The sequence below is a fragment of the Helicoverpa armigera genome, chromosome 8 (genome assembly GCF_030705265.1).
Source record: "Helicoverpa armigera isolate CAAS_96S chromosome 8, ASM3070526v1, whole genome shotgun sequence".
Classification (NCBI taxonomy): domain Eukaryota; kingdom Metazoa; phylum Arthropoda; class Insecta; order Lepidoptera; family Noctuidae; genus Helicoverpa; species Helicoverpa armigera.
The window spans coordinates 12,662,147-12,731,070 of NC_087127.1; the positions used below are offsets into that span (position 1 = coordinate 12,662,147).

Sequence of the window (68,924 nt, forward strand, 5' to 3'; positions counted from 1 at the left end):
AAGATACTCGTATTTTCAAATTCTTATTAATTTTACCAGTTTGTTTTACAGTGCTTAATGATTTCCAATTATTTAATACTTCATAACAATTAAATACTTTTGAATGTTATATTATTCGATTATTATTTATAACAGTATAATTTGTTTCAGAGAATAATGTAGTTTTGGTTTGGACGTGTTTATCAACTTTTGGGTATGACGGAACAATTCGTGGCAGAATGAATTTAAATTAAAATACATAAGAATCAGTAATACAAACTGTTTATTAATGCGTTGATACTTACAAAATAGCACTATGACGAGACTATTTTCACATTATTTTTGTTTCTCTCATCTCTGGATCTCTGGTAAAAGAACACTTACTGAGAGCACTTAGAATCATTATACATGCATAGTTAAGCTATTATAAAATTGTTTTCCCAAACCTTCAATGCGCTATGAAATGTCTTTAGCAGGATTATTCCAGGCCTGTATTTTGTTGCTACCGAATATGACGAATATCAAATTCGAGGCGATGTATATAGCTGAAGCCAGGTAAAATACTATGTGCCACTGCTTAGGATCTTTCTGAAACAAGAGAATATGAATTGCTTTATGCTGTCTTACTGTGGCATAATTAAAGAAGATGATGGCAACCAAAATGACAAGAGAAGATGCCAAATGACAAGATGAATGTGAATAACGACCTTCAAACTAAACTCATGTGAATTCAAAAATTACATACAGATGTGTGGCATCAAAAGTGATTGATTACCACGGAATTACGTAATGTCTTGTCTCCATTAGCTTAAGTTTCATCAAGAACCTCTACGTTTAGTAATAAATTTCATCTTTACCTCATCCTTCAGTATAGCTCCGGCAACTAAGGGTGCAATAAGTCCTACACCAGTGGCGGCGAAGTTGGTCAGCCCCATGAGACGACCCGCGAAGTTTGGAGCCATATCGATGTGCGTGATCTTTAAAAATAGATATTTCGAGTATAGAAAGTATAACACAATATTAAAGGTGCAGTTGTGTTTTTTATTGTGTTGTTATTTCCAATGCGACTTCTAAGATAAATGATGGCGGTAATAAAAAGGTAATTAGTGAAATCAGGCGATACTTTGTGATAGTTTAATTCCGCGAAACAGTAAATCGAAGCTTGGATGCAGAATGTAATCCTACTACCTACCACTTGACCGCATGTGTGTATGTACGAGAATAGAATAAGGTTCTGTATAAAGCCGCGAGTGATTTTCTAGAAGAATGAATACTACTAACATTTCATCTACGAAGTTCTTACCAAAAATCCCGTCAAATTTCCCGCATTGAGTCCGACCACAAGCGCGAGCAAAACTATACACGCAGTCGTATGACCTGGTGGCACTTGACACAGAACTATTAGCATTATGGCTGGACCAAATTCACCTGCAAATAAATTTAATAATACAAATTGTTTCATACCTATCGTGGCTGATATAGATGGATGGATTAAAAAGGGTAAAAATGATGATCAACACAAACCAATGGAGTTCGACACTTTCCTGCAAGTCGCAGTGCTGCACCACTTGTGTCTAAGAGCATAATCCGTCGCAAAGCCAAATACAAAGCTTAAAGCATACGTTGTAAAGTAGGGGATAGATGATACCACACCGTTCTGTGAAAAGATAATATGGATGGTCTGTAGTCGTGAATTCACATGTTTCCAACAACTACATATTTATATGTAATTCATCAAAACTTAAAATCTTGACTGGCACATAAGATACTCTCTTAAGCCAACAATTGCTAAAAATAACGGCTAAGAATCATGAGTAATCTTGGGTTTTATAGTATGAAGTATTTCAATTGTATTAAAATTTACCGTTTTTATATGAATATTCAGTATTTGGCCCATGTACGAAGGTATTTCTGTCATAAGAGTCCAAAAGCCCCAGTTGTGCCCGCTGTGCATTATCAGCAGAGCATAGAACGGGACACTAGTGAGGATCGCCTTCCACGGGGTTTTCAAAGTCTGCATACAATATGACAATAAAAACACATAAATAAATAGGACAATTGTCTAAAAAAATACTAATTACCATCTCATCATTACCATCTGTTCACCAACTTGTCCCAATGAAGTTTGTATTAACAGTCTTTCCTCTGGACTAATCATTTTGGACTTCTGTGGACTATCAGATCCGACAAACGTATAACAAAGCAACCAAATAATGCCCACTATACCATTGGAATAAAAGATTGCTGGCCATTCCCACATATCAATTATAAAACCAGAAGCCAACAGCTGCAAGCCCATTCCAAGGAAGGCCCCTAAAGGAAAGTTGATGTTTTAGAAATTAAAAAGCTTCCTTGAAATTCTTGAGGATGGACGTACGTACCTGCATAAACAAAAGATACGCATCGTCCCTTTTCCTCAATGGGGATCCATTTACTAACTAAATAATGTGTAGCTGGATATGTGCCGCCTTGAAAGAGACCTTGCAAGAATCGACAAAAGCAAAGTCCTTTCCAACCCGCCTGAAAATATCATGAGAAAGTGATCCTATTGACATTTTAATTTAAAAATTTAATGCAATATAATGGATCTCTGATAACTACTATGAATCACCAAATAACAAAGGAGTTTTTCTGCGTTTGTTAAAATCTCACCTTGTGTGCTATATAGGGTATTAATAGCGACACTACAGAATTGATACCAATGCACATTATCAGAAGAATTTTCCCTCCATATCTAGCAGCCAACATACCGCTAGGGATTTGGAGTATAATGTATCCCCAAAGGAAAGATGAAAGTATTACGCTTTGAGTTTGCATGCTCCAATCAAAGGTCTGAAATAATAAGAGCCATTAATACAACGAAAAAGATGTGTTGGTTCAGTAAATATATAACGCGACTGCAGCTGTACACTGGGTCTCGGGTTTGATTCCCAGGTTAGGCCGAAATTTATTGTCCTTACATCTTCTAGCATGCGTTTTCATACTTTTTATATTATTTATAGTTACGTAGCCCCCTTCTAATACTTACACTCTCACTCGTCATTGCGACTATTGCCATACTCATGTTTATTCTCATCGTGAATGCCGTCACTAGGCCAGTGAATAAAAGAAACACTTGAATGTGCCTGATTCCGCAACAACCCACTGCAAATTAGGAGGAGGATTACTTTAAGCTGAAAGGATTATTAAATTTTACTTGTAAGATCTTGAATCATTACTTACTTAGAAGCTATTTTGGAGGTTATTCAAGGCGTACTCGCCAGGTCTAGATACACCATAAAAACAAAGAAAATCATTTATCAAAATAAATCTGTATGGTCAACAAAAAAATATTAACATGGAAACGTCATAATACTTCTGCCGTCACCGCGATGCTTTCAAATAAACCAAAGATAATACAAAATATGACATTTTCTTTTTTAGAAATCAGAATCCATGATACTTTATATCTTTTTTAGTTTCTATTTTGACGAACGGCACAGGTAGATCAGCTGAATGGTCGATCGGTGGCTTTATTTACAAAATATAAAGAGTATTTCTTTTTCAAACGGTGTGCATCTTGAGGGTGTATCGATATTTAAGTATTGAGCACATTTTGACAGAGATCCTAAGAGCTCTGCCTCACTAGGACGCCATGGCAACGTCGCCAGCGGCATAGGTCTGGCTTGGCGACGTCACCAAATTGGAAGCGTGGCCACGAGCTACAGTTCTCTACGTGGCTTCTGGATACTCTGGCAGCTTGGCGACGATGCCACGGTTGCCACTATAATGTACACGGTACAGTGCACGTCGCTCACTCAGTCGCCAGTGTGGTCGCCAGTCAGCGTGCTATTTCTTTAGCGATAACGTAAACAATTGACTGTCGAGACGCCATGGCTCGACATGGCGACCTTTCGATGCCAGAAGTAGCCAGGCTTGCACAACTGGCGACGTCGTCATGGCGTCTCATGGGGCAGAGCTCTAAAAGGCTATGCGGAGATTGAACGGGAGCGAAGAGCGTTGTGTGTGCGGGCTAGCATGTTCGTTTATAGGCTCACATTGTTTACCGTAGATATCAAAGAAGCCTTTTTCTTATCCTTAAAATATACCTTACTTTACCTTAGACGCACCTGTACGGAGAACTGACGTGATGCTTTACGTGTATGCTGTGATCTTTCTAAGACATTTGATTGCGTGAGTCACAATACCTTTATTTGCAAACTAAGCCATTACGGAATTAGAGGTAAAACTCTTATACTTGTCCTGTGCTAGTTGTCAGACAGAGAGCAAAAATTTAGACATAAGCGTTGATCCGCTTATGTCTAAATCTTCAGGGTCATTATTAAAATGGGCGTGCCTCAAGGTTCAATACTGGGTCCCTTTTTGTTTCTAGTATATACATAAAAATGATCTCCCGTATGTGGTGTCTGACATGGCAGACATAATTCTATTTACAGATTTGTTTAACAAATTCTTCTTTAAAATTATCTTGCCCTGTGCATGTAGATGATTGCGTGGCTGGTTTGCGGCTAATAATTAATTCCTTTTTAGTAATGGCGTGCATTCGGAGAGGCCCATAGGCCTCTATATACTATACACTATAGTGGACTGCGATGATGATGTTGATGATTATGAATGGCTTTTTGCAAGTGTGTTTTTTACATTACATTTAGTGACAGGGTTAAGTTAAAATAAAACACGTAGGAATCAATGATACACATTCTTTAGTATTGCGTTGATACTTACACATCAATTACATAATTATTTTTTCTAGAGATATTAGTGATCATTTGTTTACAGACAGGCGATGGTGGATATCTATACCGGTGCTTATTGCAACGGTAACTTGTTTCCCAAGTGATCGCAGACACATTGTCACCCCCAGCGGAATAATGAATTATTTCATTCAACTCCTGTAAAAGAACACTTGCCCAGATAATTCTTTAACTTTGCAAACATGCTGCACAGGTGATGCAAACCTTAAATACACTATGAAACATCTTGAGGAGGTTTGTTCCAGGGCTGCTCTACGTTGCTAGCAAATACGATGAATATCACATTTGTGACGATGTACACAACCGAAGCCAAGTAAAACACCATGTGCCACTGGTTGGGGTCTTTCTAAAACAAGAGATGAATTATTTTCTGCTGTTGTACTCGTTCATCCTTGAGCCCTTGTCACGTTCAATTTTGATTTCATGCCTTTAGTCAGGTTATAATAATATATCGCCATACCAAATCACAACCTTTAACTTTAATACCACATTTTTGTATTGTATTTATTATCTTGCTTATGCTTAGACTACGACGATTTGCAACGACATTCAAACTAATTTAATATGAATAAAATCGAAAGAGATTTCCTGTCACGATATTTCGTCGGCAAAATGCATAACATTATTTTTAGTAGGCGATGGGTATGCTACAGTATCTAAGAAGCCGAAGTGAAGCCGGATTGTACCAAGTTGCTCTAGCGTGCGTGCCCGCCACCCATTCGGTATGCCTGAGAGAATGAATCTCTGAATCATCTTCAGGAACTTATCAGTCTAAATACACATAACTTTCATCCATACGTAAAATATCTGCATTTAGAGCTAAATTTGCCCTTTACCTCATCTTGCAGTATAAGACCGGCCACCAGGGGTGCTATGAGTCCTACGAAGTTGGCAACGCAGTTGGTCAACCCCATGAGAGGGCCAGCGAAGTTTGGAGCCATATCGATGTGCGTGATCTTCGAAAACGGATATATCATTTTATTTTGAGTTAGTTATAAAAAGCATAAGTATTATGTCATCAGAATAGTCGAGATTTTACTACGCTGTTATTTTCAGAGTACAAAAGAATGTGATCTAAATAAAATATACAAACATTTGAACATCTTTAACATTCGTTATCGGTAGTCAGAAGACAGAAAGTCTGACAACAAGTCTTACCCCAACTTAACAATTTTCCTTATTGGGTTGCACGGGTAACTGGGTTGAGAAGGTCAGGTAGGCAGTTGCTCCTTGATGTAAAACACTTATGCTCAGCGCATCCGCTTAGACTAGAAGTAAAACCCAAGATAGTTGGGAAAATGCTAGGCAGATGATGATGTACTTTGTGACAACTCTCAACTCAACTAGTTTGCCGTCAAGTTTTATGTACATGCAGTATAGTGTCTAGATTTGTTTTTGGCCAATGGCCAATGCTACTTCTAAGATAAATGATGGAAGATATTTAATAGTTTTAAGGTTTTTACCATAAAACCCGACAAATTTCCCGCATTAAGTCCGACCACGAACGCGAGCAAAAATATACACGCATGCGGATGACCTGGTGGCACTTGACACAGAACTATTAGCATTATGGCTGGACCAAATTCACCTGGAAATAAATTCGGAAATACAAATTGTTTGAAATATATTGTGGCTGGCAATGGTGGATAGAATGAAAAAGATAAAGAAAATGATGAACACAAACCAACAGAATTGCACACTTTTCTGCAAGTGCCGATGCTACACCATTTGCGTTTAAGAGCATAATCCGAAGCAAAGCCAAATACAAAGCTTAAAACGTATGTTGTAAAGTAGGGAATAGATGATACCACACCATTCTGTGAAACAAATTATGGTCGTGAATTCACCAGTTTCACCAGCATCATAAGGAAACCTGGATTTGGTTTACCTTTTTTATATGAATATTGAGTGCTTGGCCCATATACGAAGGTAGTTCTGTTACTAATGTCCAAAAGCCCCAGTTATTCCCGCAGTGCATTGTCAGCAGAGCGTGAAACGGCACACTTGTGAGTATCGCTTTCCACGGGGTTTTCAAAGCCTGAATACAATAGGAAAACAGATACATAAATAAATGGGAACCATGATTCTTAAAATATAATAACAATCTGCATATTACCTTTTGATTGCCAACTTGTCCCAATGAAGTTTGTATTAATTGTCTTTCTTCCGGACTAATCATTTTTGACTTCTGTGGACAATCGGCTCCAAAATACACATAACAAAGGAGCCAAATAATGCCCAATAAACCATTGGAATAAAAGATTGCTGGCCAATCCCATATATCAATTATAAAGCCAGAAGCTATTAGCTGCAAGGCCATCCCAAGATAGGACCCTGTAGAAAAAAATGATATTTCAGAAATTAAATTTTATCCTTGTAAATTCTTGAAAATGAACGTACGCACCTGCATAAATAAAGGATACACATCGTGCTTTTTCCTCAACGGGAACCCATTTACTAACAAGATAATGTGTGGCTGGAAATATACAGCCTTGAGAAAGACCTTGCAAGACACGCAAAACGCAGAGTCCTTTCCAACCTGTCTGAAAACATCATGAGAGAGTGATTCTAATAACTTTTTAGAATTAGATTCTAAATTCTTTATAACGACTGTAAAGCACACAGTATTGAAGGGATATTTCTGCGTTTATCGAAATCTCACCTCGTATGCTACAAAAGGTATTAAAAGACACGCTGCAGAATTGACAGCAATGCATGATGCCAGGAGAATTTTTCCTCCATATCTGGCCGCTATCACGCCGCTTGGAATTTGGAGTACAACGTATCCCCAAAGGAAAGAAGAAAGTATCACGCTTTGAGTTTGCATTTTCCAAGCAAATGACTGAAATTATAAGACACTATTCAAACCAAACAACAGTGAAATGTTCTCAAAATTGTTTCTTTCCACACTAACATTATTCCATCCCCTTGGTTTCCAAACCAAAGTATCCAATAAAAACCACATGCCCGAGAAATTAAACCTTATCTAATAAGTTTTTTTTTTACTATTGGCAAAACATTGTAGTACTGAAGAAATAGGACATGAAGAAATAGGAAATGGGTTCTCCAGCTAAGAGAGATGACAGGATTAAGATATTTTATTTGTACCCTCAGGAGGAACAAGCACGGGACCTAAGCTATTATTTTTGTCCTTACATCTGCATGCGTCTTCATACTATTTATATTGTTTGCAGAAGAAAGCAGAAGGGTATATTGCTCGTTTCAGTCACTCAAACGTCTCCAGAAGTTCCTGCCTTTTCCGACAAAAATGTCATGTGACCATGTGTCTGAATTCCGGAGCCAGCTGAAGTGGCTGCCAATTCGGCAGCGTCGAGATGCTATTCTATTTGCGATCATATTCTGTCTTTTCTTTTCTCTCTTCTTCACAATCCCAACGCTCCAAATTATCTTAAGGAACGCTTTGAGTTCCTTGTTCCTAGAGGCAAACCCTGTCACTCCTCTTCATCTCTTCTACTCCGTGTCCCTCCTCATACTTCGAGCCGTTACGATGGATCCTTCACTGTTCGCGCTGTGAGGCTTTGGAACGCTCTGCCTCACAGTATACGTGACAGCACATCGTTAGCTGTCTTTAAGAGACGAATTAAAGAACATTTCCTGTCAACATGACCTTATTTATATGTATGTATTTTTTTATTTATTATATTTTATGTGGTTTTATGTACATTGTTCTGGTGGGGGAGAGTGGGCCAGAGGTCCAGAGTAGACTGGAGGCATGGCGGCTGAGACTGGAGACAGTGGGTTTAAAGGTGAGCAGGAGTAAAACCGAATACCTTCATTGTGATTTTGGCGGTATTTCGGGACCCATGACCATAACCCTAGCCGGCATGCCCCTACCAGTTTGCTCCGACTTCCGGTACCTTGGTTCACTCGTCCAAAGTGACGGTGAGGTGAACAGGGACGTTACGCATCGGATCAATACTGGATGGATGAAGTGGCGACAGGTAACTAGCGCTATTTGTGACCCGCGGATGCCCCTCAAACTGAAGGGCAAAATTTACAAATCCGTCATTAGACCTGTCGTCCTGTATGGATCGGAGTGTTGGGCATTGAAAAAGAGGGACGAGAAGAGAGTGCATGTAACAGAAATGAGAATGCTGAGATGGATGTGTCGTGTTACAAGAATGGATAAAGTGAGGAATGATTACATTAGAGGAAGTCTGAAAGTAGCGCCAGTTACAGAAAAGATGAGAAGTAGAAGATTGTCGTGGTATGGACATGTAATGAGGAGGGATGATACGCATGCAACAAAGTGTGTGCTAAGTATGAATGTAGATGGATGGAGAGGAAGAGGAAGACCTAAGAAAAGATGGATGGATTGCCTGAAAGATGATATGAATAGGAAGGGAGTGAGTGTCAGTATGACGAGTGACAGGGGAAAATGGAAGAAAATGACATATTGCGCCGACCCCAAGTAATATTTGGGAACAGGGCAGGAGAAAGAAGATTATATTTTATGTTTTATTTATAGGTATATATTTTATGTTATGTAGTTTTATCTTTGTTTTGTTTAATTTTGTGCACTTTTTTAATTTTCTCTTCCCTGTCGCATCTCTCTATCGCTCTAAGGTTTGCTGTTAGAGAACCCAGTTCTGGGTTAAGCTCGCCTTTGTACATGTCTTCTCTGTGTTGTGTGTATTTTTATATGTTTTTGTGTACAATAAAGAATAATAATACTTCAGCGTGTTGGCCTCGGCCCCACGTTCGCCTCCCAAAAATCCGGGACTCTGTAGTCCCGAGGTCAGAAAGAGACATACATTTATAATAATTGATTACAAATATTAATACATTACCTACATAATAAATATTCATTCCAATACTAACTTTCTCAACTGTCATTGCGATTATTGCCATACTCATGTTTATTCGCATTGCGAACGCCATCAGAAGGCCAGTGAATTGAAGAAACACTTGAACATGCCTGAATCCCCAATACCCCACTGGAAATTAGAAAAGTTACAAACATTATAGTTTTGTTCCTTATAAGTAGACTAAAATATACTTTAGGCTGAAAGGGCCGTTAAAATCATCAAATAAATATATCCAACATTGGAATCATCAAAAACATCTAGCCCACATAATACTTCTTAAAGCTTATGACTTACTTAGAAACTGTTTTCTAGGGAAACCTGCTAAATGTCCATCTCATTCAAGGCGCATTCGCCAGGGCTAGGCACACTACAACTATAAAAATAATAAATCGAAAGAAATCTGTTTGATAAACAATAACACAGAAACGTCATTACTTCAGCTGCTGTCATTTACTATAAAGCTTTCAACGGCTTTCAATAATTCTATTGCATTTACTTGACTATGGTAAACTTATGATATCATCCATAACGATGTCGACAGTTCTGTCCAATTATCTGAGAGACCAGACGGGGTAGCCATAATGGCTTGGAAGATGGGAAGGTCTTTGATGTGGGTCGCAACATTCGTCGAAACCCTTCCACCTTCGTACCTGCCCAGTACGGTGAGCGGTGTCGGTGCAGCCGCTGCAGTCACGGAATGCTTCAAACGGCGTAAATATATTAACCTAACCGGCAATTACACGTGTGAGCCTTGGAACTTTGGGGTTGAAGCCTTGGAACCAAGGTGCTCAAATGTCCACAGACTTGGTACCCTCCCCAGTTTGATATGGACATTGTCAACAACTTTTGGAATTAGTGACAGGATGACGTTAAAATAAAACAAATAAGAATCAGTGATACAAAACGTTTATTATTGCGTTGATACTTACAAAGGATCCCGACATTATATATAAATACAATTATTTTTTCTAGAGATATTATTGATCATTTGTTTTTAGACAGGAGATGGTGGATATTATACCAGTGCTTATTGCAACGGTAATTTGTTTCGCAAGCGATGCAGACACATTGTTGGTCGTCTAACAATACCCCCAGCGTAACTTGTGATAATGAATTTTATTATTCATTTTATTCAACTCTTGCAAAAGAATATTTGCCCAGATCATTCTTTAAACTTTGCAAACATGCTGCACAGGTGATCCAATACAGTTAAGCTATCATAAAATAATTACATACACTATGAAATGTCTTGAGGAGGTTTGTTCCAGGGCTGCTCTACGTTGCTAGCAAATATGATGAATATCACATTCGTGACGATGTATACAGCTGAAGCCAAGTAAAACACCATGTGCCACTGGTTGGGGTCTTTCTAAAACAAGAGATGAATTATTTTCTGCTGTTGTATTCTTTCATCTTTGAAGAGACTTGTAACGTTCAGTTTTTCCCTACCATAAATATACCTTTAGTCAGGTTGTAATAATATATCGCCATACCAAATCACAAACTTTAACTTTAATACCACATTTTTGTATTGTATTTATTATCTTGCTTATGGTTAGACTTCGACGATTTGCAACGACATTCAAACTAATTTAATATGAATAAAATCACAAGAGATTTCCTGTCACGATATTTTGTCGGCAAAATGCATTACATTATTTTTAGTAGGCGATGGGTATGCTACAGTATCTAAGAAGCCGAAGTGAAGCCGATTGTACCAAGTTGCAATGTTGTCCTAGCGTGCGTGCCCGCCACCCATTCGGTATGCCTGAGAGAATGAATCTCTGAATCATCTTCAGGAACTTATCAGTCTACATACACATAACTTTCATCCATAGGTAAAATATCTGCATTTAGTGCTTTTGGCCTTTACCTCATCTTCCAGTATAAGTCCGGCCACCAGGGGTGCTATGAGTCCTACGAAGTTGGCGACGCAGTTGGTCACCCCCATGAGAGGGCCAGCGAAGTTTGGAGCCATATCGATGTGCGTGATCTTCGAAAACGGATATATCATTTTATTTTGAGTTAGTTATAAAAAGCATAAGTATTATGTCATCAGAATAGTCGAGATTTTACTACGCTGTTATTTTTAGAGTACAAAAGAATGTGATCTAAATAAAATATACAAACATTTGAACATCTTTAACATTTGTTATCGTTAGTCGGAAGACAGAAAGTCTGACAACCAGTCTTACCCCAACTTAACAATTTCCCTTATTGGGTTGCACGGGTAACTGGGTTGAGAAGGTCAGGTAGGCAGTTGCTCCTTGATGTAAAACACTTATGCTCAGCGCATCCGCTTAGACTAGAAGTAAAACCCAAGATAGTTGGGAAAATGCTAGGCAGATGATGATGTACTTTGTGACAACTCTCAACTCAACTAGTTTGCCGTCAAGTTTTATGTACATGCAGTATAGTGTCTAGATTTGTTTTTGGCCAATGGCCAATGCTACTTCTAAGATAAATGATGGAAGATATTTAATAGTTTTAAGGTTTTTACCATAAAACCCGACAAATTTCCCGCATTAAGTCCGACCACGAACGCGAGCAAAAATATACACGCATGCGGATGACCTGGTGGCACTTGACACAGAACTATTAGCATTATGGCTGGACCAAATTCACCTGGAAATAAATTCGGAAATACAAATTGTTTGAAATATATTGTGGCTGGCAATGGTGGATAGAATGAAAAAGATAAAGAAAATGATGAACACAAACCAACAGAATTGCACACTTTTCTGCAAGTGCCGATGCTACACCATTTGCGTTTAAGAGCATAATCCGAAGCAAAGCCAAATACAAAGCTTAAAACGTATGTTGTGAAGTAGGGAATAGATGATACCACACCATTCTGTGAAACAAATTATGGTCGTGAATTCACCAGTTTCACCAGCATCGTAAGGAAACCTGGATTTGGTTTACCTTTTTTATATGAATATTGAGTGCTTGGCCCATATACGAAGGTAGTTGTGTTATTAGTGTCCAATAGCCCCAGTTATTCCCACAGTGCATTGTCAGCAGAGCATGAAACGGCACACTTGTGAGTATCGCTTTCCACGGGGTTTTCAAAGCCTGAACACAATAGGACAACAGATACACAAATAAATGGGAACTATGATCCTTAAAATATATGTAATAACAATCTGCATATTACCTTTTGATTGCCAACTTGTCCCAATGAAGTTTGTATTAATTGTCTTTCTTCCGGACTAATCATTTTTGACTTCTGTGGACAATCGGCTCCAAAATACACATAACAAAGGAACCAAATAATGCCCAATAAACCATTGGAATAAAAGATTGCTGGCCAATCCCATATATCAATTATAAAGCCAGAAGCCAACAGCTGCAAGCCCATCCCAAGATAGGACCCTGTAGAAAAAAATGATATTTCAGAAATTAAATTTCATCCTTGTAAATTCTTGAAAATGAACGTACGCACCTGAATAAATAAAGGATACACATCGTCCTTTTTCCTCAACGGGAACCCATTTACTAACAAGATAATGTGTGGCTGGAAATATAAAGCCTTGAGAAAGACCTTGCAAGACACGCAAAACGCAGAGTCCTTTCCAACCTGTCTGAAAACATCATGAGAGAGTGATTCTAATAACTTTTTAGAATTAAGATTCTAAATTCTTTATAGCGACTATAAAGCACACAGTAATGAAGGGATATTTCTGCGTTTATCGAAATCTCACCTCGTATGCTACAAAAGGTATTAAAAGACACGCTGCAGAATTGACAGCAATGCACGATGCCAGGAGAATTTTTCCTCCATATCTGGCCGCTAGCACGCCGCTTGGAATTTGGAGTACAACGTATCCCCAAAGGAAAGAAGAAAGTATCACGCTTTGAGTTTGCATTTTCCAAGCAAATGACTGAAATTATAAGACACTATTCAAACTAAACAACAGTGATATGTTCTCAAATGTTTCTTTCCACACTAACATTATTTCATCCCCTTGGTTTCGTCTTTTGACGATTTCCAAAGCAAAGTAGACTAGCCTAGCCAATAAAAACCACATGCCCAAGAAATGGAACCTTATGCAATAAGTTTTTTTTTTTTTTACAATCGGAAAACATTGTAAACTACAGAAGAAATAGGATATAAATCCTGACATCATAGGACTTCCTATGGACTTAAACTATACTTCAGTGCGAATGGGTTCTCCAGCTAAGAGAGATCATCCTCCGAGCCTTTTTCCCAATCATGTTGGGGTCGGCTTCCAGTCTAACCGGATGCAGCTGAGTACCAGTGCTTTACAAGAAGCGACTGCCTATCTGTCCTCCTCAACCCTGTTACCCGGGCAACCCGATACCCCTTGGTTAGACTGGTGTCAGACTTACTGGCTTCTGACTAACCGAAACGACTGCCAAAGATGTTCAATGACAGCCGGGACCTACAGTTTAACGTGCCATCCGAAACACAGCCAATGGTTTCTAAGATATACTTAGAAAGTACATACAAACTTAGAAAAGTTGCATTGGTACTTGACAGACCTGGAATCGAACCCGCGCCCTCATACTGAGAGGTTAGTCCTTTGCCAACTAGGCCACCACGACTTCCAGCTAAGAGAGATGACAGGATTAAAATATTTTATTGTTTCCCTTAGGAGCAACAAGCACGGGTTCTAAGCCATTATTTTTGTCCTTACATCTGCATGCGTCTTCATACTATTTATATTGTTTACAAATTTTATACATTACCTACATAAGAAATATTCATTCCAATACTTACTTTCTCAACTGTCATTGCGATTATTGCCATACTCATGTTTATTCGCATTGCGAACGCCATCAGAAGGCCAGTGAATTGAAGAAACACTTGAACATGCCTGAATCCCCAATACCCCACTGGAAATTAGAAAAGTTACAAACATTATAGTTTTGTTCCTTATAAGTAGCCTAAAATATACTTTAGGCTGAAAGGGCCGTTAAAATCATCAAATAAATATATCCAACATTGGAGTCATCAAAAACATCTAGCCCACATAATACTTCTTAAAGCTTATGACTTACTTAGAAACTGTTTTGGAGGTAAACCTGCTAAATGTCCATCTCATTCAAGGCGCATTCGCCAGGCCATTACACTACAACTATAGAAATAATAAATCGAAAGAAATCTGTATGATAAACAATAACACAGAAACGTCATTACTACAGCTGCTGTCATTTAATATAAAGCTTTCAATTATTCTATTGTCCTTTCTTGGCTATGGTAAACTAACGATATCGTCCATACCGATGTCGACGATTCTGTCCAATTATCTGAGCGAGTCGGATCTAACGATAGCAAGAGACCAGACGGGGTAGCCATAATGGCTTGGAAGATGGGAAAGTCTTTGATGTGGATCGCGACATGCGTCGACTCCCTCCCACTTTCCCAGCTTCCCAGTACGGCGAACTGTGTCAGTGCTGCAGCGGCTGCAGCCGCGGAAAGCTTCAGACGGCGCAAATATAACGGCGTATACCTAACCGGCAACTACATGTGCGAGCCATTTGGGGTTGAAGTCTTCGAACCAAGGGGCCTAAATGCCCACAGACTTGGTACCCTCTCCGTAAATGTCAGTCCTGCGCCTGATCTCTCTTCGGCTTGTCGGATTGCCGTCCCGTCGGGCTATGAAAGTGAAGGAATAGTGAGTACACCTGTGTCTGCGCAAATGCTTGTGCACTATAATAATAATAATCTGACCTGCGCAGTTGGCTTATCTCCTTATCGAAGCCGATATTAGGCTAGGAGGACATGGATGACTAGTGAGATCAGTTTTGGCATGGATGTGGTCATCAACTTTTGGAATTAAATAAAACAAATAAGAATCTGTGATACAAAACGTTTATTGCCTTGATACTTACAAAAACAATACATAATTATAATATTTTTTCCGCAGATTTAAGCGAACAATTTCTTATAGACGAGCGCCGGTGGACACTTGAACAACTAAGATGGACGAGACGCGATGGTATCGCAACGATAACTTGCTTTCCCTGCGATTGCAGATCCATAGTCTGTCGTCTAACATGACCCCTAGCTTGTTATAATGAATATGACGAGGCTATCGGCCCACTATTTTGTTTCACTCAACTCTTGTGAAATAACACTTACCAAGGTAATTACTAACATACAACCTATAATCATTTTCCTGAACCTTCTTGAGGCGGATCGTTCCAGGCCTGCTTTTCGTTGCTAGCAAAGAAGATGAACACCAAACTCGCGGCAATGTATATAGCTGAAGACAGGTAAAATACTATGCGCCACTGCTCAGGATCTTTCTGAAATAAGAAATAAATAAACTTTTTGCTGTTCTTTATACTCCGTAAAGCACGGGAGCAAAATAATGACCAACGCATACCGGGGGAAATCACAAATACAACATAAATTCCATTGTTTCAAATTCATGATGTGGAATTGAAAGAAAGCAAAAAGAAGGAAATAAAACTTTTAGTTGATTCATTGTCAAAAATATTTTGAGCTCCTTTACCTCATCCTCGATTATAGCTCCGGCTACTAGGAGCGCCATGATTCCCACAAAGTTGGCGATGCAGCCGGTCATCCCCATGAGAGGGCCCGCAAAGTTCGGAGCCATATCGATGTGCGTAATCTTCAAAAAATTATATTTCGTTTCATTATGATCATAAAAAAATATCGCAAGATTATATTTAAAGTCGAGTTCCCTACCATGTTGTTATATTCAGTGCTACTTCTAGGATTGTCAGTGGATAAAAATTTGCAAGATTCTTACATTAAATCCCGTCATATATCCCGCATTGAGTCCGACCACGAGCACAAGCAGAACTATGCACGCAGTCACCTGACCTTTTGGTACTTGACAAAGAGCTATTAGCATTATGGCTGGGCCTAACTCACCTGGAAATAAATTCAATAATACAAACTGTTTGATGTGTGTCATGGCTGATACTGATGGCCGGATTATTCTTTCCGCTTCGATCCCTCCCTGATGTTTTAGGATTCTTGAACCAACCCGGGCAGGAGCGAGATAAACTCGGGAAGTAAGATTGAGGTATGAAAAGATGGCCACTTCCCGGGCTCGCCTTATCCCTGCCCGGGTTGTTGCAAAAACCATTGTTCACTTTCCAAAGGAGCCGGGCGCTACCCCTGTGAGCCGTCTGAGGGTAAGCCCTTGCACTGTCGCTTATCTCTATCATACTGCAAATATTTGCCTCCATTTTCACGAACAGCGTTATTTCTGATGTTAACCCTCCTTGGTAATAGAATTTGTTGGTGGTTTTCCCTTGACCTGAATTTAAAGCACTGAGTCCAAAGTTCCCTTAGTCGCCTCTTACGATACCCTCGAGATATATAGATATTTAAAACGGGAGCTGCTCATCACAAAAGTTGGATTAAAAACCAATCACACAAACCAATAGAATTGCACACTTTTCTGCAAGTCCCGGTGCTACACAACTTGTTTTTAAGAGCATAATCCGTCGCAAAGCCAAATACAAAGCTTAAAGCGTATGTTGTAAAGTAGGGGATAGATGATACCACACCATTCTGTGAAAAATAAAATTAAAGTAATGCTCTTGGTGACCGGTACAAGTAGTTTTATTGCAATGTGGAGCATAAGGTAATTTAAAGAAAATTTAGTTATCAGTCTATTCAAATCACTCATTTAGTAATTAATCAAAACTTAAAATCTTGACTGGCATACAAAATAATGAAAATGAAAACTAACCAAATACAATAGTTTTGGAAGGTATCCTGAATTGGGTTTACCTTTTTTATATGAACATTGAGTGCTTGGCCCATATACGAAGGTAGTTCTGTTACTAGTGTCCAAAAGCCCCAGTTATGGAAACAGTGCGTCAAGAGTAGGGCATAAAATGGCACACTAGTGAATATCGCCTTCCACGGGGTTTTCAAAACCTTAACACAATAATACAATAGAAACACAAATAAATAGGAATATCAGCTAACCAATCTCATTTGCACATTGCCTACCTTTTGTGGACCGACTAGTCCCAATGAAGTTTGTATTAACAGCCTCTCTTCCGGACTAATCATTTTGGACTTCTGTGGACTATCAGATCCAAAATACATATAAGAAAGACACCAAATAATGCCCAATATACCATTGGAATAGAAGATTGCTGGCCATTCCCATATATGAATTATAAAACCAGAAACCAATAGCTGCAAGCCCATCCCAAGGAAGGCCCCTAAAAAAATAATTGTTTAAGAATTTCAATTGGAGTATGTAACTTCTTCAATTGGGTCATATCTGAAATCATACCTCCATAAATAATGGATACGCATCGCCCCTTTTCCTCAATGGGGATCCATTTAGTAACAAGATAATGAGATGCTGGATATATACTGCCTTGAGAAAGACCTTGCAAGACGCGACAAAAGCAAAGTCCTTTCCAACCTGTCTGAAAATAACATGTAAATATTTAAAAATTGTAATACAAAATAGTGGAACTAAGTTAAATATTATGAATACAATTATGGAATTACTCAAAATTCCCGCATTTGTCAGAATCTCACCTTGTATGATATATAAGGTATTAAGAGCGACACTATAGCATTGACAGAATTGCACATTATCAAGAGAATTTTCCCTCCATATTTGGCGGTCATCAGACCGCTAGGGATTTGGAGCACAACGTATCCCCACAGGAAAGATGAAAGTATCACGCTTTGAGTTTGCATGCTCCAAGCAAATGTCTGAAATAATAAGAGCTATTATAGGCATCCGAGACCAAACTCAGCCACGGGGGATATTCTGATAGGGATCATTCTCGAGGGATATTAGGAGATCAGCCAGCCACACAGGACATATAGTGCACAAGATTTTGCGTGGACACAGGCGCACTCCTTATTCCTTACACTCTTATAGCCCCATGGGACGGCAATCCGACTCCTGATTTGCCTCTAAAATATCCTATAGATAAAAATATTATTAAACATTTTGTTGTTGTCATTATATCTGTATGCATCTTGATGCTATTTAAATTGTTCAAAGTTACAATCTAGGTAATGTTTATTTCAATACTTACCCTCTCAGCCGTCATTGCAACTATAGCCATACTCATGTTTATTCTCATCGCGAAGGCCAACACAAAAGAAGTGAATAAAAAAAATGCTTGAACATGCCTGATTCCCCAATACCCCACTGGAAATTAAAGAGAATTTATAAAAGTTAAAATTTTATTTTTATTTAATCTTCAAATATTATAAGTCCAAGGAACGTTTACAACTTATTACTTTCTTGGGAAGCTTTGGCAGTAAACCTGCTAAGTATTCATCTCCTTCAAGGCACATTCACCAGGGTTAGACACACCATAATTATTTATCAAAAGAAATATGTATGGTAAACAACAATATTACGAATGTCACCGCGTCAAACACCACTTTGACTGTGCACTTGACAGCTGTCTATTTTTACGCGACGTGACCAGACGTGACGGGGCGATTTCATGAAATTCACCAAGAAAATTGGTAGTTAAAAGTCTACATAGGTTCAGTCTTTCAAGAGTCGTTCTATGCAATTAAAGATTTCTTTCTTTCTTTGAAGTAATTTATAATCTTCAGTCATTTCCGACGTCAGGCATCGTGAAGATTTCCAAAAAAATATCGCATTAAATATCTTCCCACGAAAGTACCTACTTTCAGGAACTTTTATTTACAAATAACTTTTTACAATAACTTAATAATAAATATATATACAACATACACCTAACTTATTACCTAATATATACACTTACTATAAATAAAAATATTTAAAAAATTGCATCAAAAAACTCCTCATCGCTGCCCACCGGGAGTGTACCCAAGAGGCTGGCAGCATTGCCACGTTGGATGCCTTTCAGGTACATGGTATGAAAGATGGTATGTAAATCAACAGCAAAAAAGGATATATGGATAAAACACATGGTATTATTAAGGTTGGAGCTGTTGCCGTAAGTTAAAAGTAATTTTCGAATGTGAAAAGACCTCCTTTTTTAATCATGCGATTACATTTGTCTGAATTTAGCGACTGAATCATTTAGACGACTGAATTTAGTCCATTGTGATAAGTATGGCCTAAGCGGCGGAATGGTTGACATCAAGAATGTTGGAGTGGGGGTGGTTAGGTGGCACTATGCACCTTAGGGTCTCAGCAGACATATCAACTAAGGAGAGAATCTCACCGCCTCGCCTTTCCCCTTGGCGTCATACTGTGGATGAGAAGATCTGGCACGTCAGCTACAGCTTGGCGAGAGCTTACTGTCCGAGCTTACTATGCCAACCGCTGCCTGGCTGGCGGTTAGGCGGCATTAATTTTTAGATAGTTCTAAGCATTACTATCATTTTGAATTCATCCCTATTCTATGAGTTTTTATTCATCGTTGTTTTATTGTTGAAATCGAACCTAACAATAGTGAGAATTTCGTCAAACACGCGGGCGTGCTTCAAAACACTGAATACTTCCAAAAATTGGATCCGCAGTTCGTATGAATGGAATGGTTTCTAAGGATTCTGAACTAAGTGATAGAAACCACCCATGCTCCAACATTCTTGATTGAATGGCTCGGTCTTTCAGGAAACTGCATTCGTGAAAACAATTAAAATTGCGGTTGATTTATGTTGTACATTTTTATTTATATATTTACAATGTTTGGAAATATTTTATACGGTGACATGTAAAAACATTACAATATACTTCCTAAGTCCATTCACTAACTCCACAATCTGCGTTTGTTACCAATATACAACTTAACAATATTGATTTTCCAACTAAAATGGAGATTACTACAGGAACGGAACAGCATGATGACATTAAAATTTAACGTCCCAATATCACTGTTCTACAATTTTATCGGGATTGGTTTCTGTTTCTAAAAGAAAAGAAAAAAGAGGTTAAAATAGTAAACAGCTATTGTGTTGAGATTTCTTAAGTTCTTCCTTTACCTTCAGGTTCATTCCAAGGTTGTCTGGCACTCGTTCCAAATATTATGAAGATGATATTACTGACGATGTAGATACATGAAGTTACGTAGAATACCAGGGCCCATTGTTTGATGTCATACTAAAAAAAATCAAAGAAGTTATGATTTTATTTCATTTAAGTTTTCCAAAATAATATTTGAACGAAGAATTATAATGAAACTCACTTGATCCTCCAATATAAGCCCAGCAACCAAAGGAGCAATAATAGACACGACGTTAGCAAAGAATGTGGTGATACCCATCATCGTTCCAGCGAAATTAGGAGCCATGTCTATGTGAACAAGCTGTTAGATATAGACCAGAGTTAGAAGAGCTTTAACATTCAAATCCTAAAATTTTTCTACCAAAATTTAATTTATTCGAAAAGTTAAAGAATATAACCATAAATCCAGACAGGTGCCCAGCATTTAGTCCAACAACAACGGTCAATAGGCCGACTGCTTGAGTGACATTACCAGGCGGTGAATGACATAACGCTATCAGAGCTAGTGCAGGGCCAAATTCACCTATTAAAATACATAATGATTAGGATTTTCAATGAAGCCAGCAAAAAGATCAAGGTACCCTGGAAAATGAACATACCAATAGAATTTGAAACCTTCCTGCAAGTGTTGATGCTGAACCAATTTTTCTTTAAACCGTAATCTGATATGATGCCACACGGGATGCTTAGGATATACATAACGAAGTAAGGAAGAGCTGAGAGGGTACCATTCTGTAAATTAAAATAATCAGATCTTGAAGTTAAAGGACAAAGATTGCAATGAAAGTAATGATAATATGGACTTACTGCCTTTATATCCACTTTAAGAATCAGATTCATGTACGATGGTATTTCAGTCATGAGGGTCCAAAAACCCCAGTTGTGCCCACTGTGCATTACAATCAAAGAGATAAAGGGCCTACTAAGAGCCAGTTTCTTCCACGGTGTTTTCAGAATCTTAAAAAAATTAACAATACAGGTAAAGAAGACGTTAAGTATGGCTCCATGATACTGAATGATCAATGAATCTAACTTGAGATTAAATCGATAGATAACCAACCTTCTGACCATTCAAATGTCCCAAAGAAGTCTGTATATACAATCTCTCTTCCCTGGTAATGTGCTTTGATTTCTGAGGAGAGTCAGCTCCAAGGAAAAAGTAGAACATGACCCAAATGGCAGCAAGGCTACCGTTTATGTAGAAAATAGCCGGCCATCCCCAGTAGGCTGCTATATAACCAGACGCTACTAATTGGATGCCTGTTCCAAGCAAGGTCCCTAGACAACAAAATAATATGTCACTCACAACTTCTGATAGTAACTGACAGATTTGATCAAACTCACAAATAAGTTACCTCCATATATAAAAGTACCAAGGCGTGCTTTCTCTTCAAGTGGAACCCATTTACCTATAAGGTGATGCATGGTTGGGTAAAGACATCCCTGAGAAAGACCTTGGATGCCGCGAAGTACGCAGAGTGCTTTCCAACCTCCCTAAAAATTAGGACCAGTCAGTAATTTGAATGTCTCCTTACAAATACTGGTAATCTTATGTAGTATGGAATATAAGCCTACCTAGGTGCTTGGAAAAAAAACTGATATTTATGACAAGTTTATCAATTTTCTAAGGTCAGGTGTATAATAAAACATGGAAGTAAATAAAGTATGAGTTGATATTGAAAATTCACTCACATAATGTGCTCCAAAAGGTATCAGAAGTGACACAACTGAATTGACGGCGATGGATATGGTAACGAGGATCGTACCACCGTATCTGGCAGCCAGTTCCCCACTAGGGATCTGCAGTATAATGTAGCCCCAGAAGAAGGAGGAAAAGACAATGCTTTGGATTTGCATGTTCCAGTCAAATGGCTAAAGAAATTAAAAATGTTAAAGGTAGATAAACATCTATTTCCCAGAAAGTACGCTTATGTATTAAGTCTGTGAAGTCCAAAATGGATAGAGTTTACTCACATCTTCACTTCTTTTATCAGTCATAGCGACTATAGCCATACTGATATTGACCCTCATGGCAAATCCGAGCACTAAGGCAAAGAACAACAAAAGCACCTGCAGGTGACGGATTCCAAAGATTTCTATGGAAAAGAAGAATTCAATGAAAAAAAAGTCAGTGGGTCTTTTTAGAAGTGCTGAAAAATCTTTAAGATCTTTAATTTATCACTTTGTGCTTATTTTACTTACTTGAACACATCAGTGGCGCTATTTATCAACTACCCAGGCAAAGTCTTGTCTCCATCGACCTTCTTTGGACGTCTTTGGATTTCAAGGTCTCTTATTTCTATCAAGAAATCATTATGCATCAGTTTAGATACGATACTACAAACGCTTCAGAAATTTTACATTCAGCCTTGTTCCAATTGATTTTTGATACCATATGTTTTATTGAAGGACGTTAGAAAATGAAAAATCATGCTAGAATAAATCTGTCACTGTCAATATGACCCATGTCAATGCGTCGAGAAACATAGTCGTGTGATGAAAGCATATGAAAGTCGTAAAGCTTTAATAAGGTTTTATTCTTCTTTAGTAATTTGTCAGTTACCTGTGTTTATTACCATTGATAACTCCTATGTTTAGTATTTCATAACATAATTATAGTGCCGATATTGAACAATGTAATAACTTAATTAAGGAAAATAAGTAAACATTGGTTTAGTTCAACATAATTTATTAATATTTACAAAATTTACAAATGCGGTATGTATAGGTAACTTTATTCTTAAACTACTTTTTCAGCCTTCTTTTCTGATTCTGAAAAAAAAATACGACCAAATTATTAATCACGTCCAATGTCCCATAGTTTTATAGCGTGATATCTGAGACCGAGACAGTTGCTTGAGGCAAAAGCCAAGATAAGGAAAATAACAGTATTCCCAATACACAATTAATTGAGGGTCATAATACAAGGTTTCATCCCATAGCAATGGAAAATAACTGAACTGAACCGTATATACATTACATACCTACACCCAGTAAATTATGACTTACCTGACGTAATTTCTTTGGGGTCGGGTTCATTCCAAGTCTGCCTCTCGCTGGTACCGAAGATCACGAAGAATGTATTGCTGGCGACGTAGATGGCTGATGCCACGTAGAACACTTGACGCCATTGCTCAGGGTCAGTCTGAAACCACAAAGACAATCATCTGCTTAAAATTTTCCCAGCAATGTTGGGGTCGGCTTCCAGTTTCACGAAATGCAGCTAAGTGCCAGTCTTTACAAGGAGCGACTGCCTACCAGACCTCCTCAAGCCCGGGTAACCTAATGGATCAATTGTCAGACATTTCGGTATTTAGTGGACTGCACAACCGAGAGATATTCTAAGTCCTATTCAGTCTGTATATTTGGTGATGTTACCTCATCCTGTAGAATAAGACCAGCAACCAAAGGAGCGATGATGGACACGATGTTCGCAAAGAAGTTGGTGATGCCCATCATTGTGCCAGCAAAGTTAGGAGCCATGTCAATGTGAACCAGCTAGAACAAAAGAAATAGCACATAATATCACGTATTGCAACTAATCGCCAAGGCTAGGTTGAGTGGTTTCAATGTCAGGCTAATCTTTGATGTTCTACAAAGATCTTTAAATAGCATGTGCTTATAAAAAAGTAAACTTAGTTATGCTCACCAAATATCCAGTCATGTGTCCAGCATTGAGTCCAACGACGAGGGTAAGCAGAGCGACAGCCATTGTGACGTTCCCGGCTGGCACGTAACTTAAGCCGATCAGTGCTAACGCGGGCCCGTACTCACCTGAAAAAAGGACGTCGAAATAGTTTGCTATTTTGCAAAAATACATGCTCTTGGGGAATACACGCCATTTTGCTGTAGCATCACAACTTAGCTACAGATAATAATATGGAGAATTCTTTATATGTTACTTACCAATAGAATTGGAAAGCTTTCGACAAGTGCTGATGCTGAGCCAATTGTTCTTCAAAATGTAATCAGATATAAACCCGAAGGGGAAGCTAAGCAAGTACATTGCCAAGTAAGGAAGAGCTGACATAAGTCCATTCTGTAAACAAAAACATTTGATTATTTCATCAATATGAGGACCTTCGTGAAATAGATTTGAAGCAAATACTGCGACTTTTGCATCAGGAAAATGGTTGTCTTAAGCAAGGGTTACACCACTAAGAATCTGGCACTATAAAATAAAATAAGACAAAAAGAACTGTAAAGCGCAGTCTGCCTACTCCGTTCACAACAATCGTATGACCAATAATGTGACATTTTATTCAATAAACAGATACAAACTAGTTTCTCCCCAGATACTAACAGCTTTAATATCAACTCCAAGAACTTGCTTCATATAAGAAGGCATCTCCGTCATGAGAGTCCAGTAGCCCCAGTTGTGTCCGCAGTGGGCCACGATCAGAGAGATGAACGACAGGTTGGTCGCTATCTTCTTCCAAGGAGTTTGTAACCTCTGGAAATAAGTGACAAAGACCATCAAATATAGGACTAAGGATGTACGCAATAAAAGGGTTCTCGTATCTTTAGACCATTGTCTACAAATTCTTCTATTCGGTCTTTAAGATACGCATTATCTAGCTATATAAATATTCGCAGAAAAGGGTCGGTAAAAAGCAGCTTATTATTTTACTGATAATCTAAATCAACAGTTCAGTAACTATTAAAGGAATATATTAAGTTTAAGTTGTTTCTAGGAATTCTAGCTCAGCTGTTGTACGTGTACGGTATTAATCTAAAACAACGAGAGGAAATTCACGGAAAATTTTGAGTTAATTCGGCTCAATCTACAGGTAATGTGTTCCATATTTTGGTTATAGCGTAGCTCCGAGCAAAATGTAAGCTCCCAGAGAAATTCCAATTGAAATCTTATTCATCACTTAAAATGATTCATTCTGGAACAGAATTTCAATAATTTGGGAGTTTGGCAGAGAACATAAATTTCATCTATAACGGCGTGCCTGCAACATTGACCCTTGTTATCGTGTTACAAGTCAGATGGAATGTTCTGGATAATTTATTTACCTGATGATAACCCAACTAGGTGTAAACTGTCGATCGCAAGATTTAGAGAGGTTGGCTGACCTATTTGGATCTTCGCACAATCAGATTTGTCGTAAGTAATGACGCTATATGTAACGCTATAGATTAAGTTGCTGGGTATAATTAATAGCCATTCTTTGAAAGGGTCCCAAGTGCTAGTTTCAAGGTAACAGTCAAAATGGAATATTCTTTGCATTCTGCAGGGCATTTGTTTATTGAACTAAGATTAAGTTTTTGAAATTTCGTAGATAGAATACACCAGATAATAGACAAAACTTACCTTCTGTTCACCAATTTGTCCCAAAGATGTCTGTATGTACAATTTTTCCACTTTGCCAATCATTTTAGACCGCTGAGGAGAGTCGGCACCCAGGAACACATAGAACACTACCCAGATAGCACCTATTGAACCGTCTACGTAGAATATGGCTGGCCAGCCCCAGGAGTCGGCGATGAAGCCTGATATCATCAGCTGTAAGGCTGTTCCCATCATAGCACCTGCAATTGAAGAGTGGCTTTGTAACTACTGGACAGGTAAGGAGGAAATGTAAGGTAGAAATGACGAGTCAAAATAATACTCAAAATAATATTTGTTGTTAAAGAGTTGTGTCTTTTTAACTAGTAACGCCAAGACATTATGGTAATTTTTAGTTTTATTTTCAAAGTCGAGGCAATCAGCATTCTCTCCAGACTTAGTTATAAACGGTATTTTTGGTTTTCGTAGAATTATATTAATTTTAGGCTGTGTATTGTCAAATTTAAACAACATATGCATTTTTTAAAGAGGGTTTTATCGAATTTTAGGGTTTTACCATTTCCGCAAAAATCTCTCAAGTTAGATTTCCCTGCATATCATTATCAGTACACTTTCCCATCGATATCTCGAATCGATATCTTATCGTTCATCAATTTAATCCCACTTTAATAACTAGATTTATGACAAGTCTCTTGGAGAGAAAACGTGAGGTGTCTTAAAGGAAAGTCACGTGTCTATAGTATATACAGCACATCAATCTATCAAACTTCAATAGATGTTCAACCTTAACACAATAGTGGAAGGTTAATGTTTGATTGGTAACATTTCACAGATTCATCTAGGTTGACCAAAAGTATACCCGTATGTATGGGATGCATCATTTTAATTTTTTTTTCAATTTTTTCAATATTTATTAGGTACCTACATTATGATCTTCAACTTAACTTCCGTAACTCTATTTATACCTTCACCTTTCGTGACTGTCGGATTTTTTGTAAGACAAGAGTTGATGCGTAAAGTTTTCCTGTTATGGCAGTTTTTTTAAGCTGTACTTCCCCGACTTATACTTAGCAAAGATTAAATAGATCATCTATTTAATCTTTGCTAAGTGTTCGTAGGTTTTTCTTATTTGGATTACAGATGTATATTCTCACTAACTAAATATTATAAGTACGCATATAGATTGTAGAAACAATGTATACATTTTTGTCCACTGTCCTTTCTATAACTAACAATGTATGCTATAATTATATATCACTGTACCATACTATGAAGGTCATGTAAATAATAACAACACGTGGAGACCTATATTATCATACGTAGTAAAGATGACAATAACGTTTCAAATATTCTTTCAATTACCAGCAAAATAATAATTTTCCTTTGCAACAGTTTTATTGCTGTCATTTTTTTTTACATCATCTGTGTCTATATTTTATTTCTCCTAGATCTCACGCCATAGAATCAAACAGTAAAGTACCAAACGGTCAAAATCTGTTAAGCCAAACGCGAAATAAACAGGATAGTCTGTTAAATGTTTCGTACTATCATGATTTTATATTTGTACTATATTATTTTATGCAATAAACTAGCTTTCGGGAATCAGATTTCTTCAAATAGTAGGTACCCAATACCCTAAAACGCTAACTCCAAAAACTGAAGGCTACTTGACAGGGGCGTTTAATTTCCGTTGATCATAAACGTACCTCCATATATTAGGGTACCGAGACGGCTCTTTTCCTCCAAGGGAACCCATTTGCCTATAAGGTTGTGCATCGTCGGATATACACAGCCTTGTGACAGACCTTGGAGTACTCGGCAAGCGCAAATGGCTTGCCAACCTCCCTGGAAGAATAAAAGTATGTTTTAGATAAATAGTAATGACTGTATGCGTTGAGGATAACCAACCAATCTCAAAAGTTGAAGTATGATTGATTCCTCAAAGATTGATGTCGTTGAGAATATTGCAAGTGAGAGGAATTGTTGAAAATGTTAACTGTAAATATGAGATTACTCTAATTGTTCATCATCTTCTCGACTCGACTAAGTAAACTATTCTGGACACCAGTTAAGTTAAACAAGAATTTATTAATTGATGATTTGCAATCTCAGTGCTTGATTTACAATCTTTTTCCTCTTATTTATCAGATATTGAATTATGAGACTATAAATTATGTGATAATATTAGGGGTTAAAGTATGAAATTGCCGTTTTATTCTAGTAGGTTTTTGAATTGCCATAGAGTCTTCATGGTTTGAGGTTTTCGAATGGAACTTTTTTCACGTGGTTTCTGTGATGTTTTTCTTTTAAAAAATGTGAAACATTTGATTATCGATGTTCAATTGTTTTTGTTATTCAACTTAAACAAGAAAGATGGATACTGCGAAAATTTGAGTAATTTTTGAATATGAGTTCCGACGCGGGATTGAACGGCAGAAACAGCCCGCAATATCAATGCTGCATTTGAAGAGGTGTCTGCTAAAGAACGCGCCGTGCGATTTTGGATTAAACGCTTTCGTGGTGGAAACTTCGACTTGAAGAACGAGCCATGAGAAAGACCGCCTGACAGGTGATTAACGAGAAATTAAGAGAGACGGTGAACGCCGATCCTAGTCAAACTACCCAGATACCCAGCCGAACACCGAATAATGTTGAAAAAATTAGCAGTAAAACAGCCACGACTCATGAATCGACCTTCACCGCTATTGCTCCATGACAACGCGAGGCCTCATACAGCAAAATAAACCGTTTTAACTCTTCAGGAACTGCAGTTGGAAACTATTCGTCTTCCTCCATATTCGCCAGACCTTGGTCTAACGGACGACCATTTTTTTTTGTGATTTGGACAATTATCTACGTCACAAGAAGTTTCTTCCCAGGAGGCAGAACAAAATTCTTTCACACTGTTTGTGCAGTCTAGATCCTCAGAGTTCTATCGTAAAGGCATAAATGACCTTCTTATTAGATGACCGCAATGTATAGATAATAATGGCAACTATTTTGATTAAATAAGTTTGTTAAAAATTAAAAAAAAATACAATTTAGGTTTTCAGTACAAATCGGCAATTTCATACTTTAACCCCTATTATTAGAATCTCTCATTGCAGAATAGCGGATAACATAGGCTTTACACATCCACAGTCTACGTTAAGTTTGTGAACTAAAGTATATTTCATACTCACATAATAAGCAGCTAAAGGGATCAGCAGCGAGACAGCAGAATTGACAGCGATGCATATTGTGATGAGTATCATGCCTCCGAACCTGGCTGCGATCTCTCCACTAGGAATCTGGAGTACCACATATCCCCAGAAGAATGATGACAGGATCACACTCTGGGTTTGCATGCTCCAGTCAAATGCCTGATGACGAAAAATTGAATTATAGAAAAGCGTAGATTTATTTAGTCAGTCATATGAATCTTAGGTAAACTGGTGCCTATTGGTAATTGATCGACAATTAGAAATATCCTGATGCTAAATAAACGCTTTTTCTTAGCTATCACTTTAACACATCTTTTATAGAAGATAAGTGACGTTAAAAAGGCTTTTGATGATTCAGCGACAACTAAGACAACCCTGATGATGAGATAAAATAATAAAGCTTTTTTTTAGCTATTACTTTAAATTATGTTTAACTGACGATAAGTGATACTAGAAACCTTACGAAAGCAGTTCTAATTATTATTGCTTATTACAGGACACCGAAAAAAGATTATAAGAATTTTATTAAAAATATGAGAACGATCATCTAATTTAGATAAATTAGATGGAAACTTAATAAGTAATAAAAATCCAATTCTTAATAAAATATTGCTTATGATAAAAAAATAATATTATATTATTATTTTAAGCAGAAGGTTCATTTATCTTAGCTCCGATAGATTATAAATATGATACTTAGATGTTTTACGCTTTATACACCATTGTGTTTGATCAATGCGTTATTTATCAATTCTTACAATTGCTTTGATGTATAATATATGTCTCTTTTCTATTTATATTGACCGTAACCCGTCGAAAAAGTTTTATTATACGTACAGTTACGAGATATCTAATCAGTTTTTATTAGTAATCCCTAATGTAATGTTTAAAAACAAAAGTGATTTGCAGGTTTGTTGCGTCTTTGAATGATGAAGACGAAATGTTGTATTAAACGATTTATTATGTTCATAAACCACCTATTGATAAAGGATATCTTAAGATCATGAGCGTGTAATAATAGAATAAACTTAAAATACATCTAAGTGGGTAAAAATATGTTTCAGTTCTTATATTTCAACATATCAGAGGGATAGCCTCAACATGTTATTATTTTGTAACAATTGCTTTATCAAGACCACAGTGTTGTCTGTTATCATCATTGTCATCTTGACGAGCACTGTCAATAGTATCTGCCTTTGCAACGATAATATTATCTTAATCAGCCCTTGAGTCACAATCTTCATCAGATCAATGAAATACGTTTGTCAATACATGTGATAAGAAGATTGTGTCTACCCCAAGGACTGTTTTATTGTTTTCTTTATGCTCTTTTATTCTGGTTTTATGTATTTTATTTTATATGGGTGGTAGAAATAGATACATTAGTTTTTGCTAAAGAATCATCATCATTATCCTCCTGTCATCATCAAATTTTTATTTGGGGTCAGCGCAGCATGTTTTCTTCTTCCATACTCTTCTGTCTGCCGTCATCTCACAAGTGACATTTTTTCTAGCCGCGTCGACTTTCTCACAAGGTTCATCCATTGGTTCTTGAAGTGATCTTACAATTCCGTCAAAAAAACTCTATTAGGGTTTCTTGTACGTGTCAGTTAGACTGCAAGTTCTTTTATCACAGAATACATTGTATCTATGTTATGGGTTTAGCACGCTGTTAGCTCACTCACGTGTTTTTTTTTTCTTAGAGATAACAAGCTCATACTTAAACAGTTGTCAACATAGATAAATTTTATTCAAGTTAGATTGCGTTAAAATGTTACAACACTACAAAAAAAATATTTATGAGGATATGAAGTTCTATTGAAATCGGACAAAGAATATTACGAACGAAGAATACTAAGAATATTACTATATTATGAACACTTTGATGATCTGAGCTAATTTATTGTGAACAAAACACTTAATTTTTTTTTATTTACATCTTTAAACAACATATCTCGTATGGAATTACATTCTTATAACAGTTTTAGTGGATTAACAGGTTCTTTCAAAAGGAAACAAATCAAAATATGGTAATTATATTAAAGTCGTAGCAATGTCTTATATTACATTATCAAATAATAGGTAATATTTTTAAGCAAAAGTTTGCGGATTAAAAAACAATAAGCAAATATTTGCCCTCATCTGAACACTGTATGTACAAGGAAAAAAATCTCTCTTTTATAATGCATTGTATGCAGTTGCAGATACAACCTGTTTTGATTTGCATAATTCACACAATTCATTATTATTTCAAAGAATTCAAAGATTAGGCTAGTTAAACCTTCAGATATTCTCACAAAGTTTAAATATTTAAAATTCCACTAAACTGACGGAAGGATTTGATGCTGGCAAAAAAATATTTGTAAATGCCATCTTATTTAAAAGTTGCATCCTGAGTTAGCTCGTTTTCCGAGCATTTTCTATGTTGTCGGCTTCCAGCCTAACCGGATGTAGCTGAGTACCAGTGTTTTACAAGAAGCGACTGCCTATCTGAACTCCTCAACCTAGTTACCCGGGCAACCCGATGCCCCCTGGCTAGCTCTGCTGGTTAATAGTGGTTTTCCATAGCTCTTAAAAGGATGAACCGATTTAGATGCAACTTTTGTGAAAGCTGGTGTTTTACCAGTAGTTCTGAAACATGTTTTATGAAAATCGGTCCAGGCGATTTAAAGTTATAAACTAATTTGTCAACGAACCGTTTTGTCCTGTTTCCAAAAATTCCGCGTAATTTGCAAACACAACTCAAGTCCGGTTTTAAATTAGTTTTTCGTTTTTGCTAACCTTTTATTCCATTAATAACACGCAAATTGAATATAAATTCTTAGCTGCTTTTATTGTATACCTCGATTGAATTAGGTTTTTGTCGCGCAACCTTGCAAGAACTAGTTCCAACTATTGTTCTTTGCAAACTATTTTAGAAACGCATTTATTATGGAGATAATTACAAAATAGACTAGTACTGTCGTAAATGAAATAAGAGCTCATTGAAATGTCGTTATATAAATCTAAATAAATTATCATAACATTATTGAATTTTATATAAACACAGATTAAGGCCTAAGTGATTGTATTTCCAAAAAACTGCTTCAACCGTAAAAAATCAAATAAGAAATTCTGTACAGTAAGTACTTTGTAATATCTGGGAATCAAAGCCAAGTCCTTATGTTCAGCAGTCGAGCTTATAACCACTAAACCAACGTAGCTTATACTAAAGCCACGTTGGTAATCACAGCCTCATATTACGCATAATCATCATAATATTAAATTCACGAATTGAATAAAAAGAGAATTTTGAATATTTTTCTATGTAAATCCTGACATATATAATTTACGCACGTTCCATTCCACGTGAGTTTCATGTCACAATCAACGGCTAAAACAAATATTTTAAAGGGACCCCTAACCGTTTGTTTAACCCGTAGATATCTGTCACAGTTAGATGCGTTACATTTTCATATCATTTGCATAATTTTCAGTCGTAAAATAGAATTGTGCTATGTTTTTTTTTATTTAAGGGTATTTAATAAGACCCGACAGAATTTTCAAAATAATATTTGAAATTATATGATGATGGTGTCCTCCTAGCCGATTTTCGGCCGCGGCGGCTATTCTCGTATTTAGACGGACATTAGACAACTGCGCAAGACATGACATTGTAATGCACAAGCATTTATGCCCTCACGCTCATAGCCCGACAGGACGGATATCCGACATGACTGGAGAAAGATCAGGCGAAGGATCGACATTTACGTGCTCTCCGATGCACGGGTGTATCAATCACCAACATCCAGGATGCGGGCTGCTTTTTGAAAGGCTGACCTTGGAACCAAACCTGAGATCTCATGCAAAGCAGCCGATTAAAGGCACGTGTTCATATAATCTTTATATCTATCAAGTCAGCACTTCTTGGGGGAGTATTGAGTTCAAGTGGAGGGTAATCTGAACATCCGTTTAAATAATCTTTATCTCTTCTATCTTATTGTTTTGTGTTCAATGCTCTATGTACCTAACTAGTTTGATATGATTAACACTTGGGAATTAAAAATCTTGGCCAGACTAAATGGTAAATGACTTTAGTATGAATACTGGTATTTCATGTATTAATAATAGGTTTGGATACAAATCTTTACCAAGCCTAGTCCGACCTATCAATTTTTCTACTTATTTGTTTGTTTCGATGTCAAAAATGCAGATAACAGAATGAAAAAGCAAGATGTTACAGCATCCTGATAAGAAATTGCGTCAAATATCCAGTAAAGACCAATTGAGATTAGATTAATCTTGACTTTAACTATACATGTGATCTGTGAAATAATTTCACAACATATTATTTATATTTTGATACACCATGTTACTTATTCATACTACAATAGACTGATGAAAATTGTCGGACCTTAGTAGGTATAGTTATTGATTGATTATTTTCGAATAACCACTCTAATGATTCAAAATATTATTCAAGAGATATTGTAGACATTACGCGTATCGATGTTGGGTAAAAAGTTATCTATAATAATGATTTATTTACAGCGCTTTTAGGATATTCTGGTTTTTCGTTATTTTTATATGCCTGAAACATTCTCAGCGGGAATAAGCGCTTTTTATAATTTTCATTGAATTTCGATGGAAAATATGCAAGTGTAATAGCACTCTTTATGAAAATAAGACAATTATTATGTTACATTTAGCAGTTAAGTATTTACAATCAATAATGGTTATGTCCTATTGTTTATTGTAGGTATCGTAAATATTTATTGTTAACATAAATGTTAAGATGCAAGTCACTTATCAGTTCAAGTTGTTACATAATCTGAGGTAATTGCACCATTATCGGTTTAATCAATAACGTTGAATTAAGCACGCATTGTAGTGTTAAAGCGTAACAAGTAGTTATTATGATGTTTACATAAGAATTCGCGGATATTAAATAAAAACTGAAACGCCGGACTAATGACATTATTATAATTATTCTAACGTTATGCAAAGTTAGCATTCAATAAGCAGTATTTTACAAAATAATTTTTAAGACGATTATTATATGATTTACTTGACGTCATTTTAATTGCGACTTCTTATAGAACGTCAGATTAACTTACCTGTTTTTTTATATATTCAGAAAGTTACAAAAACACTGTTCATGTATATTTACACACACAAGTAAGTCTCCCCGCATTCATGGTATAAAACATTTGTGCACTCATACTTACACCTTCACTATCCTTATCAGTCATGGCGACGATGGCCATGCTCATGTTGACTCTCATGGTGAACACTATCACCATGGCCAGGAACAGCATCAGCACCTGCAGGTGCCGCACTCCCACAGTCGGCCCTGGAAATACAAATACAATCGGTTTTATAGGAAGTACCAACAAAGTTTCTGCATACTAGTCTATGCAAATTTTTTATAGGGACCCTACGATTTTGATCCCTTCACGACGATCACAAAACCTATAGTTTCGTTCTTTGTGACTATCACAATACAGAGCGGCATACGATTAAACTTAGACTATATCGACTGTACTGAAGATTCTATTCCTTAATATTAGATATTCTAGATATCAGATCTATTCGTTGTCTAAGGCTTAGTAGAATTAAAAGAAAGAGTTACCTCCTCCGTCCTAAATAATATGTGAATTTTGATGACTGTAGCTTTTGTTTTACGTCAGGATTAATGCAAAAAATGAAATGACTAACAGTTTCATGAATTCTGCATGCAAACCAATATTTCCAATTCCATAATACCCTTAACATGATATGATAAATCAGAACACCAGTTTGTTTTGACCGGGTAAGGCGAAACGTGACGTTAAACCCGGGCCGAATGACGTCACAAATTAATTAAGACCCGTTAAACCAAGCGTAATTAAATCGACTCCATACCAATATTCGAGTTAATGAGTTTTTGCAATTTCTGCATAATGTTCTCGGATTCCGATCAATTTATTGGTGAATGAAGTATTTGTGCTTCGAAATTGTTTATTGTACCTATAGGTTGTTGTGTAATTTTCGATAAGCTGTATCCCACAGACCCGCGTCTTTTTACGATTTCGTGCAATTGGATAAATGGATGGTGCCTATAATGTTCTCCAGGGTTCAATCTCCATATAAAATTGGTTTTCCATACCATACAAACTATCTACCATACCCTAAAAGGTGCCTTCATTATTAGAACTCCATAGCAAGGAGAGACAGTATTGCTTTAATAGTTTACAAGCTGTTATTTAACATTAAACGCGCCACTATAAGTATTTTCCTGTACTATACATATACAGCGCATTTCCCAATAGAAATTACTAAAGGAAAACAACTTGCCACGTAATAAAAACATCGTTAAAACTAGCCATTATCTCCAACGTGAACAAGATAGCTCATCATGTTTACTTACTGAATGTAAATATTAAAAGTTATTAATATGGGCCATGGCTATAGGTAATCAATGGTGTTTGCACTGTTCTAATGGATCATTCATAATATTAACAACACTTAGCAAAACTAGGAAGGAGCGTACATCTTTTTCTGTAAGAAATAATAATAAAGAAGTAATCGGCAAATTCTATCATCATCATTCTATTTCATTGTTACCTTTACAAGAAATCTTTGAATTTCATTCACTCTGCACAAACTGAGAATTGAACTCAGCACACTCAACCGAATGCAGCACTTGAGTTCATTTAATTAAAGTAACAAAAAAACGATCTGCATTGTATTAAAACAATAACCTAAAACCATTTTATAGGTTTACATTAAAATCAAATACTTGTCTTATATTACTATAATTTCAGGTCAATGCTGATCATAATAATCTGAATGATTAAGTAAATCAAAGTAGTTAAAATTCCTATAAAATTAAATAATAAATAATGTACAAACTACAGGTGGTTATGACACCTTATCGTCTTATCTTCACGCTCGTGTGAGCTCGCGGGTGAGCAGATATCTAGATATTATGAGATCTATATAAGGTGCAGCGAAAATTCAATTACGTTGAGATTGATTGCAGTATTTTTAATAGCTATTTCAGAACAAGTGATGAAGATTGCAAAATTGCTCATAAGGAGACTTTTGTATCGTGTATTTTTAAACAGAGTGCAGAGTTACTGCACTTATATAATCTATGCACAGCATGGGAATTGAATAGTAGAGCACACGGTCAGCAGTCTGTCAGTTTCTGCCACTGATCAGGATAAGTTTTTATCATCATCGATAAGTGAATATTATTTTGATTTAAAATCTTATGTCATAGTTTAAACAATTAGGAAATAAGTAGTGTTTGTTGAATCTTAATGTTAAGCGAATATTTCACACGTTGCTATTGATTTTGGCCAGTATTTATTTGACCTCTACCAGAACACTTAAATGTCAGTCTTAAGCTTTGTAGATACCTACCTAGTTTTTGGTTAGTTTATAATTTATCATCTTAAAGTAGAGTATCTGTAATACATACAATGGATGCAAGGAGGCTATCGATATTTTGTTCCAAGCTATTATACTATATCAATAATACAGAATTTTCTAATATCTCAGGTAAGTGAAGTTAAAATAACATTATATCAATAAACAAATAGGTATTTAAATATTTTATCAATCGCTGCAACAAAAAACATTGAAACTTCGCCGATAGTCGATAAAACCTGTCATCTTAGTATCGAGAGATTTGCGAACTCGGATCGATATTATCGACCGTAAACTACAATATTCAAGGACAATGAGAGCAACGAGATATTTCCTCGTTCAGAGAACGAGATAACTACAGAACTATACCGTTGACATTAAATTGATTAATTAGGTTGTTTTATGGTCATTTTAATTTTCAGGTTATCATCTCGAGGAAACCTGGACTATAAAATCTGCAATCACCAACCCGCATTGAGCAACTGTGGTGGTGAATGCTCAATCCTTCTCCGTGTGAGAGGAGGCATGTGCCCAGCAGTGAGATGATAAAAAGGTTGTGACGATGAGGATAATATAAATAGGATAACTTTAGAGTAATAAAAATCTGGAACCAATAATTTTTTGTTCAAAATGCTATTTCAACTTTGTTACAAATGCTTTATTTTCAATTATGTTTTCCAAGTAATTTGTTTTAAGGTCTTTAATACTGCAATAATTATTCATAGAATTATAACAAGGTTCCATTAACTGAACAACTGCACAAAGTACTTAAGAATTTAAATAGCTATCTCTGACTTAAGTCTTAAATGTAGATTTTGTAAAACACAAATATTTTGAATAAACAATACAAATAAATACACATATTTCGAATAGCTGCAACTTCATAAAATGAAACAATGTTTTTAGTTTGAAACAAACTTGCAAAATAATCTTACCTTTGCTAAGTTTAGTCACTTGTTCTTCAGTCATTTTGATATTTAAATTACTAAACTATATCACAAAATAATATTTCAATACTGTAGTTTGAATTTTCAATAAACAGTTATTTTTTTTTTATTTATGATTATAAACTCTTTTTTAACAATTCGATTATTTTTTTAATTAATTTAAATTTGGAACGCGCGGCCTCCGCGCTTGTGTTGCGCGCGCGCTACCTGCCGATAGACTCAATAGTTTTTTTTTTCAATCAGAGGCAAAGGTATGTCAGTCAATGCCACGGACAAGTTATGCAACGGCGAAACGAATGCGCTCTGCATTGTCTATGGTAACAATATTGTCGTTCGCGTGGATAGGTCAAGATTTTGCAAATCAAGTGAGGTAATTGATAATTTTATCAACCGACTTTCAAAAAATGAGGTTCTGAATTCTTTCTTAGTAACTTTATATAGAGGTACTTACATAAGAGGTAATTTTCTCATTTTCCTGCTTATGCTAGTAGAAACTAATGAAGTGGTTCAAAATCATAATAAAGTGACAAAATAAATCTTCCCCACTTCGAATAAAGTTTTCACTGCCTTTTTTGCGATGGTAAACTCCGAAATAACCAACATGGTTTGGAATAAAAAATGTCTATGCAAAAATAAATAAAAACTAACAAAGTTATTCTCCAGTGCGGTCCAACGCTGCGCAAAAATTTACTGAACAATATTTTTGCGAATATCTTTATTTTAGAAAATGTTACATGTCCCAGAGGCATTTTGGGGTTAGAGCGGTTTAAATCTAGCTGCTGGTTTAACATCATAATCTTGTGAAAGCAAAAGAATATAGTCTCTGATTTATTTTCATTTAAAGAGTTACGAAGCTGATACAATCTATTTTTGAAACTAATCCTAAAAACAGATGTAACCCTTCAGAACTAGTTATCCGTACTATTTTGATATAAACTCATATTTCTGTCAAGTTTCACGAAGATTCACTAACAGCTCTTCACTTGAAAGTGTAAGAAGCATACATCGCAAACTTCCGTATTTATAATCTTAGGATTAATTTTCGGGCTTTTATCGGTTTGTATTTAAATCCCTCATATAGTAACGAGTTGCTCGCAACGCTCGAATAAGTGAAAAAGTGCAGTAAGTATGTAGGAAAAGTACATACATAAGAGAGAATATAGTGATAGCATGTAAGGGATTACATGGGCGAAGTACGGTAGTACATAAGGTGTCAAAGGAATAAAATACACATAGTTTGCGAAATTACTTATTTATATTTGTATACGCATTATACACACAGAACTGTAATTTTCAAACTATTTTGCTGGCAGTCTTTTCAGGCGTTTCATCTGGAAATAAGAGAAAGCAAATTAATTATTGTTAAACGTAGAAATGTACGTACCCTTTGTATAGTATTTTAAAATTAATTAGAAATTACCATCTGTATCTTCTACAGGTTCGTTCCATTTCTGTCTCTCGCTCGTACCGAATATAAGGTAGAATGTGTTGCCAACGATGTATACTGCCGACGCTATGTAGAATACTTTACGCCACTCGTTAGGATCCGTCTGAAAATATCAAAACGTCTGAAAATAAATAACGAGAGTTTGCTCTTACAATAAACACTACTTTCTTACATTGAATGCTCGTCAGCAGTTTTCGCCATTTGCAATTAGGTTTTTTTATCATTAAGAGCACAATCTTTTTTCCTATATATAATTGAAATTAATATATGAGTTTTCAATAAAGTAGTCAGACAATAATTATGCCAAAATTTCAAGAGTGAGCGCAACTCCAACCAGCCCTTTTAGAGATCAATGGGGGAGGCCTATGTTCAAAGTAAAACACTGGAGGTCTCATGGCTGGCTTACGATCACGGCTATGAGAATATATAGGCCTTCATCAAGTAAACCTCGTCTGAAATACTGACCTCGTCTTTTAACACAGCTCCAGCAACTAGTGGCGCGATGATGGATATGATGTTGGCAGCCATGTTGGTGATACCCAGCAGTGTGCCCACAAAGTTAGGAGCCATGTCCAGGTGTACCAACTGTGGAATGTAAGACTCACTTTATATTGACATCTGGGTAATAATGTTTGAGGAGGAAGTATGGTAGAAAGAAAATGCAGAAAAAAACTGTAGTCAAACAGCATCTACAATTCGTTTCAGACCGGTATCTACACATGTTATAATTTTATATTGTCAAGTTATATTGTTAGTAATGTAATTGAAGGCTAACTACACACTACTTGCACACTTGTAATTTACTGCAGAGTTGTATTAAAATTTGTTCAGTAGCTTTTGCGTGAAGGAACTATTTTACGTCAATGCTACTAATGTGAATAACTTTTCTTTCAGAGCAACTTTTGATAGTCAACATTATATTCTCGAGTGCATATTATCTGAGTAGACCATACCATAAGTCCAGTGAGATGTCCCACGTTGAGCCCCACTACGATGGTAAGCAGTACTACAGCCAGGGTCACGTTACCAGCTGGCACGTATGACAGGCCGATCAGGGCTATGGCTGGCCCGAAAAATCCTGATAAAGGTATTTAATTGTAAGTAAGAATAAAAATATGTACATAATGTATCTAAATCAAGCAGATATTATTATCAAATCAAACTATGATATTGTACCCCAAGGTCAGAATAAAATACTAAGAAAAATTCGAAGTACCTAAGACTTATTTGAGTGTTTAAAAAGGCTAATTTACAAACCTTTTCAAGAGTGTTTTAGGAGAACCAGTTTTACTTTTATTCCTTGTAAGCATTAGATCTGTTGATAATTATCCTTCCTCAAAGATTTCTTGCCTTTTACCTGTTTCAAGGGAAATACCCCTTTGTGCGTCCTCGTGACGTGAAATATCATAAGTGGTATATAATAATACTTGCCTATAGAGTTGGAAAGTTTCCTCGTTGCAGTAACACTGAGGCACTTCTTATTCGGAAGGTAGTCAGAAAGGTAGCCGAATGGGAAACTCAGAATGTACACCGCTAAGTATGGCAGGGCTGACATCATGCCATTCTGTGGGGAAACAAGAGAATTTGGATCATAAATTTATTTGGAACAATATAAGTTGTATTCTGCATTTGTTTTTCGAGTACAATCTCCTCCTATTTTTTGGAAATCTAGAAAAGTACCAAGTATAAGGTGGGAACTTTTATAACCTCAATAAGAAAAGATTTTATATTACAACTTACCGCCTTAATATCAACGCCCAGAACTTTCTTCATGTAAGATGGCATCTCAGTCATCAGGGTCCAGTAGCCCCAGTTTTGACTGCAGTGGAGCACGATCAAGGATATAAACGGCACTGATGTCCAGATCGCCTTCCAAGGGGTTTTTAATTTCTGAAACCAATCAAACAAAAAACTTTCAAAAATATACAGTAGGTAAAATCGTGGCTATCCTCCTTAAAAAAATTCTAATTTATTCAAATTTTCCATGATAGAATTTGTTAGAAAAAGAAGAGGTTTCCAAATGGCTGATCCTCGCGTTACGCTCGTGAACGGGTGCTGCTTGTGGTACCAGCTGACTACATATTTTTACACCCGTAATATACCTAATGTATATGATTTTGGTTTGAACGGTAGTCCTAGTTCACCGTTTTCATTGTTTATGTTGTTATTTTATTTTTTTTTTATTTTTTCATAAAAACTGTTTGACATGTTGGTGGGTGCACCCTAAACTATATCTATCTTCACTGAATGGAGGCATTATATTTTTTATATTTTTCACTCTTTTTTTAATAGATTTCTTTTGTAACTGCTTGAGTAATAGGTATGGGTAAGGTGTGTACTAGCCAACATGATTAACTATTTGAATTGATTTTATATACAAATTTATGTACACAATGTTGTATAGTGATATTTAAATATTTGTATACGGTTCTTCAAATCATACAGATAGAATTGTGTTGCTGGGGAGTTTGTTCCACCACTTCTTCTTCCCAGCAAAAACACATAGGAAGTGGTGAAGGGCGGGCGTTTTGGGGGCTGTCTTTTGTATTGACGTTCGAAAAGTGCTGATTTTCAGCCTACTTTGAATAAATGACTTTTGATTTTGATTTTGAAATAAAAGTTACCAACCTTCGGTTCTCCAAGCTGTCCTAGCGAAGTTTGTATATACAGCCGTTCCTCTGCACTGATCAACTTAGACTTCTGAGGAGAGTCAGCTCCTACTATGATGTACAGCACCACCCACACAGCACCTATTGCTCCATTCACATAGAAGATCGCTGGCCAGCCCCACGCGTCTGCTATGAAGCCAGATATCACCAACTGTATGGCGTTACCCAGTTGCGATCCTAGAAAAGGCAAGTACAAGTAAGAAAAAACATTAAACTAGCTCACATATATTATTACATCAACTACGGTGAGTTTACTTAAATCTTGTGAGCTTCATCAATTCAGAAGTGAAAACTCTTTGCTTTGTGTTTACCTGAATTTATAACGGCACCAGTCCGGCTTTTCTCGTCAATAGGAGTCCACTTGCCAATGAGGTTGTATATGCAAGGTACTACAAAGCCTTGGGAGAGGCCTTGAACCACGCGACAAGTACAAACCAGCTGCCATCCACCCTGAAAGTTATAGACATGGTTGATTATTATGGTACCTTAGAGCAAAAAAAATAAAGTAAACATGTATCAAATCATGTAGCCTTTTCCCATCTATGTTGGGGTTGGCTTCCAGTCTAACTAATGTTTCCCATATAACGACTGCCTATCTGACCACCTCAGCCCAGTTACCTAGGCCAACGAATACTTTTTGGTAAGAATAAAGTTTGGTAAGTTCACAATTGCTCGATCATGATATGGATGAACTTTGATAACTCACATAATAAGCAGCCATAGGTACAGTCAGCGACACCAAAGAGTTGATAGCAATAGCCATAGTGACCAGTCTCATGCCGCCATATTTGGCTGCCATCTCGCCAGCCGGGATCTGCAGCACTATGTACCCCCAGAAGAATGATGACAGGATCACACTTTGTGTTTGCATGCTCCAGTCGAAAGACTGAAATATGGAAAACAAATTAGGACTTTTGTATAACAAATTGATATTGAGACTTGAAACAATTGAGACTTGTTTAGTCAGTGTTGAAATGACGTGTGTAATTTTTGCCGTAAATAAAAACTTCATCTATTGGGTTGATTTTATGTCATGTTTCTACTCCTATGCACTGCTCTATTCTGATTAATTTTATGTTAAAATGATGATGATTAGATGTACATTTTAGAAAACTACAGTGGTCAGGAATTACAAAATACTTTATAACTTAGACAATATTAAGCATATTATTTTTTTTTTATGAAGCTAAGAGTTCACTTACATTCTCCAAAGTTTTATCAGTCATGACGACGATAGCCATGCTCATGTTGACCCTCATGCCATAAGCGATCACCAGCGCGAAGAACATCATCATCGTCTGAACATGGCGGATGGCGAATATCGCCTCTGTATACAAAAATACTCATTTACGTATTTTAAAGACATTTGATGCATTGTTTTAAGTTCTCCCGAATATAGGTAAGTACCTACTGCAGATTAAACTTTCAGGCGGTTGTTGACCCGTTGCCTGGCAGTTCAGACGGTAATCATGAATTCAATAAAAAAAATCTGTCCGATTGGATACCTGACCGTTTTAAGGTACGCACAACGAATCATGTTCCTACTTTTTCAAGGGTCATATCAAACTATCAACCGACTAAATGATTGCAATGTGAAGTTTCTTTATAAAAAGATAATACATCGGCTACATAATAATAACGGGTAAACTCTTAGTCAAATGTTTTGGAGGTCATTGATTCGAGCAATGTTTGTTATTATGTACTTATACTCATGTACGAGTATTATGAACTCAGTAACATCAACTTTATGTTAATAATTAAATAACTTGATGTTAATGAACGTGCAGTTTTATAAATAAAAACTTTTGTACGTTCCTTTTTGTTTGAGTTAAATGTACGCTAAAAGAGAAATTTTATACAAAAATACTTTTTGAAACAGCATGTAATTAAGTTGACGAGCCGTGAAAATGAATTGTCTACAGTAATTTTGCTCTCACCATTCAGAATACATGAACGAAGTTTTATAGTACGTAAATGTTTCCCAAAATAAATTATAAATGTTATGAAAATGTAAGAGCTACAAAAAGATTTATCTTTTAATAGGTATTAAGTCAAGATTGTGATACAAGAGACAACTAATTATAGTACGTAAACATCATTAACATTATGACATTAATTCAGCCTTGATAATTATTGACCATTTGCTGACTATAAAAAAAGTTATCATTTTCTATTAGTAAATAAACAAAAATTACTAACTTGGCTTCTTATTCTCCACATCCGCACTCATTTTGCTTCTCACGTAATACTCATACTATCAACATATACGTTAAATAATAGTGTTGTCAAACGTTTGTTGGGTTTTTTATCGATAACAGCTTGACACAATCGGGTGGGCTCTCCGATAGTGTCAGTGGCATCACCCGGGGAGCGAGAATGTGATAAGACGTCTTTAGATGTGGCCGTGAAGATGTTGTGATGCTGGGAGTTCGTATTGATAGGTATTTTTGTGGAAAAGTGGAGTAGAATGAGTAGGGATAGAACGATAACTACTAAGTATGCAATGCTATGTGAAGCCCAACGTCACCCGATGACGTTGGCAAAATGATTCAGATCTCTGTTAGTACCTACTATACTAGTAAAATACTTTATTTTTTATTTTTAATAAGATTTAGATAATATTTGCCTTAATACCTTCTCAGTTAATATAAAAATACAGATAAAATATAAAATGGATAGTTAATATTAAAAATTCAATTTGGTATCAATCATTAAACTTGCATTTATTTTTCTAGATCTAAGATCACAAGATATAGAGGGCAAATACATTTCTAATAGAAAATTCATAGAGTAAGAAGCAGTCAAATAAACACAAATTCACTTTAAAATTAAAATGTCCATCTATGTTAATACAGTATCTAAATTCAAACTATTTTGACTAGTTTACGACTGGGGACCAGATTTCAAATCAAAACCTTTGCATTTGCAAACCCTGTATCTCATCTTAAAAAGGAGCAAACAGCATTCATTTCAAAACTAGTTTAAGATTTTTAAATCAGATTTTAAAAACTCTAATCTTACTATATCAGTTCACTAGCGATTTATCGCACACACATGAAAATCTGTTCAGTAGTTTTTTCATATTACCTTGATACCAGAAATTTCAGTTACAAGCTAAAAGTAATAATTACCATATTTGTGTCATACGCATAACTACAATACCCCCGTAAATACCACAGCAAATACACCAAAAACAGCAAGCTAACGTCCACGAGTCAGCATTTTGTCCCAGGCTCGGACGCGGGTAAAATACCTTAGCAAACACACAGGCGTGCGGCGTGCTACAAATTATTGTACTAGCTGTGGAAATATAATGCTATGGGATTTTAGACAGGAATATTTTAGAAAGGATGATCCGAGAGGCAGATTGTTAAGTCATAGTATGTTTATTGAAGTTAGGCTAATTTAATCAGCACTTTTTCACGTTAATTATGTTGGACAGAATCCCCAAAATTCCCTCTTTCACCGCTTCGTAGTGTTATGGCTGGAAAGAATATATTATTATTAAAGAGGAATGGAAGCTGAAAACTTTTTGCGTCGACCACAAATGTAACAGAACAGGACGAAGATTGAACACAGATTTCTTTAGGTAATTGGATTACAAACTATTTATTTTATTGCTAATTTATGTCAAAGTCTGAAATACATACTACTACGTAATACGCATGTATATATATCTTCCAGAAATGTATTAGCAAGCTTTTAAAAACCAATACCTAAATGTACAGAAAAAACCTAAACTGCTTAGTAAGCACTTAAAATTTTAAGCCCTTATTTCGCTAACATAAATTGCTATGCAAATAAAAGGGTCTTACAAATAATAAGTTTTTGCCAGAGAGTTATCTCAGGTGGACAAAAAACTTATTACGTAAACTAATAATAGTTAAATCTGTCATAGTTTTTACTGAACTTCTTCGGTTCACTTAATACTATTTTAGCTTCTCATAGTAACGGTTTTTATAGGACCTAATTGAAGAGTTGAAAAAACACGATACCATAAGATCATCGTATTCTGAATCAAAATAATTGAATAAAGGCTATTTATATCTTATTTTGTATGAAAGATCAGAACAAACATGCATTATTATTTCCATAAATAAATTGGTACAACAGACTTTGAACTTGCTTTGACTGGTTTGATTGGTTTAACTTCCTTTTTAACTTTCTTTGCTTTTAAACAAATGTCTATAAACGAGTTTCAAACATCTCCTTTTGAACTTTTAGAATATTAACTGTACTTGTGTAAGTATGTATGTATGTCAAGTTGTGTGTCCCGAGATGCGATTCGCGTTTGTTCGGAAGTAAACTTTGTACTCATGTCATGGGGATAAAATAGGGGAAGACTAAATTGGATTCTGTCTAACTTGCCATGTCGAGTTTGATTGGTACTTGTAATTTATTTAATGTAGGTTGAATTTTCAAAGAGCAATGAAAATTTAAAAAAAAGGGTTAATTAGATGGGTTATTGTTTAATGAAAACTTCCTAAGTAATAGAAAAATCTTGGATTATACCACTGAAAATGAAGTATTAAAAAATGTAAGCATCAAATTGCAAATTAAGTTTTTATTCAATTCTAGAGACTAAATAAAGAAAAATGTAATGCACCACTCACTTATAAAGAACTCTCTGGAGCTTATTGACTGCTTTGTTCCAACCAACTACAAAATACCTGCTAGGAACGCTACTTCAAAGGCTGATTTATCACCGTTACTTCTGCAACTATATTTTCAACCTTATTGTCCAGTACTCAAGGTACAATTTTGTTTGAAGGTAATTAAGTTTGGAAAATTGCTTCTAAGGGTTCTGCTGTCAAAGAAAAGAGGAATAAAATAAAGATAATGAGTAACACTATCCTTCATAGTAAGACAATAGTGTCTTTCTTCGAAATAAACGACGTTGGAGGTTGTTGGAAAAATATTAGGCAGCAAAAACTTTGTCGACATTAAAATTTATTGTAGGTACTGAACTGAAAATACTTCTATGAAAAGATTGTTTTTTTGTCTATATCAAAGCTGATACTGGTACTTTTTAATACTGAACATGTTTGAAGAAATCTCTCATAAGATTCATTCCAAAGCCAACAAACAAACAACATTAAAATTGAAATATGTTCGCGATGTCTCATCAAGATTCAACGCTCTACCTCCAGATGCGATCCAGAGCTAAACCCACAAAATATATCTAACGTTTACTTACAACCGTTAACAGTATTTGCTTCACTTACTCAAACACAACGATCGAACTCTTTGATCAAGAAAATGGTAATGCACAAATATCAAAGATGAAACGAAAACGACTATGTTTATAAGTAAATTAAAGAAATTTTTACACTCTAAATGCTACTATACAATAAAAGAGTACATGGACGATAAGTCAATAAAAAAATAATAAGTAAGTACATACAGACTCTCACGCACACACACATACACAACAAACACACACACACACACACACACAAGATAAGAATATAACATGTAAATATATTTCAGTTTTATTTTTATTTAGTAATAAGTATAGATTTAATAAAACTAAACTAGGTAATAATTATAAGTACTGCAAACCTCTCCTACCTCTTTATGCTGTGCCCTACCGGGTCCATATTGTTTCAAATATATTGTTTAAACTTTATAAAAATACCACCTGTATTACATATGGAATGCAAATAAAGATTTGAATTTGAATTTGAATTTGAATTTGAATTGGCACAGCCATGTTCAACCCAAGATAAATTCGGCGAAACTTGAACAAAAACTCCAACAAAGTGCAGAAAAACTTTTTCGATTTAAGAACAATAAAGTTTTGTGACTCCCTCCAATTAAAAGCCGTGAGTTATGACTGAGTCAAACCCTGTTCGAGTTCCAAAATCATGGCTCGGACCAACAGGGGGGACTATAAATCACAGAGTTTCATGCAAATTGACACGGAAGTAAAAACTGTACAACAATGTAAAAAAAAATCGCTTTAAAAAGAACTTTTTGGCAAAAAAACAACCTTCGGTAATTTCACTTGCCCTTTGAAACATAGATCCTTTGGACATAATGAAATTCTTCTGCCGAAGGAAATTAATCGCTGTTTTCACTGATCTCTCCTATTCCGGGTCCGTACATTTGCACTGGCTATTAAAAATTCTCGAAAATTAAACGTTTGTGATACACAAAAGTTTTCTTGTTAACATTTTGTGATTGTCGCTGTTTTAAAGTCTTTGTCAATTGCGATGAATTAGATAAAGAAGTTCTTAAAACTTTTTTGATCTTCAGAATTGAAATTAAAGATGCGTTTGATAACTCGAGATGATATCGAGAGAGCTTATTAAAATACTTGCAAATTACTTCAGTTTTACTTAATTTAAAATATTGCTTTAAATAGAACGAAGATTAGTTTTCTGTTTTTTTTTTCAATAAAACAATGAATGTTTTCGTTTTTATTTTAAACCATAACATCATAGACAAAACTGTTCTTCATCCTCCCATTCTTAAATATTATTCTCTCAATAATTTCGCAACTGCTCAGAAACCCACATTAGTCATTCTACAACATTTCAAAATCATAAAACGAATGCACTAAAAGTCTGCATCACGGAACATTAACGCTGGAAGTGAAACGTGGATGCTAACCCATTCAGATGCAAGTGGGGACGTTCGTTAATCACGCCTCTCAAGTGCTGTGACGTTTCCATTTAAGTTCAACATCTCTGACGCTTTTCTTTCTGATGCTAGAAAAAAATCATTTATTTGTATTCGCTTTGCGAAATACAATACATGATGAGTTTGTTAAATGTTGTTGTTGTTTTCAATTAATTTAATGAAAATTTCAAACATTATTTTAGATATAGATCTGGCTCTTTTGGTGTAATTAGTAAAGTATATATCTGTGTACCTATTTTCTTTCAATCGTGGACTTTGACACGTCAACATTCAAACACATTTACATTACTATTTATTAACTACAGTAAAATAATTCTTCACTATATTCTAAAAACAGAACAGCTTATAATTTAGGTTTCTCCATCATCGGTTGTCCCTCTTCATCCACATTATCCTCAGGAGGTGGATCGTTCCAGTCTGCTTTCTCAGCAGTTCCGAAGATCACGTAGATCAAGTTAGTCACGAAGTACAGACCAGCTGCCATGAAGAACACCTGCCTCCATAGGTAGACGTCATTCTGTGCAAAAATAAAACATTAACAGCCTTACTTATAAAAATCAACTAATCATGTTCTAATCATTGTTTTAACTAATTACTACGTAAAGCCTTAAGTAGTGATTAAATTATTTTGACCTATAAACGTTGCTTAAGCATGTCTTAAGTAATGAACAGATAATGACATAAAAACATACTAATTTCTCAACACTACCGGAATGTTGGTAGCTTAAAAAAAAATTGTCATAAAAACGTTGTGTAATAGCAACAATGGCATCCGTAAAATATAACATTAAAAAGTTGAGCTGTCAATAAACCGGAAATGAAAAATCAGCTGGTAAGAATCCAGCCATTTTGCTAATTAGTGGGTTAAACAAGGGTGTGAGGCTACTTAATTTGACAGCTCATTTAAGACATTGCTAAAAAAATGATTTATTTCAGCCACGTATATAAGTAAGATTTTTTCTTAAACATCCCTTAAGTATAACTTATTATTTAATTCTCGTCTATAAGTAAGACTGTAAAATTTTAGTAGGTATGTTATGCTCGATTCCATGCCACCTAGATTAGACAGCAAAAATATTTAACCTACTAACTAGATCTTTTATTTTATCATCCATTGCTTATAAATAAGTTATCTCAGAAACATACGCTAAAAGAAAAGGAATTTACTAACCACATCAGTAAGTATACAGCCAATAATGAGAGGAGCTATCGATGATCCGATGTTGGACATAAAATTGCTGATACTGATCATTGTACCCGCGAAGTTTGGGGAAATGTCAATGTGGTTGATCTGAAAAAAAAAAAACATCTTTATCAGGTTTAAACTATCACAATAGGAAATGAGGTAGGTACACAATATTGTTTTAACTTGTAAGATAAGCAAGCAAATTATTTTAAATGTTGCTTTTTGAAATGGTGCTCTTACCTGAAATCCAAGGTGAGCTGATATTTTGAAAGCGCACGTAAATACCAGTATAGATTCCACTATGTAAATATTTTTAGGTGCAAAAGCTAAAGCTATTAGTCCGATAGCTGCTGGTATATTTCCTGCAATAAAAGCGAAAGAAACATTTAATACCATTTTGGTAGAAAAAATTACTTGCTCCTTCTTCAATACCTACTAAGAACTTACCTAGAGAATTTGCGAATTTCCTAGTGTTTGTGGGACTAAGAATATTCTTTACAATCAGCATGTCTGTCATCCAGCTGAAGAAGAAGTTGGTGAACCACATCACCAGGAACGGCAGTGCAGTCAGAAGACCATTCTGTAAATTTTGTATAGGATGTATTATGAATAAGTTTCTAATAATATGGCTGATATGAAAATAAAGGAGGTTTATCCACCGCTTTTATATTGACTCCCATAATTTTATCTAGATAAGCGGGGACTTCAGAGTATAACGTGAGCTGTCCCCATGTCTGTCCAAAGTGAGCTATTATGATAGCGTAAACTCCTTTATGACGGAAGATCTTTGACCAAGGGACTGGCATTTTCTGAAAGAATAAAGACATAATTTACCTTTATATAAAGTTATCATTAGTTATATTCATGCTATAATCTATATGTAAGTAGTGGGTCTTTTACCTTGGCCTCGTCGCCAGTCCCAAGTTCATCTTCCACATATTTCCTTTCCCCTTCAGATATTTTTGGATGCTTAGCTGGAGTATCAGCCGCTAGCCAGAATAAAATGACCGCTATAATCCCTGATAGTATACCGTAGAACCTGAATATGCCAGGCCAGCCTAATGATGAAGAGGATATGAAGCCTGTCATTGGTAGACCGAAAACTGTTCCTAGAGCTTGCCCTGGAAAAGAAAAGAAAATATGACTATTATAGCGTAATTCAAATGGAATAATACAAATCATGCACAAAATTCTTCAAAATATATTGGCTTCTTGGATATACAAAGGATGATCTTGATGTTACTATAATTTACCTCCATAAACAAACGCAGCCATTCGTCCTCTCTCCTGTAGAGGTGCCCATTTGCCAAGAGAAGTATGAAGTCCAGGAACTATGCAAGCCTGACTAAGACCTTGCAATACCCGGCACATTGCCGTGCAAATCCACCCACCCTAAAAATACATACATATAAGAATTGAAAAGAAGATATGTTACACTAACCACAAATAAAATTAGGATAAGGAACGGACTGATGAAGATGATGAGATGTAGTGAAGTGCAAATAGATAGACAGATGGACATGCAGCGTAGGTATTATCACCTATATTGTACCTTTGAAATATTCTCCTTTCGAAGAAAAATAACCTTTTTGATGTCATTTCTTGTGGAACACCATCTAACTTACATAATAAGCAGCCAACGGTAGCAGTATGGAGACCACGCAGTTGATAGTCATGGCACCAGTCAGGAGGTACCTCGCTCCAAACCTGTGAGCCAGTTGACCTCCAGGGATCTGCAGCAGCATGTACCCCCAGAAGAATGATGCTATCACCGCGTCTTGCGTCTTTTTGTTCCAATTGAATGTTGGGTACTAGAATATGGTAATTGGTTTTAGTAGACCTATTCTTTTTATTCACTTTTTGGGCCTGATTAGGGAGATGCATTTGATCATTTGTATGTATATACTAATATCATCTTCATCATAATACTAGCTTTTGCCCGCGGCTTCGCTCCCGTCAACTGACTTCTCTACTTTACCCTTTTTTTTCCTTCTCCTGACAATAACAAACACAACAAAAAAAGAATTAGCCAAATTGGTCCAGGCGTTGTTGAGTTATGCGCTTACCAACACATTTTGCGATTCATTTTTATATTAGGTATAACGCCGTTATGCACGTTCTTGTCTAATTGTTTTTGTTCTCAATAACAATGAATATCCGCAATATTAAACCTGCAGTTAAATCAGTAATGACCAGAACTGTCGAAAGCAACCAAGTTAGCAATTGTCATAAGGAAATTGTATATTCAGTTTTGCACAAACGATTTCCTATAAACAGATTTAAAACTGTCGCGTGTCTCTTTGATACGGAAATAATGTATATTCCTGTTTCATTTGTTTGCATGATTAAATGCAATATTGCCAGGATATTAAAAAGTAGCATTTTTCATTCATTGTTTTACGCTGATTAGAATGGAATAATAATAAATGTTTGTAGCTAGATTGTTTTTTTTCACAAGCTTTTATTTATTTTACATGGAGGTTGGATTAGAACTGATCTACCTCTGTGGTTTATACTTACTGGTGGTATTAGCATCAATGCATTCAATATTCCTTCAGGTTTGAACTGATTATCTTGCTCTGTAGTATTCAAGGCTGTTATATTTGTCTCCGGTTCACCATACTTCGTCATGGCTACCAGAGACACCCCCATGCAAGACCTCATGCTGTAAGCTATGGTTAGCGTGCAGAATAGTATGAAACACTGCTGGTGGCGGTAGCCCCATGATGACACTGAAAATTAGGATAAAAATAATGGAAAATAGAATATTTTTATTTACCCCTATTACCACGACATAAGTAACATGAAAATATAATAAAAAACCTTACACAAATGTAGATTATTATGTCAAAAATAATCACTAGAACGAACATAGAAGAGATATAGCTAAAAATATCGAAATAGGAAATCGTTCTGCATCTTATCAGAATGCCTAAAAAAGTAAATCTAGTCGACCTACATGCAAAATATCAATGCAAACTTTGAAAGTTAAAATAATTAAACCTTGAATGAGATAAACGATACGAATGATTATGTAAATATGGATGCAGTGACTGCAGAAAATAAGATTATGCAGCTTGCTTTTTTTACAATTTTAAGTAAAAAATGTAATATTTCATGTTGCTGCATATTATCAGAAAAAAAACTAATGCAACGAATTCAAATTCCAAACAAGAATTTGTGGTTAATCCCAGTATTATTTCAAACAATCAAAAAACTAATTTATTACACGCATAAATTCCAATTGAAATGAAATTTAACACAAATATGAAACTTTGGCAACATAAATAAACTTTAAGTCCACAAATGTAATTAATCTATCGAATGATAGCCACATAGTGCGAACTAAATTGCTCTCAGCTGATTCGAAACTTTACAGACACATTCTCACAATTTATCAAAAGCTTTTACTCACCTTTGAAATTATTCTCTGGGACTTTCTCCATAACATTATGTCTTTCCACCATATTTATTCTGTCCGAACTTGCCTTTTTAACATTCACTTCATGGATAGTCAAAACTGCGTCATCCACTTAAGCGTGTAAAGTAAGTCAAAATACGTGAATATTTAATTTTGCCACTGCATCGTTATCATACAAAACATTAACTATATTATAATCAATATATCTCTCATCAACTTCTGGGAAACAACTTGCTGTTAAATTAGTCAAACTGACGTACAATATTATTTGAATGCGTCTTTCATGCAAGTACCGAACAATTATCTAATTGTCAGGAATTATTCTTGTGTGCATTAGTGTCAGTGTTATCTTACGCAAATAATGTTCCAAGTTCATTGCTACTGTTTGTAGGACTCGAGGGATATGCGTAATTATTTTTATCATATCATAATTTATTAAGTACATTCCCATCATCGTAGTTCCTTTATCAAAATAAATAAAACACGAACACCAAACGTTCAGATATATTTTTTATTTTACGTAACTGTAATAATTAAATACAAAGCTTCATGACATCACATTATAACTAAGAAATTATTTCTAAACATACGTATAGTTTCAAACAATTCTAATTAATATAATTCACTACAAATTAAATGATTTTATTTATAGCCACCAAATAGTCATTCATGCAAGGCAGCTATTGATTTTATTGCGTTATGGAATAATCTTGGATTGATTTTTAAATCTTAAAATAAACCTACGACACCTCGGTCGCTATATCTAATTCTATCAGTCATTAACAATTTTACTAAAAAATCTCTTATTTTCTTAACATTGTGATTCTTCCTTCTCCTTAATTCCATTTCCATTAAGTTTCTCCACCATGGGTTGACTCTCTTCATCAACATGTGGTTCTTGTGGTGGGTCATTCCAGTCAGCTTTCTCAGCAGTACCGATTACAACGTATACTAGATTTGTGATAAGGTACATCCCAGCTGACACAAAGAATACCTGCTTCCAGAGATTTCTGTCAGTCTGTGAACATGAAAATAAGAAATTATGAGAATAATAATTATGTCAATTATCCATTATTGTTGTAACAACATCAAAATATAATACTCACAACGTCAGTAAGTATGTAGCCTGTCACAATAGGACAGAAAGATGAGCAAAGGTTCGATATGAAATTGCTCAAGCTCATCATAGTGCCTGCATAGTTAGGCGCTATATCGATGTGGTTTACCTGCAAAAATCATAAAACATTAAGCACTAGCAAATGCGGTTCACTAAACAACAGCCAGTTTTAAAATGGAAATTAACACCTTACCTGGAAACCCAAATGAGCAGCTATTTTGAAAGCGCAGGTGAAAACTAATATGGCTTCTACGATGTATATATTTTTGGGTGCGTAAGCTAAGGAGATAAGTCCAATAGCTGCTGGAATATTACCTGCAATCATAAAAGTTACATTAAATGTATAATCACATAGATGAAACAGGTAATGAATTAGAAGTGCTTACCCAATGAATTCGCAAACTTTCTAGTGTTTGTGACGCTCATTATGTTCTTTACAATCAGCATGTCTGTCATCCAGCTGAAGAAGAAGTTAGTGAACCACATCACCAGGAACGGCAGTGCAGTCAGGAGACCATTCTAAATTATAATAAAATGTTTAGTGCCAAGTTTCAAACAATAAGTGTAAGAACTGATGTTGATATAAATACCCCGTGTTCTCCAGGATCGCGAACAAAAACTCATGCCGCAATAACTTTAACTCTGTAAATCACACAAATATTTATTTCATTAAAACTGAGCAAGAGAGCTCAGCCACTACACTTACTAAAAGAACTGCTTCTGAACTGAAAATCACAAAATAATCTTGACCTTCCATCTTTATTACACTTTGATGTAAATTCTTTTAAAACTTGGTAAAAACTTCAATTACCGCTTTTATATTAACTCCCATGACTTTGTCCATAAACGCGGGAACTTCTGAGTACAAAGTTATTTGTGCCCAAGTGTGTCCTACGTGTGAAATTATAATGGCGTATAGTCCTTTGTGACGTAAAATTTTCCCCCATGGAACTGCCATGCGCTGCAAAAACAATACAAAAACTTTGTTAGGTTAGTGAAATACCAGATTTAGCTTATTTTAAAACTATTTTCCCTCGTAGCTTTTAGGCTTTTGACTATACGAGCAAACTTTAATGATGATAAATACTAAAAAATGGTGGTCTGCTTCAGAACTAGTTTAATTCATACCTCTCTGTGGGAGGCGCTTTTAAAGAGCGCGAAGCTTTTAAAATATGCACATTTTCACAGTTTTATAGTCATACTATGAAGTGGTTTTTTTGTAGGGAAATCGTCAAGTATGAAATGCATTGTTTTATTTTCTAAAATTATGCCCCAGTCCGAGCCATTGTTTTTGACATGTTTTAGCAAATAAACTGATATTTGAAAAGAAAGATGAACATCAACTATAGTATATATTGATCTTTAGAGATTTTTGCGTCCTAAAATAAGATATCTAAGATTATACCTTGTTCTTGTCACTAGATCCCAACTCATCCTCAATATACTTTTTCTCGGCAGCTGATATCTTGGGATGCTGTGCCGGTGCATCGGCAGCCATAAACCACAGAAGGAACCCAATCATGCCTGAGACGACACCGTAGAACCTGAAGATTCCAGGCCAGCCCATTGGAGACGATGCTATAAAGCCTGTTATTGGAAGCCCAAATACTGTACCTAGAGCTTGACCTGAAAAAGGGTTTTAAATTGGAAGGATGTATTGATAAAAAAGAATGTGAAAATAATATCAGCTAGAGAAGATGAACGAGATAATTTCTTATCCAAAATTAATTCCCTTGTAAACATCGTCGTTATAGTAGAAGATTATTCATGAGTATGTGAAATTACTCCAAATTGTAAGGTAGAATCATACAAATTAATTGAAACTGACTAACCTCCGTAAACAAAGGCAGACATTCTGCCCCTCTCATGCAAGGGTGCCCACTTCCCTAACGCTGTGTGCAAACCGGGCATAATACATGCTTGACTCAGACCTTGCAACACTCTGCATATAGCTGAGAGTACCCAGCCACCCTGGTATAATAAGCAAAATATATAAACATACAATTTCAGAAATATTAGTTTAAATAATATGGATAAAAAAATAATAAACTTACCGCCAACGCTATATTTGAACTGTCAGAAGTAAATATGGAGATAAGTGTAAAAATTAAGACAAAAGAATTTTGATATCTTGCAACTGCAAAATAACATAAATAGAAAGTCATTGATGAGGAATCAAGAATGACCATGATAAATAATCGCAAAGACCTTAACCTTCAAATGATGAATAGAAATCTAATAATAAAGCAAACTGTACTCACATAATAAGTAGCGATGGGAAAGAGGATGGAAACCACACAGTTGATCATCATAGCGCCTGTGAGCAGGTACCTGGTGCCAAACCTGTGAGCGAGGTGACCAGCAGGGATCTGCAGCAGCATGTAGCCCCAGAAGAATGACGCTATCACCGTGTCTTGGACTTTCTTCTCCCAGTTGAAGATTGGGTACTGGAATTGAAAATACTCCATTGTAACACATGCTCAATTTTATTAGGCTTAAGATTTTATGATCCAAAATGATGGCAAAAAGACTCATCATGTTTTGTATTTATGGTTATAAAGTATATACTTGGAAGAACAGTGAAGATACATAGCACAAGATTCAAAACAATTTTTAATAGTTATATCGACCACATGAGCAACTGCTTCATCAATTATAACTTCAAGCTATTCATTAAAAGCTTTATCTTCAACAACACTTACAGGTGCTACCACCATCAAGGAATTCAAAACACCTTCAGTCTTGAATTCCAGAGGCTTGCTATCATTTCCTTTATCTTCGAAGTCCGTCATGGCGACCAAAGCGACCCCCATACAGGATCTCATGCTGTAAGCTATGGTGAGGGTGCAGAATAATATAAAACACTGCTGGTGTCGGTAACCCCATCCTGCAACTAAAATATAAATTTTAATTCATCTATAAATATTCTTTTCTTGCTATAAACCGTTTCTGATATTGAAGATAAGCTCATCTTTAAAACTTATAGTAAAAATCTTAGAAACTTACGTCTGTTTATCTGTGCGAGCTCAAAACTTAAAGACGGCTCAATTTTGGTTGCACCTATCTTTCAAAACTCATAATTACCAAAACATTATATGGTAGGGCCTATAATGTATGTCACGAAAGTCGTCTTTGGTCCTCGTGGCCCCTCTCTAAAAGGCAGAAGACGGCACAAACGCTGAGGTTTTTAGTGGGTGCAAGCCCCACATAACCTCAATGCCTGTATCAAGTGCTAAAACAAATGCTACCAAAATAAATACAATGGCGTGAGTTTCGCCACTGGAGGGACCCACTGGGAGCATTTATTTGCGTTCCTATTCCAAGGCTGTGCACACTCTCACACACACATTTCCGTGTTTGTATAAAGTAGTAATGATATGCAAACAACTCGCTTTGGTCGCTGTTGACACTGCTTGCTTAGATTAGGGAGAAAATGTGACGATTCATAACCATGTATGTAATTATGGTATGTCAGATTAAATAAGACACGTTCCTGTTTTATCAAAGTAATTAAAACAGTAGGTATATTTGTAGCTTGGTTAGCAGAATCGTAATTAAGTAAGGAGAGATCAAAATAAAATGTATATAAAAAACTTACCTTTGAATTTGGTTGTCTCAGTTTTCTGATCCTGATTTTGGGTTTCTACATTGTCTTCCATTATTAATGTTTGAGTATCAAATTAAAGTTAATTAAGTATTTTCCTGATTACGTAATTTAAAATTATTTTTAAACTTTGGTAATCGTTTATGATAAAAACAAGATTTTATTTACTGGTCAGTTTACATTAACTAGTTAAGACTGTAAGAACAAAAAAAAAATATTTAAACACTAGAGTTTACGGAACGGTCACTAGGACTATTCCTTTATCAATTGGTTATTTGGAGCTCGTCTTTTAAACTAAAATACTTAGATATCAGTGGAAAAATTATGTACCTTTGGTTACGTATTATCGTAATTATCATTGAGCAAATACTTTAATTAAGACAATGCTACTGATGACTACTGTGTGATACTATTGTCGCTTGACGTATGTAAATAGCAAATATCCGCTTTTATTCCAGTTTGTACCAGAATTCATGGGCTATTTTATCCTATGTAGTAGTAAAATAATAGAGAAGACTTAATGGTAGTGGTCAGCATTCACTATTGCCCGATTCCCAAATCGATTAATTTTATTACTTATACTTTTCCACCAAATCAGGTACCGTGGTGGCTATAAACATTTTTGGAATACCTCAAGAATATGTTCTGTGGTGACAGATGTAAACTAATGTTGCAATTGGTCAGTTGCAAAATATTACGAAATCTTTAAAAAATATAATATCAGGTCAAAATAATAATTATCTGACATTCTTCCTTGCAGTGTAAATAAGAATACTTTTGTGAATGGATAGCGTCAACAATTATTTTAAGCTTGTTAAATTGAATACACATTTCGTATCTTTTATCAAAGTTAGGGCAAAAGATAGAATTTAGTAGGGTTCTGTATATTTAAAAATATATTTATTTATTAAGTATCATCGGTTAGGTCCACTGGTCCACTGATGCACAACTAAGTATGTGTTTGACTAGTCACAAAGCCACACATTGTATCCGTTGGAGGATGACTTTTGAAATGCAATGAATATTTTTTTTACGACCAATACTTTTTTACAATGAATATTTTTTTAAACACGAAACCAGTTTTAGTATTGCATTTTTTAACAACCCCCAAACAGAAGATGTTTGTTGTTTAAAAAGTCTGTATTTGTATTTTTTGGGTCCAAAGTGCATAAAATTTTCTTTTAAAATCATCCAAAACTGTTGTATTAGAAAATTGACCTAGAAACCCGTTCATGAGACTCTCACAATATAATTTTTATGTGACCAGTTTAATCAGTAAACTACTAGCGCCAGCTAAGGAACTTAGTTCCTTAAAAGCTTTACAGCAAGTCGATCTAAAGTTTACCTTTCAAACTGAAACAAGAATAATTGCTTTCATAACTTACGTTTACGAGTTATTCTCGAGGTAATTACAAAGTTTTTTACTGTTCTGCTTAATTACTTTATTAAGAGCTGTGATGGTTTCCAAGAATTTAATGGAAAAGAGTTTCTGTTTCAATATTTTCGTAATTTAATTACAGAATAAGAGTAATTGTTAAATGAAGTAGAAATTGATAATTATTTATTTTCTCGGAAAAATGTTTGGTGTAGAATTAAAGTTAGAGTGGACAATAAAATTGTCTTTCGGGGGACCCACAAGTTATTCATGTAACAATCAGCATGATTCATAAGAGAAGGATAAAATTATACAACACCCAAATGAAGCAGAATATTTATTTGTTAGGAATATTAACTTATTTTTCTTGCTTTTCTTTATTTTCTTTCTGTTCTGTTTCCACGTTTTCAAGGGCCGTATCTGAAATTAAAGAAAAAAAAAATTAAATATGTTTTGCGCCATTTTATGTACAGCAATTTTGGCCTAGTCCCGAGGCCTCGACGTCCCGAGGTCAAAGATATTGTCATATTTATTTATTAGAAGCTTAACTCATGTCGTTTAGCATAAGTCTCCCGTATATACCCTACCCCACCCTTGGCGACTGCAGCTACCTAGGATTTATAACTGCAATTACTGCGAAGTGACCACAAAAAGTTTGAGGAGGACTATACTAACCGTGCTGCTCCAAATCGTTCCACGGTTGTGTATCGGCTGACACCAGTAACACAAACAGAGCGTTTGTTGTTAAAGTTACTGCAGCCACAGTGAAGAACATGATGCGCCATTGTATTTGATTTTTCTGAAACATTCAATATATTAGGTTAATCCTATAGAAGAGACAATAGAAAAGTAAATAGATAGACACAACAAAACACAGTGGCGGCCCTAGCCATTGCGAGGCTACGTGCGGCAGGTCTATGCGAGGCCCTTTGTCCTACGTGAAAAGTATGTGTTGCGAGAGTAAGCTGGTGTTTTGATTAGCTAATCGTCATGTTTGAGGAGAAATGCTCAAGTTAAACAAATTAATAAAATTTATTTTTTACTACAGTTAATATTTAAAGAATCACAAACTTAACATATATTGAAATGATGATGCTTGCGACTTTTCTTAAGACTAACTTCTTTAATTAAAGCAGAATAATCGAATGAATGAGCAAGATCATTTTCGATCGAAAGAATAGCAAGGGCTGAAAGTCGATCTTGTGTCATCGAATTCCTTAAACATGTTTTAATAATTTTAAGCCGAAAATAATTCGAAAAACTACTTTTTCGATATTATTATTGTATATAATTCGGATTCTCAAGACTATTTCGGTAGTGGGATAAATTTCAGTTAAATTATTTTCTAATATATATATTTCAGCACCGAGATAATATTCAGCTCTTCGTATAACTGATTCAGGGCCGTCTCTAGCTCATGTAACGCCCGGGTGCAATCATGACCCAAGCGCCCCCTATATATTGAAAGATTGTGACTTGAGTAGTACGAACGTCGTAAATAAGAAAGTTCATACGGAAAGTAGGAGTTATTTTCTTGTTAATAAAAGGACTTAAAAGCGGCGCTACCTTCTAGGTTCGCCTAAAAAAGGATGAAAAAAAGAAAACAAGTGGAAAGTAAAACCTAAAATTGTATAATAAACAACAGTGCAGGTCGCGAGCGTAGCGAGCGCGAAAATTTTTGAGTTTCGGGATATAAAAGTAAGGAAAGTAAAACACCCGCGAGCGTAGCGAGCGCAAAAAATTTTCAGCCTTGGGTTCCTAAAGCACCTAAGCTTGTATAATAAACAACAGCGCAGGGTGAAGTTGCGAGCGTAGCGAGCGCGAAAATTTTTGAGTTTTGGGACATAAAAGTACTCTAACTAATCAAGTTAAATGCACTGTCAAGTGAACAGCCGCGAGCGTAGCGAGCGCGAATTTTTTAAAATTGTTTGTTTAAGGACTCTCAAATTAAACTCGGAATTAATTATATTTTTTTTTATATTAGTGTGGGTTGTAGCGCGAGGCCCCCCTAAGCGTGAGGCCCTGTGCGATGGCACAGTTCGCACACCCCTAGGGCCGCCACTGACAAAACAAAATATTTTAAAGTCGGTGACACAATCGGCGGTCATATAGCTAAAAGCTCTTACAGATAACAAAATATATATAATAATTAACAAAAATTGTATGACATTAGCTTTAAAAATAGTGTGATTAACTATAGTGTTAAATTTTTGCTTAAAACCAGACAAGGCTGCTTTAAAAGGTCATGTTATCTGTGCGCTTTCAAGAGAATTAACTTACGGAGAAGAATCACTAAAGATATTCATTCATGTATGATGTATGCAAGACAGCAAAAATTATAGACTTCTTAAACAAAAACAGAAGAGATTTTTCATAATAATAAACTGAAAAAGTAGTCATTACCATATCAGTGACGACGCGTGACACGAGTACAGGTAGCAGCACAGTGCCAATGTTAGTGAGAGTGTTGCCCAGCGTCATGAGAGTGCCGCTGAAGTTTGGAGCCAAGTCGATGTGATTCACCTGGGAATAGGAGAAAATATAGCTTTTAAACAGTGTACCTATATTTTTTTTCTAATTTTACTTAAAACACTGCGGCTTAAAACACCTGTCTTCTCAAGAATGAAGGTTCGATTCCAGGTACTTTCTAAGTGGATCTTGGATACCAACGATAGAGTAAAACTTGGACTTTAAGTCGGCAAGCGTGATTAACTATTATTCCTTCTTTTACCATAAGGATCTGTACCTTGCCTTAGTAAAGCAAAAGAGCGATTTATTGTGAATGCTAATCCTGTTTTACTGTGGTTTGTCTTCACAGTACATTTTAGGCAACTTCAAAGTCTATTCGTAAGTCAAAAAAGAAAGCTTTATTCGTAAGTTTACCATCCAACCGACGTGTATCGCCATGTGACATCCCATAGCGCAGACTAGACATAATACTGCGATCACTGTGCTTGTTGTGTACGATGCGCAGATTAGTGAGATTGCTATTCCAACTTGAGCTGAAATTGATAATAATAAACAAGTAAGATGCAATCTAAATAAAACAGTAAGTAAAGGTGAAACACAAAATACAAAAATAGTATAAAAGGCAATTTAATACTCACAGATGCTATTGAAAATTCTTCGCGCATTCTTCACAGACACGATTTTTCTGTTAGTTAGGAAGTCTGATATCGTTCCAAAGGCAATGCTTGTGAAGAAACTAACTAAATATGGTAAAGATGATAGAAGACCGCTCTGAAATCATAACATCAATGCAATTATCATCCATGTTCTTTGGATTGCAGGTATAATTACATAGTTCTGGAGTCCTGACTTGGCAGTATAAAAAAAACAGCTCCAAGTTAAATGGCTTGATAATATTAGTCAAAAGGTCAAGAATCTGAGCCGGATAATATTTGCAAACTACTTACGCTTTTGACGTTGATGCCAAGAATATAATGAATATAGGAAGGAACTTGAGTGAAGTAGAACACAAAGGTGGTACCAGCCCCAACATGTGATGCTAGCGCACCCCACATCGGCCTTGAAGTCATGATCGCTTTCCATGGTATTTTGTGTCTCTGCAATAAAATAAGAATTCACTTTGAAGACAATTTTCTGATTATTATAACTTGGAGAAACTTTTTAAAGGTTTATTTTACCTACCCTGACTTTTCCATCATCAATGCGACCCAAAATGTAGTTCTTTTCATCGTCACTAATGTTTTTGTGGTTTGCAGGACTTGCTGCCCCAAAGACAGTAAGCAGCAGAAAGAAAGCTAAGCATATCAGACCGACAGCCCAAAACGCTGATGGCCAACCCCATTTAGTTTCACTCAGAACACCAGACAGCTGGAACCCTAATACTGTTCCAATTGTTGAACCTGGAAAATTAACGTCACCATTTGTATTATCTGAATGAAAGTTAGATAAACACTTATGTTTTTTATCTTCTTGGACATTAGTTCTATAGGGACCTCGTTATCTTACGTTGTATGTAAATTATCTACGTTGATAGGTACATTTTTATCTTGTCCAGTATTAAATTGTCACTGATAGTGAAGTTCTTTATTCTCTTTATTATGTTCTTTGTAGTGGAAAACCTTTGTCTTTTGGTATTGTTATATCATTTGCTTTTGTGAATTTGTTTCGGTTCAACAAACTTGCCTCAGGATAACGACCTTAAATTCATAGTTAATAATATATTTAGTTACCTGTGTATACGTAGCTAGTTAGAGAGCCTCGCTCACTTACGGGAACCCATTTTGCCAACAAGTTCTGGATGCTGGGATAGACTCCAGCCTGAGACAAGCCTTGAGCTATGCGGCAGGCACAAACGGCTTTCCAACTTCCCTACAGATATAAATATTTTCATTAATACTTTTTAGGAAACCTAAATATATTCTTCAGTGATAAGAACTTACCCATCTGATAAGCCATGGAGCCAAAATAGAAACTATTCCATTGACAAATAAAGCTATTTGCATCGGTATCTTGCCACCCCATCGTTGTACTACCATCCCCATTGGGAAGGTCATGATGCCGTATCCTAAAAAGAACGAGCCTAGAACCATTTCTTGAGTTGATTTTGGCCAGTCATATGTCTGAAAAATGAAAAACAATATTTTTTTTTTAGATGACTTTATACATTTTTAGTGCCACTTGTTAAATAATGTTAAATAATGCTGTTATTGATATTCCAACTTTTTATTGTACAGACTTATTTAATGTTTTAATTTCAATAGCAATGACTTCTAATGGTAGTATAAATACTCACGCTGTAAGATTGATTAGTATAATCTACTACTGCAACTTCATCAATGCTCATATTTCCTACATATCCATCGTTAATATTATTTTCTGTATCATTTTTTCCATTTTGGAGATCTGTATTATTAACCGAATTGTTAATTTCGGTTGTATTTATGTCTAAAACTAATTTATGAACACTAGGACTAGTCATGGCAACAACTGTTACTCCCATGTGACCTCGTGCTATAAAATTAACCGATAGACAGAAGAAAAATATAAGTAGCTGAATGTGTCGAACTCCATACCCATAAGGTGGTGGTTTCTCTGGATTATCTGAAACAGATCATAAAACATAGCTGGTTAATCAAACAATGACTGTGAGGTACAAAACGTTAGTGCATTTTATGATGACAGACAAAGAGAAATGCAAGCAGAAAACATATCGTACCAACCACATATAAAATTGGGAACAGAAGAAAAAGGTAAGCAAGGAACACAAACTTTTGGGAAAGTTCTCTAGATAATTTATCAGTACGGGGATGAGGTATGACAGTGTAGACAAAGAAAGGCAAAATTAATCACATAAGTAAATTTTTATTTTTATATTCAAACTTACCAGCAATCAAAGGTTTTGTGGGAACTTTACTGTACTCATATTGAGGTGATTTCTCGTTCATACTCATCTCACGTTAATATTTTGCTTCCTTCGTAGCTTGTATTTTCAAACAAAGCCAGACTTCGAATGATCCTGCTTGAACTTTACTGCATAGACAACACATTGTTTTGCAATAGTATAGAGTTAAGAAGTTACTAGATGTGGCATGTGTCATTTTGTGGAATGAATGATTTTATAAAATCTACCTTAAATCATTTCAAGTACATTTAACATACTGGATTGTAAATTATTAATGACGAAGGAAAACTTAAAGTTTAAAAAGTCATAAAACTGAGAAGTAGTAGTAGTAATACACCAGAGCATCAACAAACATAGTTACATCTCACATTTAGTTCATTATTTAAAGGATTTCAATGTTAAAATTTTTCGACATGTAAATTACTTAAAGTATCCCATCTATAACTTTCTAGCTCTTTAGCTAGACGATATCTTATCTAGTTTAAAACAAGCATACCAAAACCTTCCACCAGACTCCCAATGATGTAACATAAACAAAGAAATACTAATGTTATGTAAAATGCAAATAATTTATCTTAAAACTAAAAATAGAAATAGGCGTGGCTAGAAATACAATATTGAAGGTTCAATACAATTTAAAGCTTTCACAAAAAGATACTGTCAACCCAATTTATTGAACGTCATTTCACGCGTCATTACTGCTTACTTATTATTTTACGAGTGAGTTCAGTAAGTTTATCAATTAACGAAAATGTGAACGTAAAATATTACAATTTATCTCCCGTTTAGAATCTTACGAAAGTTTATAAACTACCTAGTAAATTGATAAACTTACGGATCTTGTTATTTTCAGGTGACATAATATAAAGTTTCCTGAAGCTATTCACTGTTTTTGGACCTGAGTAAGGCTTTCGACTCTATGAATCATGACAGAATTACTTTTATATCACTAACATAGGCTAGCCGATTTTTGGCGCGAATTCGCTCAGATTTTATACGCACAACACGGGTTGTGTTGAAATAAATCTGTCACGCTGTATTAGCTGTCGTTGTTTCAACCAGGATTTTTCAAATGTTGTGGAAAAACTGAGCCTAAAATGTGTTGGTTTGAAAGCGCTGTTAAAAGAACGCAAGTTCATTTGTAACTTTTCAGAGCTTGTTACTAATTTGTCATTATTTAGATACCCGTTTTCTCGATAACATGTCTTTTAGACACTTTGTATGTTGTTAAATTAATTCCATGTATGACCCGTAACTTGTGTTTTCTTACTGCAGTACAAAGTGATTGCGTTTGGTCACAAACAAATACTGATTGGTATAGACTACAATTACTAGTAAAGTATGATTTTTGTGATAGGAGTGAAAGTCTATTAGTAAACACCTATTTTTCAGGTAAGAGGAGTGAGTTCGATTACAGGTCAGGCGATAACTCTGTCACTGATGTAACTGTTATGAAAGTATATAATTACTGTATCATAGACCAAATTGCTAATTCATGCTTATTATTATTTTAAGTCAATATAAAAAGGCCGAATGTTTAATGAAACTCAAAGTTTTGGCATTGTTTTATTGTTTTTCTTTCGTTTCCCTTTTCTGTTTAATTTCGGCATCTTCTAGGCTCGTATCTGAAAGAAAAGCAAAAAAGAAGTTAAAGGCTTTTCGAAGGTGGATTTCGTGGTTTTGTCATCTATTCAATATACAAGACGGACACATACAAGATATCCTACATTGTCTACGTACTCATTTATTTCATAATGAGAAATCTCACCACATTCATCGACATCATTCCACGGTTGTGTGTCAGCAGACATCAGTACAAGAAACAAAGCATTGGTCGTCAAAGTTAAGGCAGCTACCGTGAAGAACATGATCCGCCATTGTATTTGATTTTTCTGGAACAAAATAAATATAGAAACTTGAAAGAAATCCAAATCTTGTTGCAGCCTTACCTTTTAAATGCAATCAAATTTTATGGTGCTAACATTGTTGCTCTTTTTTTACAATATTCAAAAAACCGCAATGGAATAGAAAACAATATTCTGTATTTAAAATTCATCGTCAATTACATCATCATCATACAGCCAAACCATCCACTGCTGAACATATAGCTCCCCCAATGAATCCCAATCGTCCCGGTCATACCATCCCGGTCTACTATAAAAATCGTTTTGCTAATTTGCAAAGAGATCAAACTCTTAGAAAAAAAAAATACAAACCATGTCAGTTACAACATAGGACACAAGTACGGGCAACAGCACGTTCAAAATGTTCATCAGCGTGTTGCCTATCGACATGAGAGTGCCGCTGAAGTTAGGAGCCAAGTCTATGTGGTTCACCTGGAAATAAGCAATTTACCAGTTTTAGTGTCGAGGTCATTTCTAATACACAAGCATTTTTGAGGACGCTCAATAGGTATTTTTGAGGTGGAAACAAAGGATATAATTCCTCAAAGAGGAGCAGTAGCACTGGTAGGAGATCTGAATTTAGTTGGTGACTGTTGACCATTTCAATTAATGTTAGTCTACTTGGTGGCAAGTAATTGAGAGGACTATTTGTAACAAGATCAATGGCAACAATGATTTCTAAAACTCCATGATTTAATATGCATCAGGAATAAAATTCTTACCATCCATCCAACGTGCATCGCCATGTGGCATCCCATGGAGCAGACCAGGCACAGAACTCCTACCACTGTGCTGGTTGTAAATGCTGCACAAATTAGTGATATCGCCACTCCAACCTGAGCTGAAACAGGTAAGATTTTGGTTTATAAGCAAGTGATCATATTTTGAATCAAATATGTGTGTTATGAAAAAATCGATATGGAAGAACAACACGTGCTGAGATGACCCCGAATAAGAAATTAGAATCAATACAGGACAATACTGTGTACATTGGAAATGTTTTGAATGAATATCTAAAGTTTTATATAAATAAAGTACTAATATTGCCTACTAAAGTGACAAAAAAACAAATGATGTAGTAATTGAAAACTTCAAGCCTTACTTACAAATGCTATTAAATATTCTTCGCGCGTTTCTGACACTTATGATGTTCCTGTTGGTCATGAAGTCTGATAGTGTTCCAAATGTAATGTTTGTGAAGAAACTCACGATGTAGGGCAAAGATGACAGGAGACCACTCTAAAATTAAAATAATATTAAAAAATTAAACTCAACCTTTTCGAAAACCGACGATACTATATGAGCAAGTCCAGAAATGGCACTGCATATTATGAAAATGCTCTTACAAGTAGGTAGTAAAACATAGTAGACGAAAACTTACGCTTCTAACATCAACTCCAAGAATATAATGAATGTAAGATGGCACTTGAGTGAAGAAGAAGACGAAGCTAGTTCCACTGCCAACGTGTGTCGCTAGTGTACCCCACAACGGCTTCGAACGTAGGATCGCTTTCCATGGTGTCTTCAATCTCTGCAACGGATAAAACAATATTTTTATTAAAAGTTCCTGGTGCATTTTTTTACTACGTTTAATATTAAGTGACCAAAGCAAAATATTCATCATGTCACCCTAATTCTCCCAAAATGAAAAAAACGTTTTTCCCTCTTCGTTTTCCATGCTTCTCTGCCTGACGTCATCTCACCCGTAACATTTTTTAATATTGTCTTAACTACTTATACCTACCCTAACTTTTCCATCATCGATGCGGCCAAGAATAAAATTCTTCTCTTCATCGCTTATACTTTTGTGAACAGCAGGAGATGCAGATCCAAATACAGTCAGCAGTGCGAACGAGATGAGGCAGATCAGACCAACAACCCAAAAAGCTGACGGCCATCCCCATTTTGATTCACTCAAAAAGCCAGACAACTGGAATGCTAGTACGGTGCCAACTATTGAACCTGCAAATAATTAAATTATTGTTGTACTAAATAATAAAGCTGAATGAGACTAAGACCTCAATTTACCACAAACATCCTATATCATCGCATACTATGCTATCTTATGAGGTAGCTCCAGCAGGTACCAGGTTATCTTATAAAGCTTTCTAGTATTTTCATTCTATTTTTTTAATATTTCTACTGTAATTTATGAATTAACTTGAATTTCACTCATTGTGATTGTTAAATAAAGTTGAACAAATGCCAGACTTTGAATATTATGATAGCAAGTAATCATAGTCTCGTTTGCTAAAATAATATTAAGGGGTCTAATGAACTTATATCAGAAGGATTTTACGTGTACTTATCGCTGTTATAACAAGGTGCTGTGCTCTTATTTAATATGGTATTAAACTGTCACTTTTGAGTGCTAAGTCATGATTGTCGTTACCTAATCTAACTGCGCACATTATTTTGTCTGCTAAGAAAACTGTCTGTTCCTCTATTTCTGAATTTAAATTATTTTCCAAATTACGTGGTTGACTTGTTCTCCCATAATTTGCTAAATCGATACAACAGAGATGGACACTGTAGCAGCACTGTAGCATTTTGTAACTACCTCTTGGTAAAACTCTTTAGAAAAACTGGACTACGAGTTCAATGACTTAATTTGATAAGATTACTTTCACCAACCTGTGTAAACATAGCTAGTCAAAGACGCTCTCTCGCTGACAGGAACCCATTTAGCTAACAAAGTCTGGACGCTGGGATATACTCCTGCCTGAGACAATCCTTGTATTATACGACAGGCGCATACTGCTTTCCAACCACCCTAGAAAAAAACATCATATTTCATAAATACTTCTGTAGGAGAAACAAACTTTTTATTTACTTTACACAT

At 35.7% G+C, this 68,924-nt stretch overlaps 10 protein-coding genes across 11 annotated transcripts in view; all 10 read right to left on the bottom strand.

The window, feature by feature from the left end:
- Positions 1-244: 244 nt before the first annotated feature.
- Positions 245-3,360, bottom strand: LOC110379720 (putative inorganic phosphate cotransporter). Of its 2 annotated transcripts, none has more exons than XM_064035969.1 (10): positions 3,202-3,360; positions 3,008-3,123; positions 2,632-2,811; positions 2,361-2,499; positions 2,075-2,292; positions 1,844-1,993; positions 1,504-1,636; positions 1,283-1,407; positions 837-956; positions 245-563 (listed from the first exon to the last, which is right to left on the bottom strand). In XM_064035969.1, coding segments are annotated over exons 1-10 (1,203 nt in total). In that variant the 5' UTR covers positions 3,203-3,360; the 3' UTR covers positions 245-542. The 2 variants fall into 2 exon arrangements, with proteins under 2 accessions (XP_063892039.1, XP_063892038.1); XM_064035968.1 differs by having other exon boundaries at positions 245-567.
- Positions 3,361-4,695: 1,335 nt separating this feature from the next.
- Positions 4,696-9,996, bottom strand: LOC135117244 (putative inorganic phosphate cotransporter). Its single transcript, XM_064035957.1, has 10 exons — positions 9,857-9,996; positions 9,576-9,691; positions 7,396-7,575; positions 7,138-7,276; positions 6,850-7,067; positions 6,622-6,771; positions 6,418-6,550; positions 6,197-6,321; positions 5,570-5,689; positions 4,696-5,079 (listed from the first exon to the last, which is right to left on the bottom strand). Coding segments are annotated over exons 1-10 (1,314 nt in total). The 5' UTR covers positions 9,858-9,996; the 3' UTR covers positions 4,696-4,947.
- A 463-nt stretch (positions 9,997-10,459) lies between these two features.
- LOC135117245 (putative inorganic phosphate cotransporter) lies at positions 10,460-15,024 on the bottom strand. Its single transcript, XM_064035958.1, has 10 exons — positions 14,588-15,024; positions 14,307-14,422; positions 13,267-13,446; positions 13,008-13,146; positions 12,720-12,937; positions 12,488-12,637; positions 12,284-12,416; positions 12,063-12,187; positions 11,436-11,555; positions 10,460-10,931 (listed from the first exon to the last, which is right to left on the bottom strand). Coding segments are annotated over exons 1-10 (1,314 nt in total). The 5' UTR covers positions 14,589-15,024; the 3' UTR covers positions 10,460-10,799.
- Positions 15,025-15,382: 358 nt separating this feature from the next.
- On the bottom strand, positions 15,383-18,937 carry LOC110379714 (putative inorganic phosphate cotransporter). Its single transcript, XM_021339475.3, has 10 exons — positions 18,795-18,937; positions 18,587-18,702; positions 18,075-18,254; positions 17,821-17,959; positions 17,529-17,746; positions 17,304-17,453; positions 16,949-17,081; positions 16,309-16,433; positions 16,048-16,167; positions 15,383-15,838 (listed from the first exon to the last, which is right to left on the bottom strand). Coding segments are annotated over exons 1-10 (1,320 nt in total). The 5' UTR covers positions 18,796-18,937; the 3' UTR covers positions 15,383-15,700.
- A 1,186-nt stretch (positions 18,938-20,123) lies between these two features.
- LOC110379711 (putative inorganic phosphate cotransporter) lies at positions 20,124-22,924 on the bottom strand. Its single transcript, XM_021339472.3, has 11 exons — positions 22,705-22,924; positions 22,477-22,598; positions 22,195-22,374; positions 21,858-21,996; positions 21,563-21,780; positions 21,310-21,459; positions 21,102-21,234; positions 20,901-21,025; positions 20,684-20,803; positions 20,481-20,598; positions 20,124-20,407 (listed from the first exon to the last, which is right to left on the bottom strand). The coding sequence occupies exons 1-11, from the start codon at positions 22,712-22,714 to the stop codon at positions 20,370-20,372; spliced, it is 1,353 nt and encodes a 450-aa protein (XP_021195147.2). The 5' UTR covers positions 22,715-22,924; the 3' UTR covers positions 20,124-20,369.
- Positions 22,925-23,174: 250 nt separating this feature from the next.
- On the bottom strand, positions 23,175-37,558 carry LOC110379710 (putative inorganic phosphate cotransporter). Its single transcript, XM_021339471.3, has 11 exons — positions 37,332-37,558; positions 34,209-34,333; positions 28,981-29,160; positions 27,505-27,643; positions 25,823-26,040; positions 24,806-24,955; positions 24,409-24,541; positions 24,152-24,276; positions 23,881-24,000; positions 23,512-23,647; positions 23,175-23,274 (listed from the first exon to the last, which is right to left on the bottom strand). Exons 1-11 carry the CDS (start codon positions 37,363-37,365, stop codon positions 23,243-23,245), a joined length of 1,392 nt encoding a protein of 463 aa, XP_021195146.2. The 5' UTR covers positions 37,366-37,558; the 3' UTR covers positions 23,175-23,242.
- A 1,034-nt stretch (positions 37,559-38,592) lies between these two features.
- On the bottom strand, positions 38,593-43,811 carry LOC135117196 (putative inorganic phosphate cotransporter). Its single transcript, XM_064035783.1, has 11 exons — positions 43,659-43,811; positions 42,662-42,786; positions 42,166-42,345; positions 41,771-41,909; positions 41,419-41,636; positions 40,531-40,680; positions 40,222-40,354; positions 39,744-39,868; positions 39,256-39,375; positions 38,764-38,893; positions 38,593-38,674 (listed from the first exon to the last, which is right to left on the bottom strand). The coding sequence occupies exons 1-11, from the start codon at positions 43,687-43,689 to the stop codon at positions 38,637-38,639; spliced, it is 1,389 nt and encodes a 462-aa protein (XP_063891853.1). The 5' UTR covers positions 43,690-43,811; the 3' UTR covers positions 38,593-38,636.
- Positions 43,812-46,823: 3,012 nt separating this feature from the next.
- LOC110379704 (putative inorganic phosphate cotransporter) lies at positions 46,824-53,090 on the bottom strand. The gene is made up of 10 exons (XM_064035782.1): positions 52,706-53,090; positions 51,811-52,022; positions 50,916-51,101; positions 50,544-50,682; positions 50,191-50,411; positions 49,950-50,099; positions 49,738-49,870; positions 49,531-49,652; positions 49,276-49,395; positions 46,824-48,621 (listed from the first exon to the last, which is right to left on the bottom strand). The coding sequence occupies exons 1-10, from the start codon at positions 52,755-52,757 to the stop codon at positions 48,448-48,450; spliced, it is 1,509 nt and encodes a 502-aa protein (XP_063891852.1). The 5' UTR covers positions 52,758-53,090; the 3' UTR covers positions 46,824-48,447.
- Positions 53,091-53,246: 156 nt separating this feature from the next.
- On the bottom strand, positions 53,247-57,584 carry LOC110379703 (putative inorganic phosphate cotransporter). Its single transcript, XM_064035781.1, has 10 exons — positions 57,427-57,584; positions 56,531-56,721; positions 56,090-56,275; positions 55,661-55,799; positions 55,234-55,454; positions 54,640-54,789; positions 54,215-54,347; positions 54,022-54,143; positions 53,818-53,937; positions 53,247-53,729 (listed from the first exon to the last, which is right to left on the bottom strand). Exons 1-10 carry the CDS (start codon positions 57,485-57,487, stop codon positions 53,523-53,525), a joined length of 1,530 nt encoding a protein of 509 aa, XP_063891851.1. The 5' UTR covers positions 57,488-57,584; the 3' UTR covers positions 53,247-53,522.
- A 1,547-nt stretch (positions 57,585-59,131) lies between these two features.
- LOC110379713 (uncharacterized) overlaps positions 59,132-68,924 on the bottom strand; it is an 11,064-nt gene continuing 1,271 nt past the window's right edge. Inside the window, exons 4-21 of the mRNA XM_064035823.1 lie at positions 68,717-68,855; positions 67,827-68,044; positions 67,464-67,613; positions 67,189-67,321; positions 66,805-66,923; positions 66,395-66,514; positions 65,947-66,070; positions 65,747-65,803; positions 63,570-63,877; positions 63,217-63,396; positions 63,007-63,145; positions 62,459-62,676; positions 62,224-62,373; positions 61,915-62,047; positions 61,691-61,809; positions 61,211-61,330; positions 59,483-59,606; positions 59,132-59,227 (exon numbers count right to left, since the gene is read on the bottom strand). Of these exons, the coding sequence (XP_063891893.1) occupies positions 59,166-59,227; positions 59,483-59,606; positions 61,211-61,330; positions 61,691-61,809; positions 61,915-62,047; positions 62,224-62,373; positions 62,459-62,676; positions 63,007-63,145; positions 63,217-63,396; positions 63,570-63,877; positions 65,747-65,803; positions 65,947-66,070; positions 66,395-66,514; positions 66,805-66,923; positions 67,189-67,321; positions 67,464-67,613; positions 67,827-68,044; positions 68,717-68,855 (2,613 nt within the window). The 3' untranslated portion in view covers positions 59,132-59,165. The remainder of the gene's footprint in view (positions 59,228-59,482; positions 59,607-61,210; positions 61,331-61,690; positions 61,810-61,914; positions 62,048-62,223; positions 62,374-62,458; positions 62,677-63,006; positions 63,146-63,216; positions 63,397-63,569; positions 63,878-65,746; positions 65,804-65,946; positions 66,071-66,394; positions 66,515-66,804; positions 66,924-67,188; positions 67,322-67,463; positions 67,614-67,826; positions 68,045-68,716; positions 68,856-68,924) is intronic.

Coding starts and splice junctions, on each gene's coding strand:
- LOC110379720 (XM_064035968.1), bottom strand. Junction 1,994..2,074: donor GACAAGTTGGTGAACAGATG/GTAATGATGAGA, acceptor TATTGTATGCAG/ACTTTGAAAACCCCGTGGAA. Junction 957..1,282: donor GAAATTTGACGGGATTTTTG/GTAAGAACTTCG, acceptor CTATTTTTAAAG/ATCACGCACATCGATATGGC.
- LOC135117244 (XM_064035957.1), bottom strand. Junction 7,576..9,575: donor TCGCAATGACAGTTGAGAAA/GTTAGTATTGGA, acceptor TTATAATTTCAG/TCATTTGCTTGGAAAATGCA. Junction 6,551..6,621: donor TCAATATTCATATAAAAAAG/GTAAACCAAATC, acceptor TTTGTTTCACAG/AATGGTGTGGTATCATCTAT.
- LOC135117245 (XM_064035958.1), bottom strand. Junction 13,147..13,266: donor TACCTTTTGTAGCATACGAG/GTGAGATTTCGA, acceptor TGATGTTTTCAG/ACAGGTTGGAAAGGACTCTG. Junction 12,938..13,007: donor TGTATCCTTTATTTATTCAG/GTGCGTACGTTC, acceptor TTTTTTCTACAG/GGTCCTATCTTGGGATGGGC.
- LOC110379714 (XM_021339475.3), bottom strand. Junction 17,082..17,303: donor TCAATGTTCATATAAAAAAG/GTAAACCCAATT, acceptor TATTTTTCACAG/AATGGTGTGGTATCATCTAT. Junction 16,168..16,308: donor GATATATGACGGGATTTAAT/GTAAGAATCTTG, acceptor AATTTTTTGAAG/ATTACGCACATCGATATGGC.
- LOC110379711 (XM_021339472.3), bottom strand. Junction 21,997..22,194: donor TACCTTTTGGAGCACATTAT/GTGAGTGAATTT, acceptor CCTAATTTTTAG/GGAGGTTGGAAAGCACTCTG. Junction 21,781..21,857: donor TGGTACTTTTATATATGGAG/GTAACTTATTTG, acceptor TTTGTTGTCTAG/GGACCTTGCTTGGAACAGGC.
- LOC110379710 (XM_021339471.3), bottom strand. CDS start 37,365: ATGACTGAAGAACAAGTGACTAAACTTAGCAAAG. Junction 24,001..24,151: donor GACACATGACTGGATATTTG/GTGAGCATAACT, acceptor CTTTTGTTCTAG/CTGGTTCACATTGACATGGC. Junction 23,275..23,511: donor CCCCAAAGAAATTACGTCAG/GTAAGTCATAAT, acceptor TTTTTTTTTCAG/AATCAGAAAAGAAGGCTGAA.
- LOC135117196 (XM_064035783.1), bottom strand. CDS start 43,689: ATGAGTGCGGATGTGGAGAATAAGAAGCCAA. Junction 42,346..42,661: donor CTGATAAAACTTTGGAGAAT/GTAAGTGAACTC, acceptor TCCATATTTCAG/TCTTTCGACTGGAGCATGCA. Junction 40,355..40,530: donor TGGGCGTTGATATTAAGGCG/GTAAGTTGTAAT, acceptor GTTTCCCCACAG/AATGGCATGATGTCAGCCCT.
- LOC110379704 (XM_064035782.1), bottom strand. CDS start 52,757: ATGGTGGAAAGACATAATGTTATGGAGAAAGTCCCAGAGAATAATTTC. Junction 50,412..50,543: donor GGCTGCGTTTGTTTATGGAG/GTAAATTATAGT, acceptor TTTCTTTTCCAG/GGCAAGCTCTAGGAACAGTT. Junction 48,622..49,275: donor GCTGTATACTTACTGATGTG/GTTAGTAAATTC, acceptor ATTTTTGCACAG/AATGACGTCTACCTATGGAG.
- LOC110379703 (XM_064035781.1), bottom strand. CDS start 57,487: ATGGAAGACAATGTAGAAACCCAAAATCAGGATCAGAAAACTGAGACA. Junction 56,276..56,530: donor CCTTGATGGTGGTAGCACCT/GTAAGTGTTGTT, acceptor TTTCAATTCCAG/TACCCAATCTTCAACTGGGA. Junction 55,800..56,089: donor TTCCCATCGCTACTTATTAT/GTGAGTACAGTT, acceptor TTATTATACCAG/GGTGGCTGGGTACTCTCAGC.